Below are 72089 nucleotides of genomic sequence, written 5' to 3'. Positions count from 1 at the left end.
ATTAGCAAACTGAATTCAGCTATATTTTATAAAAGGATCATACACCAAGATCAAGTGGGATTTATCCCAGGGAAGCAAAAAGGATCTGGGTCAGAAAGAAAGAATAATGAATAAAGAAATTGTAATATATTCATAAATGGAAAACTTCATAGCAATAAAAGGAATGAACTACTGGTATATACAGCAGCACGGACTAATCTCATAAATATTCTGCTGAGCGAAAAAAGCTGCACACCTAGAGTACATACTGATTCCATTTATAGCATCTATAAACAGGCAAAAATTTCTATGGTACGAAAAAAATCAGAACAGTTGTTGCCTATAATTAGTGGAGTGGGGGTTTGCTTGAAAGGGGCATGAGGAAGCTTTCTGGACTGCGGCTAGTATTTAGCATCTTGATAATGGGCTAGGTTACCATGTGGCACTCCAAGCAACTGCACTTTCTCTGAGGCCCTTGAGGCCAGCCCTGCCCAGCGGGCAGTATCACTTTACATATTGAAGCAAGCTAAATATTTTCCTTTTCTGTCTGGTACTGGAAATTATTGGTTTACAATGTTGAAGATGCAGATGTGAGTTCTGGCTCTGTCATATATCACCTGTTGGATTTGGGGCAAGTTATCTTCAGTTTCCTCTCCGAAATGTGGCCATGCAAATTAAATTTCCATTGCGAGTTCCAGCATCACATATGAATTACACATGTGAATTTTATTCCAGTGAATTTACAAATAACTGAATGTATTATAAAGGTTATAAAAATTAGTGACTTTAAAATCTTGCTATTAGTGTTAGAACAAGAATTACATTAATTAAAACAATCTTTTGCTTTTCTCCCCTACAATCCTTGGGGTCCCTTTTCCCAGTTGTGAGCTATCAGTCATAAGTAAAGCTCATTTTAAAATCAGAAATGCTTATTATTTAAACAAAGTTATATATTTAGGATTAAGAACATAATATCGTGTGCACTATATAGTCTACATATGGTATTCTTCATTGTAATCTTTTGACTTTTTGGTATTCATAGGTAGAATAATTTACATAGTGCTTAACAATTCTAGAAATCTGTTTACTTACATTTTATCTTTTACTCTTGTACTGAAAAACAGGAGTGCTGGTTCTTGACTGTGGACCTCTCTCTGTGGGTGGCCAGGTCACTTCCTTCACCATCTCCAGGTGCTAGAGAGCTGGCTTTTTCCAGTACACCTTTAAAAAACTAGCACCAAAGCTCAAAGCGTCCATTCCCCAAAGGCATATCACTGTTACACACTCCCCATTAAAAAGAGAAAACAGGGACTTCCCTGGTGGCGCAGTGGTTGAGAGTCCACCTGCCGATGCAGGAGACGGGGGTTCGTGCCCAATCGGGGAAGATCCCACTTGCCGCGGAGCGGCTGGGCCCGTGAGCCATGGCCTCTGAGCCTGCGCGTCCAGAGCCTGTGCTCCACAACGGGAGAGGCCACAACAGTGAGAGGCCCGTGTACTGCAAAAAAAAAAAAAAAAAAAAGAGAGAGAGAGAGAGAGAGAAAACAGCAGGAGGCAAAGTACCTCTGCCAGCACCCAGCCCTATGCCCCAAACACATCTCTCCAGGAAATTGTAAAAGCAGAGGTCTCTTGCTCCTGCTGGCACTCACCTGTGAGTTCCGGCCTGCATTATGTGGTGCTTGCTGCTGTGTGCCCTGAGCCTTTGCAAGATAACCTTTAAGTCATTGTAGGACAAATAGGGGTAGGAATTATTCACCTCATTTTACAGTAAGAAGCACAAAGTCAGATGGATAAAGTGAAATGCTCAAGGTCACATATCTTGATTGATGTGGAATTTGACCTTCCTATGCCAGGATAAGTCATCAGTGATGTAGGCTTCTTGATAATAATAGCTAACATATTACTTACTCTATACCAGATCCTCTCACAAGCACTTTATACTTATTGACACATTTAATCCTACAACAAACCTCTAGGACAGGGACCTATATTACCCCATTTTTACAGAGGGAGAAACTGAGGCAAGAGAAAGTTTGGTGTTTTCCTCAAGGTCTTAACTGATAGTAAGTTGCAAAGCTGTAGTTCAGATCTACACGGTCTGGGTGCAGAGTCCACGCTCTTATTCTGGCTCTGGAACACTTTCCCAGTGCTGGAGCTGTCCAACCATAGCTCTTCCTGGGCCTCATAACCAGCTTATTCTGAGAAAAAGGAAAAGAAATATCTCCCTGTCAGAGGTCAGGTTGGTGTTCAGGGCAGCCCCAGGAGGGCAGGGCAGGGTTTGTGGCCCATGTCACTGGTTAGGGCAGGATGTAAGACCAAAGGCAGCGGACAGGTAGAGAGCTGATGGGATAGGTCAGTAGTCTTCGCCCATTCAGACTCATTCAACACTTGATAACACCTATTTTTTCATGTCTCCCATTAGGCATTCAAAGTCATGAAGGACACTAAAAAATACGCTTTGTGCAGGGCTGCCCTATGTCCTGCAGGAAGTTCAACATCTATGGTCCCTGTCCTTTCAATGCCAGTAATGTCCCTATCAAAGTGAGAGCCATAAATGCTCCCTCACATACTCTCCCAATCCCAATATGAACTCTGAGACGTGGTTCATTCTGTGCTGAGAATCACCCGTGTATATCTGTGCAAAGCCTTCAGGGATGATCTAGACTCAGGAGCCACAGCCAACTCATCTGCACCTCCCTGGGGTATATATACCTCATACCTTTATGTACCTGGCCTAGAAGCAATTCCCAATTCTTGGGGATGCCCTAAATTTCTCCTCAACAAGATCTCTACTTTTTCTTCACCTCTTGTTTCACAAGCGATGTATATCAAGAGATTCTGGGCTCATCCATGTTGTTAGAGCTTCTTTGAAGACAGAGTCCCAAGAAACAAAAATTGGAAGCAAAATGTTTGCATGACCCTCTTACAGGAATTAACTGGCTGGAGTGTTGGGGTGGGCTATAACCATGCACAGATTTTTAAAGAAGAGCTAAGGCAGGAGCACCCCGGGAGGTAACCAAAATGAGAGAGCTGGTGAGCAGCTCTATGCCAAAGTTCTTGAAGACTGTCAGAAATCAGAGACAAAATATAAATGCCAAATCTCCAGGGCAGAAGCAAGCGTTACATGAGAAAAAGGATCAAAAAGTCAGGAAACAGATGGAGATGGAATTTAAGAGTGAGCAGGCCAGGAACATAAGAGTAAGGATGGTCTGGGATGGCAGCCAGACTATTGTGTGTTTTGGGCTCATTATTATTGCTTGGTGGTGATTGTTGCACAACTCTCTGAATATACCAAAAAATACTGAACAGTACATTTTGAAAGGGTAAGTGTTACTGTATGTGAATTATATCTAAATAAATCTGTTTTTTAAAAAGTGTATGATTGAAATAGATTTTTAAAAATCAAGAAGAAAGAATGTGACAGGAAACTGTTTACCTAGTAATCCTAAAATCCTTAGATGTTAACACAAAATCTTTTGTGGATACATGGAACTGAAGGTGAAATGGCACCTCTAGCCAGGGCTTCTAGCAGTCACAAGTCATGACATCAGAGATCTAAGAGAGCAGCAGAGGATTATGTGCACTAGTTTTCTTCATCTGAAAAGCAGGATGTTATCACCCTCTGGTATGTGAAAGTAAGGAGTTAATTTTCTACTCTGCGGTATTCAGAGTTATTAGGAATATCAAATAAGTATTAAAAATCATATTTTTATGCAGTTAATGATATGATTCATATAAAATGCTCTCTTTAAATCATCTAAAATATGTTCTTATTCTACAATTATTTTTAAACACATATGTGGTGTAGTTGATATCTCTCCATTGGTTTTTACTTTTTTCTTACCCGTATGAAAGTCAGTCATGTCTCAGTGTACTAAAGCCAATCATTTAAGACTTGGCTCAGGTCTAGCAGAGCACAAATAAATATTAAAATGTAAAATAAACACATAATGGATATTATTAGATCATGTTTAGCTCATGTCTAATTTTGCGGTACATTGTATCATATTTGTTCTTGTGTCCAAGAACATTTTAAGTTTGTTGAAAACCTCTGCAGAGTAAAGGAATGGGAATGTGTAAACATGGATAAATAAAACAATGATTGTAACATCCTCTTTGGATGTGTACCAGTGAAATGGAGAAAAAATTACAACTGTCATCGAAACGTTTAATTTAACAAGTAGGTATTCAGTATACTATTAATTTGTTTTCAAGATGCATTTTCAAATGTTCTTGAATCTTAATATAATTAAAATTAGGTGAAAATCAGAAAAATAGAACAAACAATATGTCTTTGGCCAAAATGCCTGTGCTATTTTCCATTTAGTTGGCACTCTCTAAGAGACTATTCAAGAATTCTAGTAAAAGATACAATGCATTTGTCCATTAAAAATATGTATTGAATCCAATCACATGCCAACTACTGTGCTAAGACCTGGGGTTATACAGGTGCCAACTTGTACACAGTCTTTGCCCCCATTGGGCTGTTAGTCTGTTGGGAAGGCAATACATGAACCTACAAAGCTAATTGTAACATACTGTGTGAGGTTGATGATAGGGAGGGGCATTGGAAAGTCCATAGAAAGAGTATTTAACACAATGGGGTGAAAAAAGAATAGCAAGAAGACTTAGAAAGACTTTGGGAGTAAGGCCTGAGCCAAGTCTTACATAGGAATTACCCAGGTAAAGAGCAGATATGGGAGCTCACAACAGGAAAGGATTCCAGAACAAAGGGATGAAATTAAACAAGGAGCAGAAATGACAAATAGCATAATGAATGGGGAGTTTGCTAGCAACTGGATTATGGTAAACACAGTGTTGGGAAGTGATGGGAGAGAGGGTGACAGAGGCAGAGGGGCCATGTGTGCACTCTAAGAGGTTGGGCTTTATCCTGAATGTGTTAATAAGGGACTGAAAGATGTCAACAGTTGACTAATGTGGTTTGAATTGTATTTTGGTTACATCTTTATGACTGTGTATAGAAAGCAGATAGTTTAAGTACGTTAGTGGTACTAAGGAAGAAAATAGGAAAATTATTTGAGAAATATTTGGGTTGTAAGATCTATACGTAGAGCAATTGATTAGAAGTGAGTTAGTGAAAGATATTTTTTATCTATGTCATTGGTACATCTTTTTATTTTTTCATTGCAGTATGGTTGATTTACATTATAATAGTTTCAATAATACAGCATAGTGATTCAGTATTTTAACAGATTGTACCCCATTAAAAGTTATTATAAGATAATGGCTATAATTCTCTGTGCTATACAATGTATCCTTGTTGCTTATCTATTTTATATGTAGTAGTTTGTATCTTTTAATCCCGTACCTCTAGCTTTCCCCTTGCTCCTTCCCTCTCCCCACTGGTAACCACAAGTTTGTTTTCTATATTCGTGACTCCTTCTGTTTTGCTATACACATCCCTCGTATTATTTTTAGATTCCACATATAAGTGTTATCATACAGTATTGTGTCTTTCTCTGTCTGACATTTCATTAAGCATAATATTCTCTAGGTCCACCCACATTGCTGCAAATGGCAAAATTTCATATATACACACATATGCACCACATCTTCTTAATCCATTTGTCTGTTTATGGATACTTGGGTTGCTTCCATATCTCAGCTATTGTAAATAGTGCTGAAATGAACGTTGGAGTGCATGTATATTTGCGAATAAGTGTTTTTATTTTTTTCTGTATATATACCAAGGAGTGAAATTGTTGGATCAGTTCTATATTTGTCTTTTTGAGAAACCTCCATACTGTTTTCCACATTGGCTGCACCAATTTACATTTTCACCAACAGTGTACAAGGGTTGCCTTTTTTCCACATCCTTGCCAACACTTGTTCTTTGTAGACTTTTTGATGATAGCCATTATGATAGGTGTGAGGTGATATCTAATTGTTTTGGTTTGCATTTCTCTAATAATTACTGATATTGAGCAACTTTTCATGTGCCTGTTAATCATTAGTATGTCTTTTTTGGAAAAATGTCTATTCAGGTCATTGACCAATTTTATGATTGGATTGTTTCTTTTTTTCACATTGAGTTGTATGAGCTGTTTATATATTTTGGATATTAACCCCTTGTTGGTCATATCATTTGCAAATATTTTCTCCCATTCTGGAAGTTGTCTTTTGATTTTGTCATTTGTTTCCTTTGCTGTGCAAAAGCATTTAAGTTTAATTAGGTCCCATTTGTTTATTTTTGCTTTTATTTCTTTTTCCTTAGGAGACAGATCCAAAAAAAATATTGTTATAATTTATGTCAAAGAATGTCTTTCCTGTGTCCTTGTCTAGGATTTTTATGGTTTCATGTCTTACATTTAAGTCTTTACTCCATTTTGAGTTTATTTTTGTATATGGTGTGAGGAAATGTTCTAATCTCATTGTTTTACCCATAACTGTCCAGTTTTCCCAGTGCCACTTATTAAAGAGACTGTCTTTTCTCCATTGCATATTCCTGCCTCATTTATCATTGATTAATTGACCATAGGGTGCATGGGCTATTTCTGGGCTCTCTGTTCTGTTTCATTGATCTATGTCTGTTTTTGTGCCAATACCATGCTGTTTCAATTACTATAGCATTGTCATATAGTGTGACATCTGGAAATGTGATGCCTCTGGCTTTGTTCATTTTTCTCAGGATTGCTTTGGCAATTTGGGGTCTTTTGTGGTGCCATATGAATTTTACGATTATTTGTTCTAGTTCTGTGAATAATGTCATGGGTATTTTAATAGGGATTGCATTAAATCTGCAGACTGCTTTGGGAAGTATGGCCATTTTAATAATATTAATTCTTCCAATCCAAGAGAATGGAATATCTTTCCATTTCTTTTTATCATCTTCAGTGTGCTTCATCAATGTTTTATTGTTTTCAGAGTATAGGCTTTTCACCTCCTTGATTACGTTTATTCCTAGGTATTTTATTCTTTATTGATGCAGTTTCAAATGGGATTGTTTTTTTCACTTTCTCTTTCTGTATTTCACTATTAGTGTATAGAAAAGTCATAAATTCTGTATATTAATCTTGTACAATTTTACTGAATTCATTTATTGGTTCTAATAGCTTTTTGTTAGAGGCTTTAGAGTTTTCTTTTTCTTTCCAGTTTCATATTTATTTATTATTTTAAAATTTATTTTTATTTATTTTTTGCCTGCGTCGGGTCTTTGTTGCTACACGTGGGCTTTCTCTAGTTGTGGTGAGCGGGGGCTACTCTTCATTGCGATGTGTGGGCTTCCCATTGAAGTAGCTTCTCTTGTTGTGGACCACAGGCTCTAGGCACATGGGCTTCAGTAGTTGTGGCACATGGGCTCAGTAGCTGCGGCTCATGGGCTCTAGAGCACAGGCTCAGCAGTTGTAGCACACAGACCCAGTTGCTCCACGGCACGTGGGACCTTCCCAGACCAGGGCTCGAACCTGTGTCCCTGCACTGGCAGGTGGATTCTTATCCACTGTGCCACCAGAGAAGTCCCCTAGAGTTTTCTATATAAAGTATCATGAATCATGACATCTGCAAATAGTAATGGTTTTTCTTCTTCCCTTCCAGTTTGGATGCCTTTTATTTCTTTTTCTTGTCTTATTGTTGTGGATAGGACTTTCAATACTATGTTAAATAGAAGTGGTGAGAGTGGACCTCCTTGTCATGTTCCTGAATTTAGAGGAAACACTTTCAGCTTTTCACTGTTGAGTATGATGTTAGCTGAGGGCTTGTTATAAATGGCCTTTATTATGTTGAGCTATGTTCCTTCTGTTCCCACTTTGATAAGAGTTTTTATCATGAATGGATGTTGAATTTTGTAAAATGCTTTTTCTGCTACTGAGATGATCACGTGAATTTTATCCTGCTTTTGTTAATGTGGTGTATCACAATGATTGATTTGTGAATATTGAACCATTCTTGCGTTCTCGGAACAAAACCAACTTGATCGTGATGTATGATCCTTTTTATATATTGTTGGATTCTTTTTGTTGAGGAGTTTTGCATCTATATGCATCTAAGATATTGGCCTGTGATTTTGTTTTGTAGTGTCTTTTTCTGGGTTTGTTATTAGGGTAGTACTGGACTCAGAGAATGAATTTGGGATTATTCCATCCTCTTCAATTTTGGGGAGTATTTTGAGAAGAATAGGTATTACTTCTTTATATGTTTGGGAGAATTCCCCAGTGAAGCCATCCAGTCCTGGACTTTTGCTTGCTGAGTCCTTTTTTCTTTTAATTACAAATTTAATTTCACTACTAGTGATCAGTCTGTTCAAATTGTCTGTTTCTTCTTGACTCAGTTTTAGCCAGTTGTATGTTTCTAGAAATTTCTTAATTTCTTCTAGGTTGTCCAATTTGTTGGCATATAACTGTTTGTAGTAATCTCACAATTTTTTTTGTATCTCTGTGGTATCGGTTGTTATTTCTTCTCTTTCCTTTCTTATTTTGTTTATTTGGGTCCTCTCTCTTTTCTTCTTGGTGAGCCTGGCCAAAGGATTATCACTTTTTTTACCTTTACAAAAAAATCAGCTCTTGATTTCATTGATCTTTTCTGTTTTTTAAAAATCTCCATTTCATTTATTTCCTCTCTGATCTTTATTGTTTCCTTCCTTCTGCTGAAGTTGAGCTTTGTTTGTTCTTTTTTTTTCTAATTCTTTCAAGAGGTAGGTTAGAGTACTTATTTGAGATTTTTCTTGTTTGTTTGTTGAGGAAGCCCTGTATCGCTATGAACTTTCCTTTTAAAACTGCTTCTGCTGCATCCTATAGATTTTAGAGTGTTGTGTTTCCATTTTCATTTGTCTTGAGGTATTTTCTGATTTCCTCTTTGATTTTACTGTTGACCCTGTGGTTTTTTAGTATCATGTTGTTTAGTCTCCACATGTTTGTTCTTTTTCCATTTTTCTTCCTGTAATTGATTTCTAGTCTCATACCATTGTGATCAGAAAAATGCTTGAAATAATTTGTCTTCTTAAATTTGTTGAGATTTGTTTTGCGGCATAGCATGTGATCTATCCTGTACAACAATCCAAGTGCACTTGAAAAGAATGTGTATTCTGCTTGTTTTGGATGGAATGTCCTGTAGATATTTATTGTGCATTTAAGACCACTCTTTCATTATTGATTTTCTGTCTGAATTATCTGTCCATTGATGTAACTAGGGTGTTAAAGTCCCACACTATTATTGTATTATTGTCATTTTCTCCTTTCATGTCTGTTGATATCTCCTTTATATATTTAGGTGCTTCTGTACTGGGTGTATATATGTTTACAAATGTTATAACCTCTTCTTATATTGATCCCTTTATCATTATATAATGCATTTCTTCATCTTTTGTTATAGCCTTTGTGTTAAAGTCTGTTTTGTCTGATATGAGTCTTGTACCTCCACTTTCTTCTTATTTCTGTTTGCATGATATATCTTTTTCTATCCCTCCATTTTCAGTCTGTGTGTGTCTTTAGCTCTGAAGTTAATATCTTGCAGGCAGCTTATATGTGGATCTTGTTTTTTATTCAATCCACCACCACATGTCTTTTGATTGGAGCATTTAATCATTGACATGTAAAGTAATTATTGATAGGTATGTACTTAATGCCATTTTATAACTTTCCAGTTGTTTTTGTTGTTCTTCTCTGTTTATTTATTCTTTCTGTTTCTTCCCTTGTGGTTCTACTAGTATGATTGTGTTCCTCTCTTTTTAGTTTTTGTGAACCTATTGTAGGTTTCTGACTTGCGTTTACCTTGGGGTTCATATATGTTGACCTATATTTACTTGTTTTAAACTGTTAGTCACATAAGTTCAAGCACATTCAGGAAGATCACATTTTTTACTCCTCTCCCCCACATTTTGTGTTTTTGATCTCATGTTTTACATCTTCATGTTTTTCCCTTAACTTTTAATCTTCATACTGGCTTGTTTAAGTGGTTGATCCTCAGTCATGACTATATATTTGCCTTTCCTAGTGGGATTTTCCATTTCCTATAGATTCTTGCTTCTTTTCCACTTAGAGAAGATGCTTTCATCTTTCCTTTAGGGTAGGTTTAGTACTGATGAACTCTTTTGTTTTTCTTTTTCTGAGAAGTTCATTATCTCTCCTTCCATTCTAAATAATAATCTTGCTAGGTAGAGCATCCTAGATTGCATGTTTTTCCCTTTTATCACTCTGAATATATCATGTCACTCCCTTCTTTCCTGCCAAGTTTCTGCAGAGAAATCAGCTGATAGCCTTATGGGGATTCCCTTGTATATGACTCTTTGTTTCTGTCTTGCTGCCTTTAAAATTCTCTTTAACCTTTGCTATTTTACTTATGATGTGTTTTGATGTGGGTCTGCCTGGGTTCATCTTGTTTGGGACCCTCTATGATTCCTGTACCTGAGTATCTGTTTCCTTCTTCAGGTTTGGGAAGTGTTCAGCTATACTTTATTCAAATACATTTTCATTCCCCTTCTCTCTCTTCTGGGAGAATGTTGAGTGTGAATTTTGAGTTGCGAATATTGGTATGATTAATGTTATCCCAGAGATCTCTAAATTGCTTTTATTTCTTAAAATTTGTTTTTCTTTTTGCTGTACTGATTGGGTGATTTCCATTATTCTATCCTCCAGATGACTTATGCATTCTTCTGTATCACTTAGTCTGCTGTTCATTCCTTCTAGTGTGTTTTTTATTTCAGCTACTGAATTCTGCATTTCTGATTAGGTTTTTTTATTTTCTAGTTCCTCATTAAAGTGTTCAATGTTTATATCAATTATTTTCCCTAATCCAGTTAATGTTTTTTTATTACCAATGCTTTGAATTCTTTATCTGGTAAATTGTTTATTTCTGTTCCGTTATTTATTTTTTCAGATGTTTTTCTCTTGCTCTTTCAAACGTGAGTAGTTCCTCTGCCTTTTCATTTTGCTTAACTTTCTCTGCCTCTATGAATTTAGGTGAAACAGTTAAGTATTGCAGTCTTGAAGAGGTGATCTTATGTGGGTGCATCCATATACAGGCTGAATGTGCCCAGTGCTTTTGGTGGGAGAGCTAATTTGATGAGGACTCTAGGAACATCTTTTCTCAGGGAGTGCTGGCAGCTATCACCTTTTTGGGAAGTGGGGCTGGAGCTGGAGAGGCTAGAGCTGGCACCAGGTATGACTCAGGTCTTCCCATCTGCTCAGTGGCCAGCACCACCCTATTGGAGGAAGAGTCTGATCCCAAGTTGCTAGAGCAGAAGCCCTGTGGGTTGGGACCAAGCTTGCTGTGCTCCCTTTAAGTGTGTGTTTTTCCTTCTCCCTGTACCAGGACCCTTGTCCTGGAGAGGGAGAGTGTTGAAGCAATTGGGGCCCATGTGCAGACAGAGTACCAGTGCTCTGCCTGTGCAAGAACCTGCAGCTCTGCTCAGATGCAGCCTTGGATGCAAGCCCCCTTTGTCCCCCACAGCCTATGAGTGCCCCAGCCTCTGCCATCCCTGCCCTGTTGTGGAACTGCTCCACAGGGCAGGTGGGGCCTGCATGGATTCTTGGCATGTATACAAGGTAAGCTATGGTGGAGTAGCCACCATCAGAGATCTGGGCTGCTTCTGAGGCACTGCTTGAACAAACACAAGCAATGGCCACCACCACCCCATGCAGCCTCTTACAGGGGCTTGTACTTTAGCCAAGGACAAAACTGCTAACATTTATACTGATAGGAGATATGTTTTTGGAGTAGCTCATCATTTTGGGGTGTTGTGGAAGCAACGTGGCTTCAATACTTCCAACAGAAATAAAATTTAAAATGGCCCCTATGTTCAGAAATGTTTGGTTGCAATTCTTTTAGCCATTACTTTAGCTATTATTAAGATTATGGGCATTGTAAACTTGACTCTCTAGAAGATATGGGAAACCATCTTGCTGATATTTCTGCAAGGAATGCTGCCCTTATTGGGACCAACAGAAGTCAAACCTCTGCCATGGTACAATTACAGAAAATATTGATGATTGATTTTCTGTCATTCTGGAGATTGGTCTCTAGTAGTGACCTATTAGATTCTTTATTTATCCCAACATTTGTGTCAGTGACATGAATGTAGACATAAAAGAACAGGATTATCAAATTTCACATGACAAAATCTACACAAAAACTAACATGATAGGTTAACAAAATACAGATTCAAATTAACCATAATAGGCTACCTCTGATTTTAGTCATAACGCTGAGAAGCTAAATGGGCTTAATAAATGTTGAACTAAAACAAATAGACTGCTAGATATTTCTCCAACAAAGATGGGTTTATTTGGGATCACCAGAGAATTGCAATTTGGGATCTGTTACCATGGTGAGCCATGTGCAATTTCCCACACAAGGGAAGGGAAAACTTTTACAGAGGGAAAAAGGAAGTTTGGAGGGCTATAGTAAACCTTTGGCTTTTCAGGCTGAGTCCTTGCCAGGAAAGAAAAGGTTTTAGATTGAGTGGTAGGAATGTTAACACTGTGACTAAAGACCTAAGACTTGACCATTATTCTTAAATGTGGATAAACAATTAATTAACTTACTGACAGAGTCTCTTTTCATACATTGTCTGTATGCAAAGTCAATTATTTGCTGATTTAAAATTGGGGGACTGAATCAGCTACTGGTATTTAATATATTCAGGAATGTGAATTTGTGGGGTAAGTTGCAGAGCTTTTTTTTTAATAAGGCTTTTTTTTTAGAGCAGTTTTAGGTTTAAGAGGGAGATACAGAGATTTCCCATATGCCCTCTGCCTCCTCAGATGCATAGCCTCCCCCATTATCAACATCACTCATCAGAATGGTAATTTTTTTTTACTAAGAAGGATAAACCTATATTGACCCATCATAATCATCCAAAGTCCATAGTTTACTTTAGGGTTCATTCCTGGTATTATACATTCTGTGGGTTTGGACAAATATATAGTGACATACATTCTTTATAGTATCATACAGACTATTTTCACTGTTCTAAAAATCCTCTGTGCCTCTGCCTATTTACCTCTCCCCACCCTCCTACTCCTTCCCTCAGCAACCACTAATCTTTTTTACTCTTTCTGCAGTTTTGCCTCTTTAGGAATGCCATATATTTGTGTGCAAGAATATGTTTAGTTTTTTAAGTGTAGTGTAAGCCCTGAGAGTTGGCTTTTCTTTCTATAATATAAGTGCCTGTATTAAGCTCTGATTAAGAGGCATCCACTTAAAAGAGGCTATCTGGAATAAACATATTGCCAGCCACAAGACTAGTATTATTTTTAATAGCAAAACATTATAAAGATCTGAGTATTCATCAATAGAGAGATGTAGAAATAAAGTGTGGTATAATATATCCACAAAATAGAATGGATGTTATGAAAATGTACTGACTTAGAAACTGCCTACTATAAATAGAGAAAAAAATAGCAAGTTACAGAATGGTCTTATAAAAAAGAGGAAGCAAATAAACAAACACCCCTTCTCCCTAAGAAAACAAAAACAAGAACAAAAAACTCCTAAATTACACATATGTATACTTGTTTGTATAAACATAGAGAAAATTTTGGAAGAATATGATTAACTACTGGGGGATAGAATTGGAGGGAGGAAGAAACTTAATCCTTATATACTTTCGTATCGTTTAAATTTATTTTAACAAGCATTTGTTGCTTTGTATTACATGTAATAATATTTTTTTAAATGCTGGTACAAAGGTTAAGGAAAGCAAGCATTACAATTACTTTTTAGTAAACAGTTGTTATTTGCAAAAAGAGCTCCCTGAGCTGAGGAATGTCAGAGCTCCACTTAGCAAGAACACTCTAGGCACAGATGAACAAAACATTCCTTTTTCTATATGAGTTCAGCCAGGGAGTGAGGTAGCGTGAATCCTCCATGAGGAAAAGTGGAGTCATCAAGCCCTCCTGGCCTTTGAAGTCGAGAGGGGAACTGGCATATTTCTCTGCATCTTATGGCTGAAATACAACTTTCTGGCCCCCATTTCAGTGAACTTTGAACTTCCTCATAATTCACAATCATTTATAATCTATAACTTCCATGTGAGGGGTAAAATTTTCTGTTTTACTGCCTAGTCTGAACTAGTTATAGAATGACTCCACTTTAAACCCAAGGTCTCATTTACATCTTGAAGCCCTAGCCTTTAAAAGGGACAGACACTAGCAGAAAGAGAGAGAAGCCTAGGAAAGCATCCAGGATGGTGTGGAGTCTGGGGCGCCAGTCACTGCTCTCCCCATCCGGCTCATATTGTAAGGGTTGTATCAGGAGTGTGGAAGTCCTCTGTCTGCCTAGTACCTAACAGTTGACAAGGCATCCCAGGTTTGCAAAGTTCTTCTGCCACGATATCTCAGCTGTCTCCCACAACAAGCCTGGGGGCCTAGGAGAGCTATATCAACCTCAGTTTACTGAAGAGGAAACCAAGACTTAGAGACACTAAAGCGATGACCCTCAAGTCACTCAGCAATTTGGTCACAAAGCTCAGGACAGAATCATGTCTCTTTATTCTGCTGTCTCCTTCAGCCAGAGCTTCATTTTTATCTCTTTCACTGCTTCTGTTTCCAACGTAGATTTTGTTTGATAAAAAGAGGTCTGCTGCTTTAAAAAGTTTGAAAGCTAGGGCTTCCCTGGTGGCGCAGTGGTTGGGAGTTCGCCTGCCGATGCAGGGGACACAGGTTCGTGCCCCAGTCTGGGAGGATCCCACATGCCGCGGAGTGGCTGGGCCCGTGAGCCATGGCCACTGAGCCTGCGCGTCCTGAGCCTGCGCTCCTCAAAGGGAGAGGCCACAACAGTGAGAGGCCCGCGTACCGCAAAAAAAAAAAAAAAAAAAAAAAAAAAAAAAAGTTTAAAAGCTAATGATCCAGGATGATGCTTCTAAATCCCCAACTGATATTAACATTCATCATTCAGGAATGACAAATTGGAATTTCCAGAAATTCTCAGAAATTCCTGAAATAAAAAATTATTCCACATTTTTCGTAATATTTTATTAACATGCTTTCAAATAGTAAGTGGCCCTAATAATAGTGAATAATTTTCTGTGGTGGTATGATGCTAAAAGTTTCAGCTGTTTTCAGTAAAAAAAAATATGTTTTTATAATCTATTATTATTATGAACCAATATATCATGACAAGATTATTTCAATAGCATGTAAAAATGATCTCTATTTGATATGACACCAGATATAGAAAACATTTAAAAGAAGGGAATATTAACACAAAACAAATGCCAAATGAAATCACTTAAAACTTGAAAAAGAATACCACAAGTTTTTTATATTTAAAAGTTACTATTTTTAAATGAACTTTAAAAACACAAAGCATTAAATCGCTCCATCTGATAGCCTTGATCTTTGCTTTGTAACAAATATTCAAGACAGAAAACTTTCACTTTGCATTGATGGTTGAATTAAGAGTATGTCCCTCACATCTTCAAGTTGGGTGTTAGGGTACTTGCTTCATAGACGCTCAGGTCCTTTGAAACAAGTCTTGAACTGCTCTGCTTTGCTGTCTTAACAGGTCAACTGGAACTGAGGGTTTTGTAATATAGCTTTGGAAATGTTCTGTATAATTTAGATTTGGGTACTTCCACCCTTTTGGGTGTTTTTGTAAACAGCAAGTAGATGTTAGGTCCCCTGGATTTGGAGTCAGACGACCAGCCCTGCCACGTGACATATGTATATGTCTTCCTCAGTAATAATAAAATATTAGTAAAGCTTACCATCCTAAGTTGTTTGAAGGATTGAGGTAACCATACACATAAAGGATGTAACATAATACACAGTAAATAATAAGTGCCAAAAAGATATTAGTTGTTTTGATTATATTCATACTCATTGTTTCAAGCAAGTTATGTTTCCATAGTCATGGATAGCTCTGTGAAGAGTCCAACGACAGCTTTGTGGTATATAGCTAAGACTTTTTGGATTGTTGGTTTGTCAACTGTCTACAATAAAATATTGTTCTTTGAAAAATATCATCTGTTACACAAAATCAATTGTAAAATATATTAATGCTTGTAATAAATGCTATCTATTGGGATATAGAAATAGCTTCATTTTAATTTGTGAATTTTTATTTTATTATTTTCTTTGAGATATGGCAAAGTGAGGATGAAGAGATACTGTGGAATTTGACCAAGAAAAGTACAGTTTTGGCTTGTGGAGCAAGAATTCTGGGAAGCTGATGACAGGGAGATAGCTCTCTATCCTCCACCAATGACTCCTATGTGTCTGTTTCTCCTGAGTCAAATAGATGTCGATTCCCACAGGAGTCTGTGTGCAGGTGAGGCCACTGTGTTCCATGGTGGCCATGGTGTGGACAACTGATGCAGAACCATGAACTCTTGGGCTGGATTAGTCCCTGGAAGCCAGAATTCACATAGTGAAGCCAAGAAGAAACTGAACAGATCCTTCCTGCTCTATGTAGAAGTGATTAGGAGTATACTGGGTCATCAAGAGGTTTTCTCTAGCTGCCTCATTAAAGAACTATTGACTTGCTTGCTTTTATTCTATCAGTCTTCTCAGAGTCGAAGCCAACGACCTACGTGATCTGGCAACTCTGACTTCATCTCCCATTGCTCTCTCACTCTCTTGCTTTTACTCCAGTCACTGGCATCATTCTGATTCCTGAATATCAGTCACACTCCTACCTCAGGATCTTTGTAACTGTTGTACCCTCTATCTTTTTCAAGTACTATGGAATTACTTATTTTAACTTCTTATATCTATGAATGCATTTATTACATTTATTTTCTGCCTCTCTCAAGCAATATCATCTCCATCAGTCCTTAAAAAGGAAAGAGTTAAAAAAAATACTATGCACAGTGGAGACAACTTTGAAATTTAAGAATAAATTTAACAAAAAAATCGATAGGGCCCTCATGAAAAAGACTGAAATTTTAATGAATGCTGTAAAACATAGGATATATAAGCAATGCTTTTGGATGAGAAGAATCAATATTTTTAAAAATCAATACATTAAAAATGAATATATTAACAATACCCGACAATTTCTAACTTTCAAACAATTGGCTAAAATGATCTTTCAATATACAGGGGAAAAATAAATGTCCATGAATATACAAGGAAAATATTGGAAATGCATTATAATTTAGTATATAATTCACAGTAACAGGGCCATTGAATATTTTTTCCAATGATTCAATATGAAAAATGATTTTGCCAACCATGTCCATCAGCTTTCAAATCTGATTTATTTGTCAGCAACTCAATTATATATACTCACAAACATAATTATTAAAAGTCTTGCTAATCTATTTCTAGTCTTGTTTAAACCTCGTAGTATATTTCTTCCTATCATAATTATACTGTGATGACTTTTAAATCTTAGGGACATAAGACTACCAGAAACAGGTTCTAAAAACAAATAATAAAGCATTTAAGAAATAAGTCTGGTAATTTCTAGTCAATATGTAGAATTAGTTTGCTTTCAATGTTTGTATATATTTTTTTCTAAGTATGATACCTGTGGGTCTAGTACCTTCTTTTTTTTTTTTTTTTTTTGGTACACTGGCCTCTCACTGTTGTGGCCTCTTGCATTGCGGAGCACAGGCTCCGGACGCGCAGGCTCAACAGCCATGGCTCACGGGCCCAGCCGCTCCGCGGCATGTGGGATCTTCCCCGATGGGGCACGAACCCCCGTCTCCTGCATCGGCAGGCGGACTCTCAACCACTGCGCCACCAGGGAAGCCCTCTAGTACCTTCTGAGTTAATGTAACAAGAAAGGAACTCTGTCCATTCCCCTCCCATTGAATTTAGTCAGATGTTTTCCTTCAATTTCTCTAGCCCATTGATTCTTGTTATGTTCATGATAGCAACATTCTTAACATTTTTCTGATTGTGAAAATGATCCATATATATATTATGAAGACTCAAACAATACAGAAGAGAAGAAACACATACTCAAACACACACAAGTGCAGGATAGAAGAGAAAGTTAAATCCATTCTTAATTTCAATATTGTACTTACTGAATACAAAACAATTCCAGTCTGGGAATATGTGAAATTTAGGTGTGGTAGCCTGGTCTAGCCAAATCCATCTTAACTAACAAACCTGTGTTGATGCACTGCCAACCTCTGGACCCTGAGCATATAGATATTTCCTTTCTGGATTGATAACATGAAACAGAAACCATCTGTCTTCCTCTTATCTCCTTTTCTTCTTCCTGGAAATTCCTCTGAATTTTCCACTCCTATCCCTTTGAAATGTCTACCTCCTATATCTTCAACTACTTTCTTTTTTGTTTTCTTTCCCTTAGCCAAAATTTAGGCTTATCCCTCCCATCCGAAAAAGTCATCTGTTGTCTCTACTTTTCCCTATATCCACTATAGAGTCTAAAAGCATTTCTACTATCTTATTTTCCATTTATTTCTCAATTATTTGCAATCTGGCTTGCTTTATCAACTCTCTATGGAAGTGATTCAGGCATAGTTCACCAATGACCTCTTTCAAAATTCAGTGGAATTTCCAAATTCAGTGGAAACAACTTAGCTTTTATTTATTGATCCGCCATGGCTCTCTGCTCCCTGATATCACATCCTTCTGGTTCTCATACTTTTGCAGATATTTGTCTCTTTCATAACTTATATTTCCCACATAAACCTAAATGTCCTTGTTGCATAGGATACATTATGTAGCAAATCCTTATTTGCTAAAATGAGATGGATAATCTCATCTTTTAAAATGTTTTCAATGATTACCCACATATACAAAATTCCCCAAACTCTAGTTCCCACAGAGATCTCTGTCCTCAGCTACAGATTCACAACGTCCTACTGGACGTTTCCATCTGGGTATGACAGTGGCATCCCAAATTCAACAGATTTAAAACAAAACTGATTTTACCTTAGGCATCTTCTTGTATGCTCCCTGTCTTAACTGGTAGTACCACAATCCACTTAGCCAGAAACCAGTTTTTCTCAAAATTTCTCTATCTTTCAGGGTTCAAATCAAGATGGCAGAGTAAGAGAACATGGAGCTCACCTAACAGTAAATTTTTCATCCCCTGAAGGATTTGAGTTGGAACATCACCAGATCAGGAATTTCACAGACATAGGTTTGATCATTATTCTTCCCCTCAAAACTTGGGATTTGGGGCATATGAAATACTTTCAATCGTTTCTTTATCCCTCCCCAAAGCAATATGTTTCACAAGCCATGTTTTGCTCCTGAATTATTGGGGATCATTCATGTGATCATTTTGGATGTTTGCATTCATAAACTCAATCTCTGAATCACTCTCATGAATTTAAAACAAAGCTAATAAATAGTATCATATTTAGCTGTAGTTTCGGCACTACTTCGTTTTATGCTTTCAATATAACATTATTTCAGTATTTGGGTAATGTCCCATGCAATTACGACTAAGACATGCAATATGAATTTTTAAAATCTATTTCACATACACAGTAGCAGATAGCATTCATAAGGGGAAAATGGAATATTCCAGAACTCCACTCCCATACGCCTTCCCCTAGCCAAACTTCTCCCATAGTGGGGCACTGCCAAGTACTCTTCAGAACTTAATCTAATTTACTTCTGTCCAGTTCTGATTCTTTATAAGGTCAGAGATATCTAGATTCCCTCAGTTCCTGTCAGTGGGTTGTGTTCCTTCCCATGGACCACAGATCTAAACATCATTAGTTTGAAATCAATACTTGTGCCTAACAACAGTAATTAACAAATGCCATTTTTCTCTCAGAAAATATAGGCGACCCAGCTCCCCGACTCCTCTTCTCTGGCACCCCTTCCTCCCTCCCTCCCTCCAACATCAAACTGGCCTCCTCCAATCCAGTGGAAAGGAAAACAAATGCCTGGGCCCCGCGCCTGAGTGTTTCCAGCCAACATTGCATCGCCAAGGCCAGTTCTCCAAGCCAAGGGTCTGGGGGGTGGAACAGAGGCAAATTAACAGGGCTCTTACGAAAGGCTGGTTTCTTCTTTTCCTTTCTGGGCTCTTTAATCTCTGCCACGAAGCCCTGCCTCACAGGCTCTAGAAAGTGACTTTAGGATTGGAGGCAACCGTCGACTTGCTTTTATCTTTTTCTTCACCTCACATGTGAGCGGTGACAACTAGTTTTCCCTCTTTTCCTGTCTCCTGTGCATTTTTACTGGAAAGCCGGCTTCAGCGGCGGCCCGCGCCTCCAGGGGCAGCGGACCCCCGGCGGCGGAGCTCCCAGCGCAGGGGCGGGGCGGGGAGACGGCGCCCCGGGGAGGGTCCCCGCCCGCGGGACCACGCCCCCGACCCTCGTCCCCCCTCGCCCGCGGGGTTCTGTGTGGTTTTTCGTTGCAAAATCCTCATCTTCCTTCTCCATTTCCCCGCCCCGCCCCTTTCTCTTTCCTCCCTGGATAAACTCAGACCCCAGGCCTGGCGTCGCGGGTGCCGAGTGGACGGCTGGCCGGGCGGTGAGTGGGGCCGGGCGGGCGGAGAGCCGGGTCGCGGGCGCCTCGAGGAGAGGCCCGAGGCCGGCGGACGCGGGGGCACGCGGTGTCCTGAGCTGGCTGCTCCCCGGCCCGCCGCGCCCCGCGCCGCATCCCCAGGTGGTTTCCGAAGTTTCGGGGCGCTCGGCGCACGTCTGCCAGGTGGACGCGTGGGCCTGGCTGGCAGCGAGCCGTCTCCGGCGCTGGGTGAGGGGTAGGGGCCCCCTGGATCTGAAATCGGCGGTCATGGCCCCGGGACGGAGGCTGTGTTGGGGAGAGCGTTCCGGCCGCGGAGGAGCGCGCCCCGGGGAGCGGGCTGCGCTGCCCGGCCGCGCTGCGCACCTTTCCCGCGTCTCCTGCCCCGGAGGCGGCTCCGCTGGCGTTTCTGGCGGGCGCTCGCTCAGCGCAGCTTTGCGGACCCGGGCCTGGCCGACTCGCAGGTAAAAGGGTTTGCAGCCACTTCTTGACATGCTTTGCTGGCAGAGAGACGGGGGTTACAGGAGAGAACCCAAGTCTCGCTTTAGCATTCAGGCAGACTTGGGGGGCGGGTGGTAATTTATTTCGGCGTACAGTTGGTTGGTTTCTATAAAATAAAACGTTTATGTTTTAAGACTTAGAATTTTCTTTCATTTGTTTTCTGCTCTTAGGACCTTCAGTTTAGCTGAGTTTTTACTTTGTTGCGTATTTAGTGTGTTATCTACCCAAACTAGTACGGAGATGAAGATATTATGCACTAAGGTCAGTTTCCCACCTAAAAGGGTAAAGCTTTAATATTTTATATTGGGTGTTACTACATTATGAGTAGGATACCCTCCATCTATCTTGCTCTCACGGTAAATCTTGGAACACTAGCATCACTTCCAGGAAATTTGGAAAAGCCAAGAATGCTCATCATCATACTCTATGACGTTGTTGAGTTGTATAGGCCAGTGAGGTAGGCAGGAGGACACGTTAACATTCTGATTAGAAAAGAAGACACAACATTATCACCTTTTACACATAATACAATCGTGTACCTTGAGTATCAACAGAAAACAACTGAAAATCTCATAGAAAAAATAAGAGAATTTAGTGAAGTGTCTAATTGCATCTAACTGCAATTTACAGTTATCAATAGATGTTATATATATATAAACTGGAAAATAGAACAAAATAAACCATTCCGTTTGGCATGAAATAACTTGCAAAACGTATTTTAAAAAAGACGTAAAGCTCTAGGGACATAGATGAAAATATATATGAGAATGTATAGATTAAAATACAATGAAATACATAACATTCTTCTAGACAAAGGTATCATTTCTCTAAAAGAACATATAAATTAAACAGAATCCTAACCGAATTTTTTTTTGTTTGTTTTGAAAGCAACTGTTTAGCTCAAGTAGAAAAATAACTACTTGCCAGGAAGATTTCAATTCAAAGAAAAATGTACATATGTATACATATATATGAGGATTTTGCAATATAATAAAAGGTCTTATAAAGCTGTAGTGATTAAAAGGCCACTAGGGAAGAGATCTACTACCAGACAAATCAAAGAAACTGAAGAGACATTTAAGAATAAAAGGAAAGCTGACATTTGATAAGCATGCATTTAAAATAGGGAATGGAGAATAAATAACATTTAATCCATCATGTATGGACAATCAGGTGTTTATTTGGGAAACCTAATAATAAAACTTGAACTTTCCCTCACTCTTAACATACAAATGAAATCTAGATGATTTACTAATTTAAGTTGAAATATATGAAACCTAAAAAAGAAGAAAAGCTGAATGAATGTTTGTGAGTGTACCATGTGGGAAAGCATTTTTGAGGTTGATAGAAAAACCTAAAGCCCATGTAAGGACATGATTCTTAACATTTGCATGCAAGAAAAACAAAACAAAACAGATACAAATGGAAATTGTTAACAGAAAAAGAGCTAATTTTCTAATATGCCTAGAACTCTCATTAAGGACTTTTAAGATCAACCGTCCAATTTGAGAATAAAAAGTGTCAATTCAAAGTAAGAGAAACACAAATGATAAGGGGAATGAAGACTCAGTCACATTATCAGAAAAATGCAATTAAAGTAAGACCATTTTTGCCTGTTTTACTGATTTTGAAAATGTGATAATGCTCAGTATTGTTGATAGTGTGGTGAGAGAAATATACTCTTACAAACTCTTAGTGGAAATGTATTGGTAAAACTTTTTTATGGTGATACCTTAAAAATTTTAATATTCATTCACTTATTGGAATTCATCATGCTCCTAAGCGTGCAAATAAAAATCTGTGTCAAAGATGGTCACAGTAGGATTGTTTGTAATAGAAAACTTGGGAATAGTTTTGTAACCATTGATTGGAATTTGGTTACGTAATTAATTTGTACATCTACAGTGGAATAATAATAGTTTAAAACATTTGATAGTTCTAAATGTTCTAAAGTGGAAGTATGTCTGAAGTATATTATAAATTGAAATGAAAACAAACAGAAACAAAAAACAAGTTGAACCACAGTATGTATAAATGTTTATGTATATAGGTGTGTATATATACATATATTTATATGTATATATGTGTATTTGCTTGATTGTGGTCTGGAACTGAACATGCAATAGCTCTGAGGTATGCATATATTATTATGTATATTCATGTTTTGTTCTGTAAATATATGCATATTTGTAAATAAAAAGTGATGTCTTTATAATAGGAAAAATAAAATAATAAATAATAAAGATCTTGAGATTGTAATTAGTAATTTCGGTATGTAATTCTTTTCTGAATATATTAGTTATCATTCAGTGTAGAAGAAATATATTTTCTTTCACAGAGCTTTTCATATTGTTCACTTCATTTACTTTCTCTTTGAATGTTCTCTTTCAGCTTCTTTCTTTGAAAATCCTTCCTTTATCTACTTCCTTAGTATTGATTGCTATGATGTTTCCTATAGGCACACAACTGAAGTTTTGCTTGAGGGATTTCACAGCCTGTTAACTTTTTTATAAACAGAAAATACAGTAGTTTTTATACTCTTTATATATTTCAGTAACATTGTCCTAAAATCACTTTTATAGTACTCGTTCTTCAGGATGAGAGAGATGCTGTACTTCAAAAAGTTTGTAAGAGTATATTTCTCTAATCACATTATCAACACTACTGAGTATTATCACATTTTCAAAATCAGTAAAACAGGCAAAAATTAGACTACAAAAAAATCAAAAAGAATGTGTGGCAAAAATGTAAACATTCATGACAAATTTGAGCAAAAATTCTTAACATAAAATGAAATTTTTTTTTATACAGCAGGTTCTTATTAGTTATCCATTTTATACATATTAGTGTAAATATGTCAATCCCAATTGCCCAATTCATCACACCACCATCCCCACCCCCCTGCCGCTTTCCCCCCTTGGTGTCCATACATTTGTTCCCTACATCTGTGTCTCAATTTCTGCCCTGCAAACTGGTTCATCTGTACCTTTTTTCTAGGTTCCACATATATGCGTTAATATATGATTTTGTTTTTCTCTTTCTGACTTATTTCACTCTGTATGACAGTCTGAGAATCCAGCCACATCTCTACAAATGACCCAGTTTTGTTCCTTTTTATGGCTGAGTAATATTCCATTGTATATATGTACCACATCTTCTTTATCCATTCGTCTGTCAATGGGCATTTAGGTTGTTTCCATGACCTGGCTATTGTAAATAGTGCTACAATGAACATTGGGGTGCATGTGTCTTTTTGAATTATGGTTTTCTCTGGGTATATGCCCAGTAGTGAGATTGCTGGGTCATATGGTAATTCTATTTTTAGGTTTTTAAGGAACCTCCTTACTGTTCTCTATAGTGGCTGTATCAATTTACATTCCCACCAACAGTGCAAGAGTGTTCCCTTTTCTCCACACCCTCTCCAGCATTTGTTGTTTGTAGATTTTCTGATGATGCCTATTCTAACTGGTGTGAGGTGATACCTCATTGTAGTTTTGATTTGCATTTCTAATAATTAGTGATGTTGAGCAGCTTGAAAAGAAACTTTTTAAAAAACCTAGCAAACAGAAAAATGGGCACATGACAAACAGGCAGTTCACTGAAATGGAGCTGAAAATGACTTTTAAGCAAAGAGTAAAAACTGCTCAAGGTATGGAAAATAAAACTGAAATGTTTTCACCTTTCAGATTGACAATGACAAAATTTTGATAAAACATAGTGTTAGGAATGTAACACATTTTTGTCTGGTATGTGAGTTGATTCAGATTCTTGGCGAAGAGTTTGACAATATATGTCAAAATAAAAATGTTCAAAACTTTTATCCAGCAATTCTGCTTCCAGGGATGCAATACACTGGTGCATAAAATATGTAAATTTATTTCAGCATTGTTTGTAATGGCATACATTTGGGAACAATTTAAATTTTCATCAAGCAGCCAGTTGAACTGTGGTGCAGCCTTTAAAAATAATAAGGTTATATGAACTGAAATGTAATCAACATCAAAGAATTTTAATAAATGAAAAAACAAGATACAAAACAGTATATAGGAAACTGCCGTTTTTATTAAAAGGCATATATATTAGTTTGTGTTTGCTTAGAAAACCTTGAAAGACAAAAAGTCTGGTATCTGTGGCTGCCTTTTGAGAAGGGAAGTGGGGATCTAGGTTGGAAGGATCCTTTCTGTGATATAAATATATGTACTTTTGCAGATAACACATTTTAAAATGTAAGGTTTCTTATCAAAATGATTTAATTGTAGGTCACCTGACATCCTGTTTTGTTACTTTTTTTTTTTTTTTTTTTGCGGTACGCGGGCTTCTCACTGTTGTGGCCTCTCCCGTTGCGGAGCACAGGCTCCAGACGCACAGGCTCAGCGGCCATGGCTCACGGGCCCAGCCGCTCCGCGGCATGTGGGATCCTCCCGGACCGGGGCATGAACCCATGTCCCCTGCATTGGCAGGCGGACTCTCAACCACTGCGCCACCAGGGAAGCCCCTGTTACAGTTTTTAATACTAGAAGACTAGCCAGAAAATGACACAATAAGGCATTATCTGGCAATCTTTTAGATATCATGATTGTCATGGTAATGTTTCCTAAAATGTATTATATAAGCATCATGATTGTATTATTCTTCTGGAATTTTTTGTACTCCAGGTAACAAAAACATGCCTCCGCTGAAAGCTAAAATGGAGAGACCTGATATTCTCTTTTTAAAAATTAAGCTAATACGTTTAATAAAAGTTATCTATCAACTGTGACTATCAGTTTGTTCCCATTTAATCTAATTCTTTTGTTTTTAAGTAAAACTGAGTAACCAACCTCCTGCTAAAAGGAAGGAAATGTCCTACCATAGACCTTTTGTTTGGAAGGAACCATAGTGTGACTAAAATAAGAAAAATGTTTATATAAATTATAAAAACAATATAAATTGATTAGATTTTGCCAACATTTTCATTTGTTCATAGTGAAAAATTAGTCACCATTTCTCTCAAGTTTCTTATAGGAATAATTTCATGCAAATATATAATTAAATATATATTCCATGTATTGTTCTAATGAAAGATTCCATGTGTCTCTGGGTTACTTCTACTGCATGTTTTATTTCAAAGTAACAGAGCTAAATTTATCTTGTTAGTGCAGGCCTCTGTAATTGCTTTTTGAGTAGGATAGTTTCTTAATTCCAGCCCATGTAACAGCAACCTATTAAGTTGCCAAGGTGTGGAACAGGAATGACAGAATCCTTCACAATCATCAGACTTTAATCCATTCATACTGAGCCCACTCAACTATCTAGTTCCCTGGTGACTAGGAAACCCATAAAACTAACACAATACACCACAGGAGCCAAGATTTTGGCTTCAAGTCTGTAAAGAGAATTGTGCCTGGAAGGGTGTGTAAAGTTTTCATCTTTTATAGACCTCAGGTCTTTTTAGTTAAATTCACTATAAAAGTCTAGATTGTCAGTTCTATTTCTATTATTTTTTTCATTTCAGATTATAAAATCTATTATACTTTTTTTTTTTTTTTTTTTTTTTGCGGTACGCAGGCCTCTCACTGTTGTGGCCTCTCCCGTTGGGGAGCACAGGCTCCGGACACGCAGGCTCAGCAGCCATGGCTCACGGGCCCAGCCGCTCCACGCAATGTGGGATCTTCCCAGACCCGGGCACGAACCCGTGTCCCCTGCATCGGCAGGCGGACTCTCAACCACTGCGCCACCAGGGAAGCCCTATTATACATTTCTTATAGAAAATTTGAAAAGGAAATATTTATACTTTAGCATATTCTCTAGGTTTTAAATAGTTTTAAAAACAAAACGTTCCATATTATAATTATGCAGATTATTGTAAGCATTTTAATTATTTTTACAAAATTATTGTGACCATATTTTTAAAGGAATATGATTTTATAACGTTTCACTATAATGTGTTTTCTTATATGTGTTAGATATTTATGTAGTTTATAGTTACTACTGTTTCATTCTGTACTCCTTCTATGAGAATGAGAATGTATCACTTAAAACAAAAATCTTACAACATATTTTGGATTTCTCTTGAACTTTAGAGGAAGTTTACCTTGGTTAACAAATGAGGTTTGAGGAAAAAATTTAGGTAGGTACTATATTAGTAAATTGAAAGTTTAATTGAATTTATTAAGATAAAGTTCTTTTATAAGTCAGAAGGAGAAAAATACCGTATGCTAATGCATATATATGGAATCTATAAAAATGGTACTGATGGACCTAGTGGCAGGGCAGGAATAAAGACGCAGATGTAGAGAACAGACTTGAGGACACAGCAGGGGAGGGGAAGCTGGGACGAAGTGAGAGAGCAGCACTGACATATATACACTACCAAATGTAAAATAGCTAGCTAGTGGGAAGCTGCTGCATAGCACAGGGAGATCAAATCCATGCTTTGTGAAGACCTAGAGGGGTGGGATAGGGAGGGTGGGAGGGAGACGCAAGAGGGAGGGGATATGGGATATATGCATACGTATAGCTGATTCACTTGGTTATACAGCAGAAATTAACACAACACTAAAGCAATTATTCTCCAATAAAGATGCAAAAAAGAAAAAGATGTTTCTTTTAGAAGATGGCTTTTTTTTGAGTGAGGAATGGATGTTATCCGAAGTTGGGCGTGTGTTGGGGGGGTGAGGGGTATGTCAGAATTGCTTGGAAAATGTTTTTAAACCTCATAAACTTTGTGAAAGAAGTTCTCTAGACTAGTGGTTCTCAGAGTGAACTAGCAGCATCAGCCTCACCTGGCCTGATATGCTCTAAGTCCTATTTGGAATAGTTCTAGATTTCTTTTATACAACTACCCGCCTCCTCCTTGAGAATCATCATATTTGATTGCTGAGCTGTAGGATTTTTGTGCAGGAAGGAGCTTTGGAAATCAATTTGTTCAAACTTTTATACCGATATACTTAACGTATACTTGTCTGGGTGTGTTCTGTGTGTGACTGAAACTCTCTATGAAACATATGCGTTGTTTTTCTTCAGTGTCAACGTGATGAAAATTTCATAATTTTTACACTCATGAGAACAAACTGAACCATATTATTTAGTAATATATGTAGCAAATTGACTTTCTTAAATATTCTTGGTAAGAGTGGAGTGTTAAAGACATATCTACACTCATTTTGGAAGTGGTAACATCAAATGATGAGCTAATATTTGGAAAATCCTTGTAGGAACATTGCATATCCTATTAATCATCCTTTTGCAAATTTCTGCTATGCTAAGTACCCTTGAATAGTACTATAACAGAAAAATTTTTAAAGACACCTGATTTAATGTCATAATCTAAAAAGTATTTATGTATTAAAAAAAATCCTTTAGCAACTTGATCCAATTTAAAAATCTATACGAAATAACCCCTTCAGATTTGGCTACAGAAGGTGTTAATTTTTATTTTAAATTTATTGTCTCAGTTGTTTTTGAATTGTTTTAATGTTGGACATTTATGTACTTATAAAAGTTTTCAAAGAAGTTTTCTCAATAGAAAAGAAGTAAAACATCTGCAAATTTGATCATGTTCCTGATTTTTGGAATCATTTTCTTAGTTTTTTATAATAGGTACATAAATATATGTTTCAGTACTTGAATAATTAAATATGCACAGTAGAAAAAATATTTAATTCCTTTACTTAAAAACTGTATTTTCTTCCCCAACATGAGGGAGTGGAGAAAATGAGAAAATATTGGGGAATTCTGCAACTCTTTCTGAGCTGCAGGGATTCCCCTTTCCCTCTGCTTAAGCCAGGACCAGAGGGCTTCTCCTGATCTCTCTGCGTCTGGCACTTGCTACTTTGTGTCAGGCTGCCTTGAAATAGTATCATGCTAGAGATACCAGAGAAAAATTAGGAAACTGATTCTGGTTTGATAGTGTTTCCCATTGTGGACTTCTTCTCCCATGCTCTTGCTACGGTTTAATTTTCAGGGCCTTCAGATGCCCAATCATTTTTTCTACATTAATTGCATTCAGTTGTGTAGATTTACTGAATCTGACTCAGAACTGGAACATGTGACCTCTTATGAATTTTTTTCCTCCTGGTTCATGGATAATTTCTCTCCCAATTATACATATATTTCAAAAATCTTACAAAAGGGAAGTTGAAAGGGAGTTCAGTAGAAAAGTCTATTTTCATTTTAGAGGATAGAGTACAGTAATAGTAGTGGGGAGAGCTGGAGAGGGCAGCAAGGTGCAGAAGGTAATTTTCAGTGGCATTTAGAATACTAACCTGGCCTCTGATGATGGTGTTTTGAACTACTCTTTCCCCAGTTTATAGAACTGTGACCTTGAACACATTCTTTAAACTCTGTGGACTTCTGTTTCCTTACCTGTGTAATGAAAATTGTAATATTCACCTCAATCAACATATACAAAGTTCCGGGAACCTCATAGATAATTAATAATTGATATCTAAAACTGAAATCCAATGACATTGAGTGTTTTATGCATATTATATCAGTTCATTTGAAAAATTAATTCATTAATTAATCAGTAGGTAACTCCTCAGCTCTTTATAGCTAACTGCTCCTTTAAAAAATACTTTAGGGCTTCCCTGGTGGCGCAGTGGTTGAGAGTCCGCCTGCCGATGCAGGGGACACGGGTTCGTGCCCCGGTCCAGGAGGATCCCACATGCCGCGGAGTGGCTGGGCCCGTGAGCCATGACCGCTGAGCCTGCGCGTCTGGAGCCTGTGCTCCGCAACGGGAGAGGCCACAACAGTGAGAGGCCCGCGTAAAAAAAAAAAAAAAAAAAAAAGTTATCTGTAAACTGGGCATTGTGATTTAAATGGGGTGAGGGTAGGGACGGATCAGTGGGTTGGGCAGGAGGTGTAGCTTAGGTGGTCTTCCCACCCCCTTGGTGGTGCTGTGTGCGGGGACCATGCACAGGACCCTGCTTTTACTCTCAGCACCTCAGAAATGGCAGTTGGTTTGTGACCTTCTGGTATCTTATTGCTCATAATTGCCCCACTGTGCATGCGTGTAGTTATTTTCAGTCCCTTATAGTTTCTTTGTATTATGTTGCTCGAGGAGATGAGGGTCCCAGGTCCCAGCCCATCTCTTGGTGTCAGCTTGGAACCCAGCATAAAGTCTTACACATAGATGCTCAGTAATACATGTTAAATGACTGGCAGCATTTTTTCTAATACTACATTTGAATACCCAAATAGCGAACTGTGGTAGATGGACTGGGACTTTGCAAGAACTAGCTGTATTTCCTGCCCCTGCTAAGGAGCTGAAGGAATTATATGGACAGGGACCTCTTGCTTTCTTTTCTCTCCTCTCACAGCTGAAGGCACTGGAAACAGGCAGAGCCCAAGGTTTGAGATTTCACATGCAGGTTTCCAAGCCTTGTGCCTAAAGAACGGCAAGATTCTCATGTGCCCAGAGTCTCTCTTGCCAAGAGACCAGGACAGATGCTAGTAAAATACTCAACTGCAAAGAGCTGATCATCATTTTCAGTTTTGTGATTGAATATCCATGGTATGGTTCAAGGACTTGCGGTTTTATTGAACTTTGCGAGTGTGTCACTATTTACAAAGGTGAAATTGCAGCTTGAGCATGTAACACAGCTGCAATGTTGCAGCAAGTGGTATCCGGGTAAATGCTCTCTTGCTGTGGGATGCCGTTTAAGATACCAGGGCTGCCTTGCACAGCCGCAAACCACAGCTTCCCCAACCTCATGCTATCTCGCCCATGTCTCCCTTCCCTCTTAATTACACTTCAGTTGGCTTAGATTCCCCTGTATGTAGCCTAAGCCTTGAAAATGCGAAGGCCTCTGCAATTGAGTTCTCTAGACCATGTGATGCTAACCTATTACGGAGACACAGCTCTATCCCTTTGATAGAGAGCCAAAAGTCAGTCTTTCTTCAATGTATGGCACTTTCTGGCCTTGCTGAGTGAAAGAGAAATCTGAAACAATCCATGAATGTTAAGGGAAGATTAAGTTAGAACATTCACGACTGTACCAATTGGACATTATCCTGCCTTATATAACATTTGTTGATAAAGCTATATTGTAAAATTTTTAAGAACGGGGAGAGAATTTAGAGTGGTGAAAAAAAAAAAAAAACCAGTGGCTCAAAGGAGGGAGGACTAAACAAATTCCATGAGCACCTGCAGCTTGTTAGGCAATGTGTAGGTGCATTTTACTTTAAATTCATTGATATTAGTTACTTTAAAAAACATTCTTATAGATTTAAAATTTTTTCAAAATTGTTTTATTTTTTCAAGGTGTTTTTCAATTGCTGGAATCACATTTGAATGCTAATTTCTGCCTGGCATGGTTGAGAACTGTTATTTTTCTTTACACTATATCAGTCCAAACATGCCTGATCAAAATGATCACCTGGGACTGTGTTAAAAGTATAGATTTCCAGGCCAGGACCCCAGAGGTATTATTTCACTTTTGGGGTCCAGAATTATGTACTTGTTTTCCTTCAAGTTTTTTTTTTTGTAATAAAAATATTCAAATCTGTCTTCACTTAGCTTCAGCAGTTGTTAGCATTTGCCACTTTTGCACTATGCTGTACCATTTGCCACTCTAGATAGATGGATGGATATATGGATGGATGGATGAATAGATGGATGGATAGATTGATAATTCGGCCCGTTTTTACTAAGGCACTCAATAATCTGTTCTAGTTACTTTCCATCACAGTTATTTGACAGTTTGCAATTCCCAGGCTTGATGTAGAAAGGAACAATAGATGTTTAGTTAGAAAGTTACACTAAACATAACTGTCAGATGGTTCTTTTTTATTGTGAAACAATGTCATACATATAAATATGCAGATATAAACATATATGTGCTCTTTAAAAACTAGTAACAACCCATCACCCCTGTTTCACCACCCTATTAGAACTAGAACATTAGCAGGAACTTCAGGCCCCTTGAGGGCCAGAGCTAAACACTTTACCCACATCACTTCTTTTCCACAGGTAACCATTTTCCTAAATTTTGTGTTATTAATTACCTAATTTTATTCTTTAAAGTTTCCCCCATACATGTATCAGAAAAAAAGCGTTTTGTCTCATTTCCTGCCTTTGAACATTCTTAAATGGACTCATATGTGTTCTCCTATGACTGCTTTTTTTTGGTACAGTGTTGTAATTTCGAGGTTCATCTCTGTTGATGGGTATGGCTGTACTTTGTTTTCACTACAGTATGCTATTATAGCATATAAATATACCAGAATAGATTTATCCAGTGTACCACTGATGGGCACTGGAAATGTGTTTAGTTTCTTTTAGTATGAACAGTGTGTCAAGAACATTCTCGTATATAACCTGTGTGTACACACGCAGTCACTTGAGGGTACATTCCTAGGAATGTCCAGAATTTAAGATTCTAGAAAGGTAGGGGCATTTTCCTAAACACCAGATATTACCATCATTAAAGGAATAGGACCAGTTCCTGGAACTCTTAGTTGGCCTGCAGTTGGGTCTGGATTTGTGGTGTGCTCCAGGGAGCTGTTTTTACTTTTAAGACACATAGGACGTTGTACAACTAACTCCAGCTCCAGAGAGGGAGAGGAAATGGTCCAAGACTGACGCAGGCTTGGCAGGAGGCTAGAATCTACATACTGGCTTATGCCATGGTGACATTCGCTGGGTCAACTCAGTCTGTATTGACTACTCACTCATATAGTGTTCTAGTGCTTCTTTGGCATACCTACCCTGTATCGGTGATTTCTACCCTACTGGAGCAACACAAATGACCACATTCTGTACTCTGATAAGCAGGACAACTCATTGGAAAGAACATGGACTGGGAATTTAGAAGTACCTGAGTTTAGCAGCATTGGCCATTTACGTATTAGATGTTTTCGTTTGTTTTTTTCACTATTACATTGTTTTATTTACTTTTTTCCAGTTTATTTACTTATTTATTTATTTATTTTCGGCTGCGTTGGGTCTTTGTTGCTGTGCATGGGTTTTCTCTAGTTGTAGCGAGTGGGGGCTACTCTTCATTGCGGTGCACGGGCTTCTCATTGCGGTGGCTTCTCTTGTTGTGGAGCACAGGCTCTAGGCACGCAGGCTCAGCAGTTGTGGCTCATGGGCTCTAGAGCGCAGGCTCAGTAGTTGTGGCACACAGGCCCAGTTGCCCCATGGCATGTGGGATCTTCCCGGACCAGGGCTCGAACCCGTGTCCTATGTATTGGCAGGTGGATTCTTAAGCACTGCACTACCAGGGAAGTCCCTGTTTATTTTTTATTTTTTTGGTTTGTTTTTAATTTTTATTTTATATTGGAATATAGTTGATTAACAATGTTGTGTTAGTTTCAGGTATATAGCAGATTGATTCAATTATACATATACATGTGTCTATTCTTTTTCAAATTCATTTCTCATTTAGGTTATTACAGAGTATTAAGCAGAGGTCCCTGTGCTATACAGTAGGTCCTTGTTGGTTATCTATTTTAAATATAACAGTGTGTACATGTCAGTCCCAAACTTGCAATCTGTCTCTTCCCCCACCCTTCCCCGCCCGGTAGCCATACATTCGTTCTCTATGTCTGTGAGTCTGTTTCTGTTTTGTAAATAAGTTCATTTGTATCATTTTTTTTCAGATTCCACATATAAGCGATATCATATTTGTCTTTCTCTGTCTGACCTACTTCACTTAGTATGATAATCTCCAGGTCCATCCATGTTGCTGCAAATGACGTTACTTCATTTTTTTTAATAGTTGAATAATATTCCATTGTATATATGTACCACATCCTCTTTATCCATTCATCTGTCAATGAACATTTAGATTGCTTCCATGTCTTGACTATTGTAAACAGTGCTGCAGTGAACATTGGGGTGCATGTATCCTTTCGAACCATGTTTTTCTCCAGATATATGCCCAGTAGTAGGATTGCTGGATCATATGGTAGCTCTGTTTTTAGTTTTTTAAGGAACCTCCATACTCTTCTCTATAGTGGCTACACCAATTTACATTCCCACCAACAGTGTAGGAGGGTTCCCTTTTCTCCACACCCTCTTCAGCATTTATTGTTTGTAGGCATCTTGATGATGGCCATTCTGACTGGTGTGAGGTGATATCTCATTGAAGTTTTGATTTGCATTTCTCTAATAATTAGTGATGTTAAGCATCTTTTCATGTGCCTCTTGGCCGTCTGCATGTCTTCTTTGGATAAATGTCGATTTAGCTCTTTTGCCCATTTTTTGACTGGGTTGTTTGTTTTTTTGATATTGAGCTGCATGAGCTGTTTGTAAATTTTGGAGGTTCATCCCTTCTTGGTCGTATCATTTGCAAATATTTTCTCCCATTCTGCCAGTCATCTTTTCATTTTGTTGATGGTTTCTTTGCTGTGCAAATTGGAGATAATATATGAAAAGTGCTCTGTCTTTTCCTGGCATTTGGTGAGCATTCAGTATATTATAGCTTTTGCTGATGTTTTCTCCTTGTTATTTGTCATCGCCCAGAACTCAGAAACCTGAAATACTGAAATTCCTTCCTCTAATAATCTTTTCCCCTTGTTTGAATTAATGAAATCAATGAACTCTCTCCCCAGCCTCCACCCCTTGTTTCAAATATCATCCCAACTTCTAGATTACTTCTCTGAGTTATTCTCATAATGTTCACATATACATGTTTTTTATTTAAATGTTTAACATGTCTTCTCTTGGACTCTTCTTAAACATAACATGTCCCGATTTAAACTTTTGATTCCTGCCCTCCCCAGTCCCAACATTTTCCCACCATCTTCCTCTCTAGTTCAGCTAATGGCATCACCATCAGCTCGGGTACCCCGGCTTAAAAAGTGAGACTCATCCTCGACTCCTCTCTTTACTTAGTCCATCAGCAACTCCTGTGGGTTCTGCTTCCAAATCTTGTTAGGCATCTGACAGCATCTGACCCTCTCTCGTGTCACCTCCCCAGTCTAAGTCAGCGTCAGCTCCCACTGGGATTACTGCTGCCAGACCTCCCCCACTGCTTCTACTCCCGCCCCTCAAGATAAAGTTTCAATCAGATCTGGTCACTCCACTGATTAAAATCTTCCAAAGACCCCCAACTGCAATTACAACAGATTCCAAACATTTTGCCTTGAGTTTCAGGTATGATCAGACCTCTGTCTCCATCTCTGACCTCAGTTCTCTTCTTTCCCTGTGTTCCAGTCACACCTGACCTCTTTCTCTCCCTTGCTCATTGCCCAAGCTCATTGCCATCTCAAGGCCTTTGCACTTACTTTCTTGTCTTTTGGGAACTCTCTTCCTACATTTTTAGTATAATGCTTTCTGTCATAGTTCAGATAGCTGAAAGCTCACCTCCTGAGAGAGCCTTTCCCTGACCCTCCTCGAGCCCCTCATCCATGTTTTTCTTAATCTTTAACTTTGTTTTCTTCATAACTGTACTATCTAAATTTAATCTTAAATATTTCTTGATATGTTTCACTCCACTAGAATGTAATCTCCAGCAGAGTGTCCATCTGGTTTACTGCTGTATTTTCAACACCTATAATAGTCCCTGATACATAATAGATGCTCAGGAAATATTTGTTGAATTAATGAAGGAATGGAAGAAAGGTAACTGGGGACTAAAAGAATCACAGGACTTGCTACATGTATCACTAAGTAATAATACTAACTATATAAATATATTTTTAAAGGTATAAAATGTGTTTTTTTTCAGGATTAATTAGAATTCTTCAAATGTCAGGTAAGTTTTTGTGAATAAATTTTAATATGCTTTATTTTCAAATGTGAACTGTGTGATTCCTTTCCTTAAAAAATTGGAGTTTATTTCACTTTGAAGTCACTTGTTTAATATTTGAAGAATATATATATATATATATATATATACACTCATTTGTTCATTTATATATATGAACATTCCTCTTTATCTTTGACAGAAAAGGATTAAAAGGGTTTTATACTGGCATATAGGTACTGCAAAAATCTCTAAAGTGTGTGGGGGAAAATTAGGTAAAGGAAAAATACAGGTAGGAGAGTAAATCTGCAAAGAGAGGTAATAGTAATAAAAAGCCTGTGATGGCAGCTTGCCTTTACAGAAGAAGGCTCAAAAGTAGCCCTGCTTTTTCAAGCAATGTAGGAGATGATACAAGGAGAGAAACACCACATCTGTGGGATTTGTGTTTCTTATGAGATAAAAGTCAACCAGTTAAGAGATTCAGGACTACCTTCTAGTGAGTAATTTCTCTAATTTCAACAAGAGGATAAGCTATAACATAACAAAAGTGACTTCAGTACCTCCCTTGCAGCAATTACAATGATCTAGGTTGCTTTTAGGCAGAATATGGTAAAAATGTGACTCACTGGAGATGAAGACTGAACCACCTCCAGCCGAGTTGTGTGTAGCATTACTGCTGTTTAAAGTATTAAGTATTCATTGTGTTATGTCTTAAATTTATTAAGTATTTATCGTGTTGTGCTTTGAATTTATTTAAACACAGCCATTTTCCAAAAAGGATTCGGGAATAAATCAGATGCACTCTATAAATGACTGTACTCTCCCTATTATATAATAGGAGAAAGAAGTTTTGCTACTGTGCAAGGAGTTTATGTAGGTAGGAATGAGCATCAAGTCAGCTGAACACTAGCATGAAAGTTTGTTGCTTTGATCATAACAATATAATTGCTTAGTTTTATTTTTAAGTCCATATTCAGGCTAAAAATTCATCAAATATATTAATAGACTGATGTCTAATATACATAATGAATTGTTTTTTTATAAAAAATGAGTGTATGTCATGTTGGTTATATTCATTGATGCATACCAAAATTTAAAAAATGAATATCTTCTGTAATCATATTATCATTCCTATTGTAAATCAGGTCCCCTTTCTCTCCCCCAAAATATAGTCCCCACGGGCCCTGAACAACCTGCAGATGAAATGGAGAATCAAATAAAATCACCTGATCCAAGGCCTGTTGCCCCTCCTGAGTACAATTCCCATTTTGTACCAGGTAGGTTAAATATTCAGAAAGAATCTTTCCCCTCTCCAGAAAACCATACTCATAGTTAAGATTGCTTTTAAAATTAACTAATTAATTAATGGAATGATTCAGTAAATAAATACTGGATGCCTGCAGCGTGCCGAGTAGTTTACTAGATGTTAATTAGAATTATATTCCTGTCTTAGGAAGGAAGTTGTGCAAACACTGATGGCATTCTCTTTGCTTGAATGTGAAGAGAACGTTGTCCTGTGAAGAGCACAGAGGGCAGTAACTGTCTCTACTGGGGATTTGAGGGAAGCACTAACTGAGGAAATCAAGTTTTACTGGCACGTGAGGAATTTATCACTCGAAGGAAAGGGGGAAAGGGCCATACCTTGCAGAAAGAATAATATGTCCAAAAGCTCGGGGTCATGAAAGTCTGGTTGGGACAAATGGCAGGAGAAGTGCAGAAAAATGGAAGTGAATGGCTTTGAGTTCTGATTCAGGAGCTTGTAGTTAGGCAAATATTTTTATAAGTCTGAATACACAACTCATACTGTACTCAGGGACTCAGGAAAAGAGATACTCCTACGTATTGGGGCAATATGTAAATTCTTTAAAATTAAAAATACTCTTACTTTTTCACTTGGTCATGGCTAAAAAAACTAAACAAACACAGTATTTTTCTCGAATGAACATGCTTATGATAGATTTCTTTTTTTCCCAGAGAACAGCAAAACATCCACAGCTAAGCCAAGCTGTTGAAACTTAACCTTTATCCTGACTTGAAGTGGAAGCTTTTAAAAAATCTTCTCTTGCTTTTCTACTAAGTTCTAGCTACTGTTGTCTTTGCTGCTACTTTTTCTGCCTAGATCTCATATTCAAAGATGCCTATGGGTTTAATTATATGCAAATTGCAGGTTATTACTTTTAGAGACACACAGACACACAGCATGGAGGGTGGGTGGAGCCCTCTAGGTGCTGAATTTGGATCCTTTGCAAGATGACAGCAGTGGGGTCTTCTGGATTCTGCAGCTGTTAATTCAGGTCACCACCGACCGTGTTGTGATGTTCCAGACTAAAAGGCAAACTGGAGATATTTCTTTATACTGTTATTCTCATAAAGAGATAAAAGTGACATACTATATGTTTATATAGCAAGGTCTGTTTTTAATACCAAATAGTTTATATCTCTATGCATTTATATCTCTGTGCCTTTATATTTCTAATAATATGGTTCTTGTTGGTATATATATGTTGAGACTTTGAGAATGTTAGGATCCTTGACCTTGTGCATTAGAGTGTTACGTTCTCAACAGTTGTGGCCTCGCCTTCCCCCTCCCCTCTCCCTTTTTAAGCTGCTTCACAAGATTTGGAAGCTCCCTGATTCACTTATACTTTCCTTTCAGTGGGTAGAAGAACAGTTGGTTGGTTGCTTGCTTGCTTGCTTACTTGGTTGGTTCTTTGTTTTTCAGTTATGCTGTTAAACTAAAAATCTCTGTTAAACTCCCTTACTGTTCATGTGACTGTTCTCTTTATGGTGTCTTTGTTTTTGGTTTTGTTTTTGTTTTCTCTCAAGAGGTAGATTGGAGTCACCTTTTTTTTTTTTACAACTTTATTGGAGTATAATTGCTTCACAGTGGGTGTTAGTTTCTGCTTTATAACAAAGTGAATCAGTTATACATATACATCTGTTCCCATATCCCTTCCCTCTTGCGTCTCCCTCCCTCCAACCCTCTCTATCCCACCCCTCCAGGCGGTCACAAAACACCGATTTGATCTCCCTGTACTATGCGGCTGCTTCCCACTAGCTATCTACCTTACGTTTGGTAGTGTATATATGTCCGTGCCTCTCTTTCTTTATGGTGTTTGGCCAGTGATGCCGTGAGTTCAGGAAGAACTTCGCTGAACAGTCTTTTCCCCTATTGTTCATCCATTGTCAGTGTTTTATGTTGACCGTGTGAAGGACATTAAAGTCCTAAATCATCTTAAAAAAAAAAACAACTTACTTTTGACTAAGGAAATAGTTTTAATCAGGATTATATTCAAATACATTTTAGTGATTTAGAAAATGATAAAGTATAGTGATATTTCTTTAAATATATATTTAAGTGTTTGTTTAGAGGCAGAAACCAGTGAGTTAGGCTGTGAAAGAGCAGAAGAAACCCCAGTATCCACAGGATGATGGCAAGGATGTTGTCGTGGCTCCAGACATATGATTCATGGAGCTCAGGTAGCCTTTGGCCCTGCAGTGTTTTCTGAAAACAGGGCTTCCTTTTCCTCTTTCCCTCATGTGTATGCATGTTGTGTGAATCTGATCCAGTATAACCCCTCATTATGGCTTAACCCCTGCTAAATCCAAGTTTTTGACAACCCTACATTGTAATATCACTATATATACATTTCTCTGTTTTACTTCAGTGGCTATCAACATTATCTACATAATCTGTCTTAGATCCACCAATCACTCTATATCTGAGAACCTAGGTTCCAGTAGAACAGAAACTCCACCGTTTCTAAGAAGTAAACATTGGTTATAAATCATGTTCTGCTCATCTGGGAAAGTGTCTGTCTCTTCCTTTCTGTATCAAAAAAATAGCACAACTAATGAATTTTCAGTTATGAAAATCAGCAACAAAAATTCACTGTGATCACCATCTAGTGGCTGAACTATATACTTATTTATACTGATGCAAATTGTGTGCCCTTGATTCACATTAAGGAACTTGAAATACTATACTTGAAATTTTAGCTTTAATGAATTTCCTTAAATTCAATTATATAATTCCATTTGCATTACATTACTGGATATTTGTTACCATTGAAAATAATTTTGGGCCAAATATGTTTAAAAACATAGTTAATAAAGAAACCTTTGTTATATGTAGTTTATTTAAAGAGGAAAATGACAGGGGCCTCCCTGGTGGCGCAGTGGTTGAGAGTCCGCCTGCCGATGCAGGGGATACGGGTTCGTGCCCCGGTCTGGGAGGATCCCATATGCCGCGGAGCGGCTGGGCCCGTGAGCCACGGCCGCTGGGCCGGCGCGTCCGGAGCCTGTGCTCCGCAACGGGAGAGGCCACAACAGTGAGAGGCCCGCATACCGCAAAAAGAAAAAAAAAAAAAAAAAAAAAAGAGGAAAATGACATACTTTTTTGAAATAAAAAAGGATGATAATATTCAAAATAACTAAGAAAACACAAATCCCATAAAGCAGTATTTCTCACACTAGCATTGGTAGGAAAATGCTCCGTAACAGAGTTCTTTATTTAAATAAGTGTGGGATACTATAGTTACACAAAGTTAAACATGTTTCGTTGTGTTTTCCTGCAGAACAATCAGAACCCTTAACGGCAATTTTAAAGCTTAAAAGAGAGTATAAAACATACACCATTTCCCACACGTAATTAGATTATGTTTTTTTCTTCACTTCTCTTAACATCTCTGAATAATACATACTTATAATAAAAATCATTTGATTACATACATTTGTATGCAATTTTTTTAGAAGTATAGTCTCTAAACTGAATAGCACCATCATCTAAATTGTAATTTCCTTTCTAATTTATTGATCCTCAAATTTTGTTCCATGACGTACTTTTATCTTAAAATCACATGGTTAATACCAGAAGAATTAATCATCAACTCATTGAAATGATATAACAATTAGTATTTTTGAGATAGTTTATGTGACTTTTTAGGTGCATTGTATGCTTTTTAATAATAGTTCTAAAAAAAAGATGAACGGGATATCCGATTTCCAATCCAATTTGGGTACTCTTAAACATATCTTAAAGGAATTAAAGTCTATTCTTCACAACAAACTGAAACATGTAATTTCCTCCATTTTTTCTAAAGACATTAGCAATTTTTTTTCTCACTTAGCTCTAATTTAACATTGTTTCTAGTTACCATTATTTTTCCATTTGTCTCTCCTGACTCCTGGTCTCTGTCAAGAGGTCTGTGTTCTCTACCCTTAAAAACCGGTATTCCCCAGAGGTCCTTGGGCCACTCCCCTGTCCAGCCCTGCCCTGCCCTGTCCTCTCTCTCACCTCTTCCATTCACCTGTCCTTTTACACTCTCCTGAGTTATACTGGGAATACCCCATATGGTTTCATTTGCCTTTAACCACTTACGAATCCCTTAGCCCCTACCCACATCAGTTTCCTCTGCTCTAAACTTGCATTTCCACCTGCCTGTAGACCACTTGCCCTGGGTGACCCAGGATCTCAAACTCAGTGATTCCTCAGTGCATCTTGGGCATCTTGCTCCGCAACACGTGCCCTCTGTTCTTTCTCTACACTGGAGGCCTGCAGGGACCCACGTCAGAAACTTGAGAATCTTTCCTCATATCCAGTCTATTACCAACACAATAGGTCTCTTAAATGTCGATTATTATTTCTCCACTTTCTACTCTTTTCATTACAATTAAACTTCCTTACCTCACATCTAGACTCCTGCAGGCACCTCCTTCCTAATCTAACCTTCTCATTCCTAAAGGTTCTAAATGTAAAACTGGTCACTCCACTTTACATTTTACCAGCATAAAGTTCAGGTTCTTTGCACAGAGCATAGGTCTTTCATAATCGTCACTTCCTCCCCACCTTCCTTCCTGTTTTGTTTGCTAAATCTCTATATATGCATGGCCTTTACTCCTGTGGTACTGAGCTTCCCCTGTGCAGCTGCTCATTTTGTACCTGCTGTATCTAAAACCTTTGCTCATCGTCAAGGTGCTGGCTGGGTCTAATGTGTCAGCACTTACATCACAGGGTATCTCTTCTGCCTAGGTTAGTTGCCCCTCCTCTCTAATCCCTTCACATACTATGCGTCTACCAGTGAATATGTTACAGACCCAGGTCCTTGGACAATTTAATCAACAGAAATTGTTAAGAGGCCAGATGAGAAGTTCAAACAGGGCTTTATTGGGATTCCTGCTACAGCAGAGGGAGCGAGAACAAGAAGCAGGTGGCCTTGCTTACTCCCCGAGGCAGGGGCTGAGCTGGTTCCTTAAATGGGGTGAGGGTAGGGATGGATCAGTGGGTTGGGCAGGAGGCGTAGCTTAGGTCGTCTTCCCACCCCCTTGGTGGTGCCGTGTGCAGGGACCGTGCACAGGACCTTGCTTTTGCATACAACTGTTCATAATATTTCCTTATTATGCATTTTAATTTCTGGAAGAGTTTAGTAATGTCCCCATTTTCACCCCTGTGTTTAATAATTGACGTCTATTTTTGTTTTTCTTGGTTAGTCTGGCTTAAGGTTTTTCAATTTTGTTGATCTTTTAAAAGAACCTACTTCTGGTTTTGCTGATTTTTAAAAAATTAATCAATTTATTTATTTTTGGTTGTGTTGGGTCTTCGTTTCTGTGCGAGGGCTTTCTCTAGTTGTGGCAAGCGGGGGCCACTCTTCATTGCGGTGCGCGGGCCTCTCACTATCGTGGCCTCTCTTGTTGCGGAGCACAGGCTCCAGACACGCAGGCTCAGTAATTGTGGCTCACGGGCCCAGTTGCTCCGCGGCATGTGGGATCTTCCCAGACCAGGGCTCGAGCCTGTGTCCCCTGCATTGGCAGGCAGATTCTCAACCACTGCGCCACCAGGGAAGCCCGGTTTTGCTGATTTTTGTCTATTGTTTTTCCTGTTTCATTTCACTCACTTCTACTTCAGTGTTTATTTTTTCCTCCTGCTTGCTTTGGGTTTGGTTTATTTCTTTTTTTTTTTTTTTTTTTTTTTTTTTTTTTTTTTTTTGCTGTACGCGGGCCTCTCACTGCTGTGGCCTCTCCCGTTGCGGAGCACAGGCTCCGGACACACAGGCTCCGCGGCCATGGCTCGCGGGCCCAGCCGCTCCGCGGCATGTGGGATCTTCCGGGATCGGGGCACGAACCCGTGTCCCCTGCATCGGCAGGCGGACTCTCAACCACTGCGCCACCAGGGAAGCCCCTGGGTTTGGTTTATTTCTAAGGTGGAAAGTTGGGTTACTGATTTGAGATATTTCTTTTTTAGTGTAGGTGTTTACAGCTGTCAGTTTCCGTCTAAGCATTGTTTTAGCTGCATCCCTTAAGCTTTGGTATGTTGTGCTTTTGTTTCATTCATCTCAAAATATTTTCTCATTTCTCTCATGATTTCTTTTTACCTCTTTGTTTATTTAAGAGTGTATTGTTTTATTTCCTCATATTTGTGATTTCCAAAATTTCTTCTATTATTATTGATTTCTGGTTTTATTCCATTGTAATAGAATATACTCTGTATGATTTCAGGTATCTTAAATTTGTTGAGACTTGTTTTACGGCCAACCAGTAGGTCTATCCTGGAGAAGGTTCTATGTGCATTTGAGAAGAATGTTTAGCTTGTTGTTATGGATAGAGTGTTCTTTACATGCCTGTTACGTATTGTTTCATTTATAGTGTTGTTCATGCTTCTATTTCCTTTTTGATCTTCTGCTTAGGTGTTCTATCCCTTATTGTGAGTGGGGTATTGCAGCCTCCAACTATTGTTCGTTAGATTGCCTATTTCACTTTTTTTAGTGTGTCAGTTTTTGCTTCATGTATTTTGAAGCTCTGTTTTTAGGTGTATGTAATTGTTATGTCTTCTTGACGGATTGACACTTCTGTTATTATAATAAAATGTCCTTTACCTCTAGTAACAGTTTTTGTCTTAAAGTATATTTTGTCTGACATGAGTATTGTTATTTCACTAGTTTTTATTAATGAAGTACTAATGCAAAGTTCAAGGATGAACCTTGAAAACCTGCCAAGTAAAAGAAACCAGATACAAAGGCTATGTCACATGATTTTATTTATATGAAATGTCCGGATTAGGCAAATCTATAGAGATAGCGGTTTCCAGGGACTGGGGGAAAAGATGGGGAATGACCGCTAATGGGTATGGGATTTTTTGGGACAGGTGATGAAACTGTTCTGGAGTTAGATAGCAGTCATTAAAAGAACCCCTTTGGGGGGCTTCCCTGGTGGCACAGTGGTTGAGAGTCCGCCTGCCGATGCAGGGGACACGGGTTCGTGCCCCGGTCTGGGAAGATCCCACATGCCGCGGAGCGGCTGGGCCCGTGAGCCATGGCCGCTGAGCCTGTGCGTCCAGAGCCTGTGCTCCGCAACGGGAGAGGCCACAACAGTGAGAGGCCCGTGTACCACAAAAAAAAAAAAAAAAAAAAAGAACCCCTTTGAAGTTAAATAGACCTTACTATCTTTATGCCCTTAAACAATAATAACAGTAAACATAGTAACAAAAAATTAACCATGCTAATTATATGCTAGGCCTTGCGCTAATCCTACTATAACCTAATGAAGTAGGTATATTATTATCTCCAAAGAAGGAAGCTAATGCCTAGAGGCTAACATGTTAACTTGATATTTCAGCCTTACTTCTGTACCTCTGAAATGGAAATAATTGTCTCATAAGGCTTAAGAGGATTAAATGAGTTCATGTGTAAATCCCCTTAGTACATTTTGGTACATCTTACTCGTAAAATGGAACACCTTTTTTTTTTTTTTTTTTTTTTGCGTTACGCAGGCCTCTCACTGTTGTGGCCTCTCGCATTGCGGAGCACAGGCTCCGGACATGCAGGCTTAGCGGCCATGGCTCACGGGCCCAGCTGCTCCGTGGCATGTGGGATCTTCGCAGACCGGGGCACGAACCCATGTCCCCTGCATCGGCAGGCGGATTCTCAACCACTGTGCCACCAGGGAAGCCCACACCTTGTTATTTTTAAGTGGAGGTTGTGTGATCCATATCATCTCCATGTAAAAAGTTATGCTAATTTCCAGTATATTGTAGTGTTTATAATGTATAACACTTTCATTTGTTTTTGAACGCAGGGCCCCCTGGACCAGCTGTCCCTCCTCCTGCAGTCCCCCCAGGAGGCTTGCCTGTGGGGTACTACAGTCCACATCAGCCCAGTACCTCCCCCTTGTACATGCAAACTGGTGGTAGCCATCCTATCCAGTACCAGCCTGGAAAATATCCTGCACCACAACATTCTGCTCCAGTAGTATGGATGCCAATGCCAACTGTTATGCCAAACTGTCCTCCAGGTCTGGAATATTTAGCCCAGGTACTCCACACAAATCCAAATTATTTTCTTACAAAGTATGACTGGAGAGAGTGGATAAAGGTGATGGGTCAGTGATGACAGATGTTTGTGAGACTATAGGAGTGGTAGTGCTAATTTCAGAAATGTGAATGGGGAACAAAGAAGATAGGGATATTTTTGGTGGGATGATACGGTTTTTGTGAAGGTTGTATATTGAATTTTAAGACATTCAAGATGTCCTATCGAAGGCAGTTTAAAAACTAGGAATTGGAATAGAAGAAAAATTATCAAAGATGTTAATTGGAGTGTCATTTGCTTAGAAGTAAAGCCTGAATGTCAAGAAAAGCAACATTACAAAGAACAGAACAGAACGGTAGACAGTGAGTAAATCACTCAGTGCCTCAGGCCATTGCTATTTCTCACCACCCATAGTTTTCATCAACCAGTCCTGTCACCTCCCAAAGCATACAAGGTAAATAAAAATAGAGGACCTCCAAGGATACTGTTTCAGGTCAAGTTCCAGAGAACCCCTTTCCACAACACAGAGACTCCCTAATTTTTATCTGTATGGACATTCTAGGACCGGGCCACCCATTTCAGAAACTGGGGCAACATGCCCACAGGTTTGTGTACCACCAAATGGTATTGTTTAAAAACCCATGTCAGAAATAAAAATGTTGCTTAATGGAAATAAGATAAACCTAGTATTGCAAATCCCCTAGAAACTACTAAATCATGTTTCACTTTTAGAAAAAGCAAGTGTTGGAATATTGATACATTATAAGCAAGGCACTTGCCAATTCTCAATACATGTCTCCCCACTGTAGTCAACCAAATGTTCCTTGGAGTTGACATGTTTCTCTTTTCAGTTTTATATACTGAATGTTAATCCTGTGCATTGAAAACCATGTTACAAAGTTATAGTGTTGATCTTGGAAAGTAATACAGTTGGATCAGGAAAATTTGGATTTTACATAAACCAAAAACTTTATTAACCTCTTGTTTGGCAAAATATTGACAAAGCCAGTCATTCAGGTGCAGTGCTAGAGTAACCCCTAGCACTTATAAAGCTTATAAAATGCTTATAAGTTAACCAAGTTTAGAAAGTTTATTTTTTTACTTGATGATAAATATAGAAAATTTCCTTAGAAATCCAATATCTGGAGTCATTTCTTTTTAAAAATGTATAGCTTTAATATTGTTCATTTAAATATTAAAAAAACTTTTCTTAATTTCTTCTATTACTTTCAGTGAAGTTGAATGGGCATATTTTATGAATTCTATTTTCCCTTTCAGTAATGTTTTTAGTTAAAAAAAAATTGAAAAAGAAACAAAACAGGTTTAGAGCCAGACAAACCTGGGTTTTAATTCTAGCTCTACTCTCTCCTCACTCTACTACTTGAGTAAATTTTCTAACCTCTTGGTGCTTTAATTTCATCATCTATAAAATAGTGCTAGTGATGCCTACCCTATTGGGTTGTTAGGAGAATTTTTAATGAGATAAGGTTTGTAACGTGCCTAATATTTTTGGCACATGGGACCCACCCAGTGAATAATAGCTGTGTGGATGTTTTTAGTTGAAACACCTTGTATGTAGGTGGAAGACACAGAGCCAGGCATCCAAGCATTTTCTTCATTCTAGCCTTTTATTCTTTATTTTTTATTTTTGGCTGTACCTTAGTTCCCCGACCAGGGATTGAACCCATGCCTCCTGCAGTAGAAGTGTGGAGTCTTAATCACTGGACCGCCAGGGAAGTCCCTATCATAGTCTTCTTGCCATCTCATGTGCAAATTACATGAATCATTATCAGGACTATCCTGACACTTTAACATCCAGAGTAGCAAGTTTACATTATTTCTAGAATATTGGCTTGGCCAGTGACTCCACACTGTGTTAGAACTGCTTCTTAACAACCGTAGTATCTTATTGGGTAAACTTCTTTCACAGTAACAGGCATTTCTTTAGAATATTTTGCTCAGCAGTAGAAGCTCTTACCAAGCGGTGAATATTTTTAGTTTTTAGTTATAGATATTTAAGAGTCCCTAGAGTTTTTCAAAGGGACTGTAAACCACCCTAGTGGCCACTTTTGATAATTTTGTAAGACATGTTTAGGCCCTCTCACCTGATTGTGTTTTCATAAAAGAAAAATTTTTTAATGAGAGAAAGATTGTATCCTCTCTATACCTCCTGTAATGGATCACGCCACAAAACGTTTATGTCAGGTTACATTATTTTAAATTTTATTTATTACCACAGTAATGTAGTGTTCATTAATTAATGTATTCAACAAACATTTGGTAAAATATGGCATTTCAGGCAATGTTCTGGGCTCAGGCATTAGGAATGATCTAATGATCTAAATTATCTAAAATTAGATAGATATGAGTAGTCTGTCCTTAACGGGGTTTCTTTTCTGCTAGGATGTTCTCCAGTATAACAGATGATGGGCCAAAGTGTTTATATTTACAGTGATTCCTCAGTAAAGTTAAGGTAGAAGTTGGTCTAATGGTATTACCAACCTCCCTTTTCAAGGGATTCTATCCTTGGAGAATGTTTCCTCTCCTTTGCCCTAATCCTATTCACATGCTTCCAGCTCTCTTGGATCTTCCCCTATTAAAGTCTGCACTTAGAGAAGACCCTGGCATCAGCAGCCCAAGTGAATGGAAGTCAGTGTGTTAACCTCTTTCAGAGGTGCTGTGAAGTAATATGAGATCGGACATTCCTGTGCAAGGTCCACCCTGCCTCATTCACTCTCCCTAAGCCACTGAGAAAATTGGCTTCTCTGTGGCTGGTCCATGTTAAACTGTCCCGAACCTCCTGACAACTCCAGTCTGTGGGTGACATATCAGAGAGACCAATGAGTAGGAACTGAACTAGGCAACATAGCTTCTTCTAGGTGCTGTTACTGAAGCAGGAAGATGATTTTCTGATATTTTAGAGAATTGTTTCAATATTTTACAGCGGACCTGGAGGAAAGTGTTCTATCTGGACAGCTCTGCTAATAATCATCTGATCAGGTGCAGATGGGCTGATTTTGCTTGATAAAAATGTTTTTGATTCCATTCAGTTTCAGAAAGATATTTTTGTATCAATTGATACATTTAATTTCCGTCTCATCAGGTTTTTTTCTAATACTGGTTTGATTTGATTCTGTTATTTCTCTCTCTCCTAATTGCTTTGTTCTATCCCAACAGTTGGACAACATACATGTTCTTCAGCATTTTGAACCCCTGGAAAGTATGTATAATTTTGTAGTGTCCAGCAATATTTGAATCAGGTGAAAATTTGCATTATCCAATATCTAGTTCCTTATTTATATTGATCATTTTTTAGTGGTTCAAAGAGAAAAGACTATCCTCTATTACCCTATCTTCAAGAAAGTAATAAAGGGACTTAACTTTGTATAATTTTATCTGTTTACACATCATACATGAGCTCTCAGATTTCAAAAGGACTTCACATTTTTACTTGGTTGAACCCCCTATCCTTTACCCATCTCAACTCCTCCAATATTCACTTTTCATGAACAAGGGAAAAAAGGAGCAAAAAGACTAGACGAGCTAGTCAAGGGCACCCTAGTCAGCTAATCAATGGCAGAGCTGGAAATAGTCTCAGTCTGCTGAGTTCTAAGTCCAATGCTGCGGAAGTAAGAAAAAATCACGGTAAACACAATGCCCGTTCTCAGTTCCCCTCACTGTATCAGATCTACACCGTCATTTCATTCATTTTACCTCCACATAGAGCCTTTGACCTTTCTTGGTTGGTTTTCATATTTGCAATTAGTAATGACCCTAATCCTCTCGGCATATTTCATAAGCTGATTCATTCATGGTCTGGTGTATAATTTCCTTTAAATTTTTTTTTTTTTTTTTTTTTTTTTTTTTTTGCGGTACGTGGGCCTCTCACTGTTGTGGCCTCTCCCGTTAAGGAGCACAGGCTCCAGACACGCAGGCTCAGCAGCCATGGCTCACGGGCCCAGCCGCTCCGCGGCATGTGGGATCTTCCCAGACCGGGGCACGAACCCGTGTCCCCTGCATCGGCAGGCAGACTCTCAACCACTGCGCCACCAGGGAAGCCCTTTAAATGTTTTTATAATTAAAGTTTTCTTAATTCAAGTACTCCAGGAATATTGTTTCCAATCTTTGCTTCTATGTGGAAAAGTTTTAAAAATCATTTTACACTGAACTTCTTAAAAGAAATGTTTTAAAATTTCAAAATTACTTATATACTTATAGGGCATATGAATTACAATGGCATTCTAATAATTGCATATTTTTCACCTGAATTTTTTTAAAAAGCTCTTTTGCTTTAGGCCCCTGTGAAATACTACAAAAGGACTTCTTGAGGCCCACTTTAACTGCTTCTAAAATAAGATGGCTCTCTTGTTTTTAGTGGTAACAGATTTTGAAACTAATAATACATATGATATTAAAAACAACCTGGGCCAGATGGTTTACTTTGTGACCGAAGACACAGATGACTACACCAGGAATGCTTATCGGACACTGAGGCCCTTTGTGCTCCGGGTCACTGACTGTATGGGCCGAGAGATCATGACAATGCAGAGACCTTTCAGATGCACCTGCTGCTGCTTCTGTTGCCACTCCACCAGGCAAGAGGTAAGAGGACAGAAATCTCATCCGTTGTTTCTTCCTGATCCAACTCTTCCCTGCACGGTTGTGCTCCTTCCAAAGCTACACAGGAGGGAACTTTCATGGCACAGGCAGAATAGAAGGAGATAGTAGGGGGGCGCGAAGGAAGCCAAATGCCAAATTGTCTTACCTATGGAAAAACCACAAAGACATTTTTCATGTGGGTTCATGTCTTCAGGTGCTAGGTGGGAGTTGGGGGGGTCAAGCACAAATGAGGGTTATTTAGTCAGTGATTGCAATTCTATCAGTTGTGTCTACTGAATTAGAAATTAGTCTGTTACCTAGAACACACATTTGTCTAAATATTCCTACATATCCCCAAATAAGGTCACAGTAAATGTAGACATGCTTTTAAATAGAATCGGAAGAAACTTCAGATACTTTTACTCTACCCATCGTAATCTACACCTTGTTACAGATAAAGAAAGGGTGGCTAAAAAATAATAAGTGCCTGAGGATGGTGTTACACTTGGTAGATGCTGGAACTAGAAAGCATATGTACCAAGTTACAGTTTGGTTGCTCTTCTATAATCTGTGCTGCCCTAGGAAAATTGTTTGCTACAGGGGAAAGAAGAGTTTTGGAGAGAGATCCAAGAGAATTTGAATTTCAAATATGCCACCTACTTAAAAGTGGGCAATTTACTTAACCTGTTTTACCCTCAGTGTTCTTAATACATTAACTGGGCAGAAAAAAATACCTCCTAGGATTACTGGCATTTTAATTATATGTTAAGTACCAGCATTTTCAATAGAATTTACTTATAGCCTCTGTGCCTTGATTTATTCACCTATAAAATGGAGATATTAATAGTACCTATCTCATAGGATGGTTATTTTGAGGATTATATAGTAAATAAATGTCAACTGTGTTAGCATAGTGCCTGGCAAATAGTTTAGTGCTCAGTGAATATTAGCAATTGTCAGATAGCTTACTCCTTTGTCATTATTGTCTTTGTGTAATAAGAGTCTTATATTTGAGATGAATCTCCACTTCATCCTATACTTATACACACATTCTGTTGTCTTCACAACATACAGTTTTCAGAATGCCTCTTTTCTCTTTTGTTTCCTATTACAATTGTCATGTCTGAGATGTCAGTCTAAGAAGCTAGCATGTTACTTTTTCATGGATTGTGCCAGAAGACATGAGACCCCTAGGTCAGGGGCAAAGAATTTTATTACAGCACAGTAATCAGCATGAGCTCCAGCACGTGTGCGTAGATCCCCTCATCCCCAAGTTCTACGGGGTGACTCAGAGGATCCCAGGTAGATGCTACATATGCAGCTGAGGGACATGGAGCTTGGAGAACTGACCTTTTTTTTTTGTTTTTTTTTTTTGTTTTTGCGGTACGCGGGCCTCTCACTGTTGTGGCCTCTCCCATTGTGGAGCACAGGCTCCGGACGCGCAGGCTCAGCGGCCATGGCTCACGGGCCCAGCCGCTCCGCGGCATGTGGGATCCTCCCGGACCGGGGCACAAACCCGTGTCCCCTGCATCGGCAGGTGGACTCTCAACCACTGCGCCACCAGGGAAGCCCCTGACCATTTTATAACAAGCAGTAATTTTGTCCCAAAGGGAACATGACTTCATCTCTCAAGGCTGTTCACTGAAATATAACCCTAAGAAATAGCCTGGGGATAATGGAAGACTCTTTCCCAGTGACAGTTTCCCTAGTTCTTGAATGAATTAGGAACATACCTAGGTTGTGTGTATCTGTGTATGTGTATACCTATACGTGTAGCATCTTCGCCTCTGTCACTGCTTCATTTGCAGCTGGAGGTGCAGTGTCCTCCTGGTGTCACCATTGGCTTTGTTGCCGATCACTGGAACCTGTGCAGGGCAGTGTACAGCATCCAAAACGAGAAGAAAGAAGATATGATGGGAGTGCTTGGGCCATGCTCAACCTATGGCTGTGGTTCAGATTCTGTTTTTGAGGTAAACAAATATAAAAATAAATGTTTCTACTATTTTTTCTACATCTACTAACGGACCTCAGAATGATGTGCTTTTAGATGATTTTTTTGTGTGTGAATGAATAAAGTAATGTGAAGAAAGAGTTAACTAACCAGTTGACATTGAAAAATTTTCAAATTATCATTAGGGGATTGCTTAATGTTTTCCACAATGTTAGCTTCTTTTGCATGATTTCAGTGTTTGATAAAGATAAGAAGAAACCATTTAAAACATTTAACCTGAGAGTAAATAGCCTAACCTAATCCATCTATTTTATTCTTGGCTGTATTTCACTAACCATTTTTACCAAAGATTTCCAGGAACAGAATATAGGTCCTGAGTAATGAAAAGGCCCCACATATCACAGAACCAATAGAGCACCCCTGAGGTTGTGCAAATTGCTTATTTGCAAGATAGAAGTCTGTCTGCATCCTCAAGAAACAAGACAACACTCATAAACAAGGATAAATCTTATAGTGGATTATAACATTTTCTGTAAGAAGGAAAATCCTTCTGTTTTGCCTTCATCCCAATGGCCACAAAATGATAGCTTATTACTCTTAACAGTTGTGACAAAGGAGATTCCTGGGCTTCTTAAAAAGTTCTTTCTAAATGCCTCGCAATTCAACAAAATTGATAATCCAAAATTGCTCATTCAAATATTTTCTATGACACCCGATAAACTTTCCTTAGTTCTCATTTTACATAACCATATCATCAACCATTACTTATTTATTAAAAGGCCGTTATAGATAGATAGAAAATGTAGATAAGCCAGATTTCGAGGGCAGGGTGTGTGGATCATTTTAATCACCAAAATGTAGTGTTTGGGTATTATCCTTGTGGCAAGTGCCTTCTAGAAGCTGAAGCCCTTTGGGATTCTGACATACTTTAAGAAGACAGGGCCCACAAAAGCCTGAGTGATCATACAGATTTTGTGAAGTGAAAAGAACCATACCACCTTGCTTTTGCTAACATGTTTCCCTCGACTGGGAAAGACTCCCTCCCAATCCCCAATTCCCACCCTTTGCTGTATGAAAAAGAATTTCAAAATCAGTTTAAATCATACCTCCTCTGACAGGCTTCCCTAATAACTCATTTGAGGGTGAAGAAAGAACACTGGCCTGAGAATTGTAAGATGCTCCCCAGCTTGGTTGTCAACCAGTTGCAAGGCACTTAACCCTTCTTGGCCATAATTCCCTATTTGAAATTATATTATTACTATAGTCATTTCCTGCACCATATTTATACTACTTCAGTGTAAACTGCTTATAAACAGGAGAATAAAGCATGTAGTTTAACACCATTCAATCATAAAGTCACATTCTTGTCTTTCTAGGTCATATCCCTTGATGGTGTATCCAGTATCGGCAGTATTACTCGGAAGTGGAATGGTGTGTTATCTGCAATGAGCGATGCTGACCACTTTGAAATTCACTTCCCATTAGACCTGGATGTGACAATGAAAGCCATGATTTTTGGAGCTTGCTTCCTCATTGTAAGCCTTTTGCTTCTGAGTTATCCTGAGAGAATTATTCTTTCTGATGAGAAGCAGTGTAGTGCAGTAGAAAGGCAGTAAGATTTGAAACTGTCTCTGCCACTTACTAGTTATATGTCTTGCAAAGTGTTTAACACTTGCAAGCCTCAGTTTCCTTATATGTAAAATGGAAATGAAAATACTTATATATATATATTTCAGGGTTATGAGTATTACCTATCATATGAATAAAGGGGCCAGGAGAGTGCTTGAAAGATACTAGGCATCCAGTGGGTGTAATTGTCATCATTTCATGTTACTTATCGTTCTCACTACTTAAAGATGCCTGTTCTTTGATTTCTTAGTGAAATAAAGTAACTCTAAAGCCGATGTTCTTTCCCTTCATCTATTACCTCTTTGTCAATATACACCTTGGTGTTGTACCATCCTAGATTTATTAGGTACAATTTCCTTGCTGTATTCCTGTCTGATTAGTGGCTAATATTCATAAGTAAAGCATAGAAATAAAATTGATAGCATTTACCTTAAAAACCTAATTAGCATATTGCAATTGGTATATTTAACATTTTTAATATTGATTATCAAGTTTTTCCTCCTTTCAGCAATGAAAATTTAGTTAATTGGTAGCCCAAATGGAAAACTTATTGACTACCCACAGTTTCAGATTTGCAATTGCTGTTCTTCATATTAGGTTCTCTTCATGAAGATTTCATTAGCTTGATTTATTCTTAACTGGAATGAGATCACTTGATAAATTATGAAGATAACATTTTGTGCATTGCACCTAATTATCTATTTACATTCTTTATGTATATAATTATTTATCTATCTAATTTGATATTTATACATATAATTCTTTTTCCAATTTCAGGACTTCATGTATTTTGAAAGCTCTCCACCACAACGTTCATCCACTCATAATTGATGGATACCGCAAATCAGCAATTCTGATTAATGAAAAAAATTTAGAAAAGTTGGTTGGGCTTACAGTCGGCCCTCAGTTATTCACAAATATATGTATCTGCTCTTGCAGATTATTGTTATTGGGTATTAGCTTTGACAGGTAGGCTGAGAGTGTAAATGCAAGAACACCTCTAAACGTGTTTCAATTGAGTATCTGTCTACCCGTCTACTTGGTAGACTAGGAGTTTACCTGAAAAAGTTATGACCCATTAACCAAGTAAACATATATATAGTGAACTTGAAAACACTTTAAACATGAGATGAGGGAAAATGAATCCCAAAGCTTTCACATTAATTGATAGTAAAATGGTGGGCATTTTAGAGCGATCTTTGTTGAGATAGAGTAATATAGCTTCTAACTCTGACCTTCTCCTCTCCATCAACATGTCCAGTTACTGAAGACAAATTTGATTCCAGGTGAAAATAGTGATACTTTTCATTGTTAAAAATAAAACGGAAGGCAGAGAGAAATACTATGTTTTATTGCACAAGGAAAATTTTACTTGTGCAAATGTATCAGAACTTTATTTTGCAAACTTCATAAAAGTTTCAATGGAAATTTTTATTTTATTACAAAGTAAAACATGTTTTTCATATCATAAGGTTATATTTTCCATGCCTCATTTACTAGCATACACAATCAGGGGATGCCTCTGTATGAAGATAGAGTCAGACTACCAGGGCCATTAACCAATCTAGATCTCTGAGCAATTTAGAGACATCAGTGCCCTTATGAGAAGCTTGTATTTAATACATTTAACCTCTCTTGGTTATAGATGTCTTACATGTAAAATAGGTTTGGTCGAATCTCTAGGATTGCCTAATTTTTTGAACCTGTGTCTCATTTGATATGACACAGAGGAGATGATTTTTTTTTTTCTTACAAGAAGAACCCTGATTTGAACTGTGCTATTTAAATTGCAAGAGTTGGAGTTTTGTTTTTAAATTTTGAAATATGACATTCTGCGTAGCACTTTGTAAAAGCAAAAATTACAAATGCAGACACTGCTTAATATTGTTTTGCTGTTTTTTATTTAAATGATAGATAAATCTGTATCTATGCAAAGAAAATGATAAAACATAGCAAACATGCTGCTTCTCTGGGATCTATAGCTTATCAGTAAAGATTACTTGGATCAACATAGTAAAAGTATAAATTACACTTGTTTGTATTAACTAGTTAAAATCACAGTGTATTAGTGAATACACTCTGATAAATCAACTTGCCTCTACTGCACTTTAGCTTCCTATCTGGACCTGAACTGTGTTCTTTCAACACAGCCAGTACATAGAATGGAATGTATTCTTCCACTGCTCTTTATTAAAAGAAGCAAGACTGAGTGTTCTTCGGTATGAGATGAAGGCCTTCACCCACAGTTCCTATTGAAGTGAAAGAAAAGTGCCTCATTTTAAAATTATATTCATCTTTTCATGGTAAATGTTGTTTCACCCAGTTTCTTGTAATGTTCATTTTTATATGCTACTACTAGCTTTCTAAAAAAATGTAAAAACTGCTTGTTTCTAAAATAATAATTACCTTATATTTAAGGCAATTGTAGTCTTAAGCGGGCAGATATATTATTTCTTATAATGATGTCTGACATTTGATATAGCAAATCAGACAATAGTATTCAGAAAGTTTACTATATAAACTTTAAATTTTTACTTGCCTACATCCCTACATTCTAAGACCTGATGCATAATACTAAGAAATAATTATTTCTAGCATGACATTTTAAATTTCTGTTTAAAGTTGTGATATTAACATGTCTCTTACAATTTCTTTCTTTAAAAATAATACTGTTTCTTATATTTTTATACTACAGTTTATATTATAATTTTTATGTTTCTTAACGATATTTCATTGTGTAAAACTGATCAGATTGATTAACAAAACAAGCCATTCTCTGAAATGTGTGTGTTTTCATGTTTCATCATATTGTTTTTGGCTTCTAAATAAATATAATATAGTTTATAGTAAAATACTGTTTTATCTTTGACTTGTGATTCAGGCTTTGCAATAGACTGGATGTTTGTATTCCGCCCCCCACCCCAAATTTATGAATTACCCGTGTGACGGTATTTGGAGTGGAGCCTTTGGGAGGTGATAGGTCATGTAGGTGGAGCCCTCATGAATGGGATTAGTGCCCTTATTATCTGCCAGCCTTGATCTTGGAATGCCCATCCTCCAGAGTTAAATGTTTGTTGTTTAAGCCACTCAGTCTGCAGTATTTTTTTTATAGCAGCCCAAACAGACTGACAGAAATTGGTACCAAGAAATGGGGATGCTGCATAACAAGTATGTAAAAATGTGGCACTGGCTTTGGCACTGGGTGAGGAATAGAGGCTGGAAGTTTTAAGGTGCATACTGGTAAAAGCCTATATTGACATGAACAGAATTTTAAAGATAATTCTGATGAGAGCTTAGGAAGAAAAGAGGCAAACTGTAGAGAAAACCTCAGTCTTCTTAGAGAATACCTAATTAAACATGAACAGGATATTGGTAGAAATATGGACAATAAAGACCAGGATAGAAATGAGGAACATGTTATTGAAAACTGTAGGAGAAGTGAACCTTATCGTAAAGTGGCCAAGAACTCTGGCAGAATTGTGTCCATGTTCTAGTGTTTTGTGGAAGGTAGAACTTGCAAGTGGTGAAATGGGATACCTAGCTGAAACAATTTCTAAGCAAAGTGTTGAAGTGCAGCTTGGCTCCTCCTGACTGCTTGCAGTAAAATTCAACCTGAGAGAATGGACATAAAGATGGGATTGTTAAGCAACAAGGAAGCAGAATTTATTTATTTATTTAGAATTTTATTTTATTTTTTTATACAGTAGGTTCTTACTAGTCATCCATTTTATACATATTAGTGTATACATGTCAACCCCAATCTCCCAGTTCATCTCACCACCACCACCCCCGCCAGTTTCCCCCCTTGGTGTCCATACGTTTGTTCTCTACATCTGTGTCTCTATTTCTGCCCTGCAAACTGGTTCATCTGTACCATTTTTCTAGGTTCCACATATATGTGTTAATATACGATATTTTTTTTCCTCTTTCTGACTTATTTCACTCTGTATCACAGTCTCTAGATCCATCCACGTCTCTACAAATGACCCAATTTCATTCCTTTTTATGGCTGAGTAATATTCCGTTGTATATATATGTACCACATCTTCTTTATCCATTCGTCTGTCGATGGGCATTTAGGTTGCTCCCATGACCTGGCTATTGTAAATAGTGCTGCAGTGAACATTGGGGTGCATATGTCTTTTTGAATTATGGTTTTCTCTGGGTATATGCCCAGTAGTGGGATTGCTGGGTCATGTGGTAATTCTATTTTTAGCTTTTTAAGGAACCTCCGTACTGTTCTCCATAGTGGCTGTATCAATTTACATTCCCACCAACAGTGCAAGAGTGTTCCCTTTTCTTCACACCCTCTCCAGCATTTGTTGTTTGTGGATTTTCTGATGATGCCCTTTCTAACTGGTGTGAGGTGATACCTCATTGTAGTTTTGATTTGCATTTCTCTAATAATTAGTGATGTTGAGCAGCTTTTCATGTGCTTCTTGGACACCTGTATGTCTTCTCTGGCGAAATGTCTATTTAGTACTTCTGCCCATTTTTTGATTGGGTTGTTTGTTTTTTTAATATTGAACTGCATGAGCTGTTTATATATTTTGGAGATTAATCCTTTGTCCATTGATTTGTTGGCAAATATTTTCTCCCATTCTGAGGGTTGTGTTTTTGTCTTGTTTGTAGTTTCCTTTGCTTTGCAAAAGGTTTTTAGTTTCATTAGGTCCCATTTATTTATTTTTGTTTTTATTTCCATTACTCTAGGAGGTGGACCAGAAAAGATCTTGCTGTGATTTATGTCAAAGAGTGTTCTTCCTATGTTTTCCTCTAAGTGTTTTATAGTCTCCAGTCTTACATTAAGGTCTCTAGTCCATTTTGAGTTTATTTTTGTATATGGTGTTAGGGAGCGTTCTAATTTCATTCTTTTACATGTAGCTGTCCAGTTCTCCCAGCACCACTTATTGAAGAGACTGTCTTTTCTCCATTGTATATCCTTGCCTCCTTTGTCATAGATTAGTTGACCATAGGTGCGTGGGTTTATCTCTGGGCTTCCTATCCTGTTCCATTGATCTATATTTCTGTTTTTGTGCCAGTACCATATTGTCTTGATTACTGTAGCTTTGTAGTATAGTCTGAAGTCAGGGAATTTGATTCCTCCAGCTCCAGTTTTTTCCCTAAAGACTGGGAAGCGGAACTTAAGATTAGGAAAATTCTCAGCCTATCCATATTGCAAAAAACGAGAACACTAAGGGCGTGGTCAAGTGACTGATAAGGAAATTAGTATGGATCAGCCATCTGATCAGAAGCCAGGCACTATTCTCCAAGGCAATGAAGAACGACCCCCAAAGGGGATTCAGAGATCAACAGAGCTGCCACTCCCAACACAGGCCCTTAGTGCAAGGGCCTGGGGAGCAGAGTGGTTCAAAGAAGGGACCACCAGCACCTGTGAGACCTTTGTGCCAGCTGTATGGTGCCATCTCACATGTAGGGCTCTGATCTCTGTAGTCTGTGCCACACTCCTCCAACACCCCAGATGAAGCTCTGGTGGACCCCCAGTGTAGCATGGGCCTCAGTGGTTGCCCTTCCAAAGGGCACAGGCAGCAAACTTTGGTGATGACCATACGACCCTGTCTCCATTGGCACAGGTCTGGCGGGGCATGGCTGCCTTTACCTAAATTTCAGAGGATGGGGCCACCTGGGAGACTCATGGGCCAAGGACCCCAGACCCAGAGAGCCATGGAGCCCAGGCAGAGAGTCGCTACAGGCCTTCCTACTGAGTCCTTGGGTGATATTGCGATCCCATTGGGTCTATAAGGCATATCATTGAGTCAAAGAAGATTATTCTTGAGCCTTAGGGTTTAACATTGTTTGTCCTGTTCGGTCTTAGACATACCTGGGAACTGTCCTCCTTTATTCCTTCCTGTTGTACCCTTTTGGAATGGAGATGTCTATCCTATGCCTCCCCCACCATTGTATTTTGGAAGCACACAACTTGTTTGGTTTCACAGGTTCACAGCTGGAGAACAATTTGCCTCAGCATAGATCACACCTTGAGTCTCACCCATATCTGACATGGACAATATTTAAATAAGACTTTGGACTTTGTAGGAATAACTAGATTTCTGATATAACCAAGTTATTTATAAGTGCTTATTTGTAATTCACTTATTTAAGACACATTTAAATTTTAAGTATGGTTTCAATGCCAGTATATCATGCAGAAAAGCTGCTAGAATTTCTAACTGTTGGTGAAGGGTACATTTCAAACATTTTTTTTCTTAATGACAGATTTCCGAGAAATTTTATAAAAATCTGGTTACTAGACTAATTTACTAGCTGAATTTTCCAAACTAGATGTTAAATTAAGCTCAAGTCTAGAATTAGCAGTGATTCTGGGGAATGTCATCCTGCCTCTGATGGGACTGCTGGCTACTTTTCAGTCCTTTTTTCCCCCAGTAGTCAAAGTTTAATGTAATTTATACTGAAAGATGCAAGCTTGGGAAACCCATAGGTCTGGGTTTAATCAATGAATACCAAATACAGCTTTTTGGCTGGTGATAGCTAATATTTAAAATGGATCTATTCCCATAAGTTGGTCCACCATTGAAGAATGCATTTCCCATTTGCCTCTAGCTTCCTAAATTGTAAAACCCAGAAAAGAGAAAAACAGAATGATACATTCTAAGTGTAGTCAGAGTGAGGCAGCATAGTACGCTACATGATTATACGTAGTATGGTTAGTAATAGCACACGGTAGGCATTCACTCAGTAGACATTCACCTCTGCCTAACGAATAACAATAAAGTCAGTGGATATATTTTTGCAATATTTGTTATAGTAGCCTGTAAAAAGTTTTAACATCCTCTCCACTATTTCACTCTATCAATCATTACTTTATTGCGCATCTTCTAAATTCAGACACTGAGCTATTTCTGAAGCAGAGGGAAGCACAAATGTGAAAAGTACATAATTACTACTCTCGGGCTCACAGGCTAGTGGATGAGACAGATTTTTAAACAAAATACACGTCTTTGAGGACCAGGGTGGACATGTGCTCAATGGGATGTTGGCATATTCAATAGAGGCCATGTCACTAGCACAATCTAAAGTGTTGGGTGATATATTTCTGTCCCATTTAATCAGACAGTCAGGCTGGCTGGTTGTGTCATAAGCTCAGGTAAACTTCCTGACACGGCTGGAGATGAGTAGGATGCATTTTTACAGTGTGTTGGCAAACTCAATACATGGTGGATGTAACTGAAATGGTCAATTTAGTGAATTTTCATCAAACAAAGCGGGGATTGATGGTTTATTACAGTAAACATAGAGCTCAAGACAGTTGTACATTTAAGATGCTCAATGAACATTTGTTATCTTTAAAAAATTTATTGATGTAAAATTGGCATATAATGTTATATTGGTTTCAGTTGTACAACACAATAATTTGATAATTGTATACTATGAAATGATCACCACAATAAATCTACAGGCATACCTTGGGATATTGCAGGCTCGGTTCCAGACCACCACAGTAAAGCAAATATTGTGATAAAAGTGATTCACACAATTTTTTTTCTGTTTCCCAGTGCATTTAAAAGTTATGTGAATACTATACTGTAGTCTGTTAAGTGTAAAATAGCATTATGTCTAAAAAAAAAAAAGTACACACCTTAATTTAAAAATACTTTGCTGCGGGCTTCCCTGGTGGCGCAGTGGTTGAGAGTCTGCCTGCCGATGCAGGGGACACAGGTTCGTGCCCCGGTCCGGGAAGATCCCACATGCCGCGGAGCGGCTAGGCCCGTGAGCCATGGCCGTTGAGCCTGCACGTCCAGAGCCTGTGCTCCGCAATGGGAGAGGCCACAACAGTGAGAGACCCACATACCGGAAAAAAAAAAAAAATAGTTTGCTGCTAAAAAATGCTGTCATTTGAGCCTTTAGCAAATTGTAGTAACATCAAAGATCACTGATCACAGATCGCCATACAAAGTATAATAATGTTGAAAAAGTGTGAAATATTGCAAGAATCACCAAAATGTGATACAGAGGCATGAAGCAAGCAAATGCTTTTGGAAAAAATGGCACTGATGGACTTGCTCTACACAAGGTTGCCATAAACCTTCAATGTGTAAAAAACGTAGTACCTGCAAGCACAATAAAGTGAAGTGAAATAAAATGAGGTATGCCTCTAGTTCCCATCTGTCACCATACAAAATTAACTTTTTGGCACCTTTCAAGTATGCTCTGCAATGTTACTGACTATAGTCACGATGCTGCACATTCCATCACCATGACTTATTTATTCTATAAGTGGAAGTGTGTACATCTTGACTCCCTTTCACCCATTTGGCTCACTCCTCAACCCCCTTCCCCTCTGGCATACACCATTCTGTTCTCTGTACCTATGAGTTTTGTCTTGTTTTTTTTTTTTTTTTTTTTTTTTTTTCTTTTTGCGGTATGCGGGCCTCTCACTGTTGTGGCCTCTCCCGTTGCGGAGCACAGGCTCCGGATGCGCAGGCCCAGCGGCCATGGCTCACGGGCCCAGCCGCTCCGCGGCATATGGGATCCTCCCAGACCGGGGCACGAACCCATATCCCCTGCATCGGCAGGCGGACTCTCAACCACTGCGCCACCAGGGAGGCCCTTGTCTTGTTTTTTAGATTCCACATATAAAGGAAATCATTCAGTATTTATCTTTATCTGTTTCCTGTAGCATAACTTCCTAAGGTCCATCCATATTTTCACAAATGGTAAGATTTCTTTCTATTTATGGCTGAGTAGTATTCCATTGTGTGTGTGTGGATAGATAGATAGATAGGTAGAGATAGATACATGTATATACAGATATACCACAATTTCTTTATCCATTCATCTTTTAGTAGACACTTAGGTTGTTTCCATATCTTGGCTATTGTAAATAATGCTGTAGTGAATATGAGGGTACATGTATCTGTTTGAATTAGTGTTTTTGTTTTCACTGGGTAAATACCCAGAAGTAGAATTGCTGGATTGTATGGCAGTTCTATTTTTACTTTCATGAGGAACTTCCATAACATTTCCCGTAGTGGCTGCACCAATTTACATTCCCACCAATAGTGTGCAAAGGACCCCTTTCCTCCACATCCTTGCCAACAGTTGTTATTTCTTGTCGTTTTTTTTTATTTTTGCGGTACACGGGCCTCTCACTGTTGTGGCCTCTCCTGTTGCGGAGCACAGGCTCTGGACGCGCAGGCTCAGGGGCCATGGCTCACGGGCCCAGCCACTCCACGGCATGTGGGATCTTCCCTGACAGGGGCACGAACCTGTGTCCCCTGCATCGGCAGGTGGACTCTCAACCACTGCGCCACCAGGGAATCCCTATTTCTTGTCTTTTTGATGATGGCCATTCTGACAGGTGTGAGGTGATATCTCACTGTGGTTTTGATTCACATTTTCCTGGTGATTAGTGATGTTGAACATCTTTTCTTGTGCCTGTTGCCCATCTGCATGTCTTCTTTGGAAAATTATCTATTCATATTCTCTGCACATTTTTAAATTATATTGTTGGTCTTTTGCTATTGAGTTTTATGAGTTCTTTGTATATTTTGGGTATTAACTCCTTATTGGATATATGATTTGCAAATATTTTCTCTCATGCAGTAGGTTGTCTTTTCATTTTGTTGATGGTTTCCTTTGCTGTGCAGAAGCTTTTTAGTTAGATGTAGTACCACTTATTTATTTTTGTTTTGTTGCCTTTACTTTTGGAGTCAGATCACACGGCCAGAGAGGCAGTGGGAAAATGCCTTGACTGTGCCTGCCAGACAGCTTCAGTGATGCAGCAGGAGCGTGCCTTTGTGTGCATGACTGCAGGCTTTAGCAAGGGAGTGGGAGAATGATGCCACAACTCATGCTCACTGGTCCGAGCCAGGGAGCTTGGGGGTGCTGCAACCTTTGACCCCTGCCAGCCTCAGCAAGGCAGTGTGAGGGTGTCCTCACACTGCCTCTTGTGCTGTCAGGGTAGAGAGAGAGTGCAAAAATGACGTCAACCATTGCCTTTTTCTCTGGAGAGAGTCCCAACTGCCACCCTGCCCCTCCAGCAGCACTAAATATGTTTAATGTTTCTAATGCTGTTGTTAAGTAAAAAGTGATTCATTTAAAATGGTGCCAGCTGTAATGGAAAAAATCTAAAACACACACCCATTTATATAAATATAGGTAACTGAATCACTTTACTGTACACCTGAAACTAACACATTGTAAATAAACTATATTTCAATGAAAAAAAATTTTTAACTAAGCATAATAAAAATATTATACTTAAAAATAAAAATAAATATAAATAAAATGGTGCCAGCTCTTCTGTAAATCAGACTCAGATAAATTTATTTGGCGAAATTACAGGAACATTCTTTTCCTTGAACAGTTTTTTAAAAAATGTTTGCTCAAATTGTCGTAGCTAGCAGTCATTAAATATAATTTATTTAAAAATTTTTCTCATTATAACACATAAAAACAGTTAGAAATTAGACAGTTTTAAAAACTCTTCATTTTGCAGCAATAGGCACATAGAGGGTGCCAGAGAGACATAATTAGAATGACAAAATATTTGTCTAGTTTTACAGAACGCCCTACACCTTGTCAATCTACTATAGGGGGCAGCACCAGCTCATGGATTTTTTTAGTACGCTCTGCTCATTTTTTTCAGTCAGGAATATATTGGTACTAATCTATAACTTTTAATGAATAGAATCAAAGGACTTTAGAGTTAGTAGGGCATTAAGGTCTATCTGCTCCACATTCTAATATATAAACAAAGAAATTGAGAGAGGCCCTGGTCATGTGTCCAAAGTTATAGCAGGAATTAGTAGTAGAACCTGAAGTAAAAATGGATGTCCATTCTTTTTTTTTGCTGCACCACGAGGCTTGCCGGATTTAGTTACCCAACCAGGGATGGAACCCATGCCACCACCGTGAAAGCGCCGAGTCCTAACCACTGGACCGCCAGGGAATTCCCAGATTTCCATTCTTTATTCCAATTTCCTTCCACCAGACCAAGAATTTAGCAGTGATTTAAAACATTTTAATGCAACATCTTTGATAACACCAGAATTTTAACCAATAAAAAAATTAAAACCCAGTTTAAAATTTTTCTAATCTTCTAACTCATTTTTAAGCACATGCTTATAGAGTCTACAGTACTTCAATACACCATACTAATTTCACAGAGGTCTTCTAACTACAAAGGAGAAACTAAATTACAATGTTACAAAAACAACAAAAACATTTAAAATGTTTATGTCATGTAACATAGAGGGTTACTTTATTTATTTATCCATTTATCCACTGATACAATTGATACCTTTTATAGTCACCACTCACATCTGAGTTCAATTTCCTTATTAAAATATGTATTTAGATTTTTTGGTAAAAGTCTATTCATTGTTAGATTTTCCTGCTTTGAAGAAATATGATTGCTGGTTCAAAATGGAGTATCCGTTGTGCAAAGACAATCATAGCACTACCCTGAGTAGGGAAATGGAAATACAGACAAATGGACAGTTGAACACAACTCTTGCCTGGACGTGTCCTGGTCTGCCTGCTGGCCCATCAGATGACATGGAACAGATGACGTGGCTGAGGATGTGGGAATATTTTTTTCAGGGAGCTGGTAGATGGGGTGAGAGTCAGCAACGAGGATTATTCCTGATAATGCTCAGTGTCTATTTTATCCCCTTAAGTTGCTTTGCTATCATATATTCTACTAGATAGGCCATTTCTATTTTTCTCTCTGTTTTCTGTGTTTGTATATCTCTCCCCATTCGATAGGGCTTTGTGTGTGTCTGTTTACAACATGTTCATGGCACATGTTTGAGATAAGGCCACAGGACTTGCCTGGACGTAGAAATCAGGAAGAGTTTATGCCATTTCCTTCACTGATAGCTCTGTAACTTTTTTTTTTTTTTTTTTTTTTTTTTGGCTGTGTTGGGTCTTCGTTTCTGTGTGAGGGCTTTCTCCAGTTGCGGCGAGCGGAGGCCACTCTTCATCGCGGTGCGCGGGCCTCTCACTGTCGCAGCCTCTCTTGTTGTGGAGCACAGGCTCCAGACGTGCAGGCTCAGTAGTTGTGGCTCATGGGCCTAGTTACTCCGCGGCATGTGAGATCTTCCCAGACCAGGGCTCGAACCCGTGTCCCCTGCATTGGCAGGCAGATTCTCAACCACTGCGCCACCAGGGAAGCCCAGCTCTGTAACTTTTAAAGGGAAACTGTATCTATATTGCTGGTGTTTTGCAAGATTTATCTTGTGAATGAAATTAATTGCGAGGTAGACAAGGGAGGGAAGCACAAATTATTTTTATCCTCGTAAGGCTGTTTTAAGGATATTGGGGGTTCTCTGGCAACAGTAGGTTTACAGAGTGGTATAGAATCAGTTACCTTCCCTGTCTCAGGCAGAGCTGGAAGACAGGAGGGGTCCCTGGTGGAAACTTGCACCTATAAAACTTACCCCGTAGAAGAGCTGGGAATGTCAGGCTGCCTCCTCAAAGAGAGGCAGAACAAGGAACTGCTTATGTCCCGTTCCTTCTTTTAAACCCACTAGCTGGATAAGTCATCTTTGCTCCCTGAGGCAAGTAAATGAGAGGAAGGAGAGTGGCCAGCAGTGTTCTCCGGTGCCGCTGCCATCGCACGCAGCGTCAAGAGTGGAGAAATATTGCGGTGGAGGTGGTTCTGTCCCCTCAAGTCTCCTCTCACCTTCTTCCCTTATATTTTAGCTTCTGATTCCACTGATTCACAGTGAAGCCTTGAATACACATAATATTTCCTTGACATGGTGACACGGCAAAATTCTGGTCCATTAAATGTGAAGTCTGGCAACTTCTTTAAAAGATAAATAACACATATCACTTGCCGCTCATTGATTCCTCCTTCCTGAAGGCTGGCAAAACAGATCAAGCTTTTAATAGTGGATACGTCTGGGAAGTAGAATTGGGGAAGTTCATTTTTATTTTAGATGCTATTTTACTTCTTGGATTTATTATAATAAATGTTTATTATATTTTTTTCGTAATTTAGAAAATTAAAAATAAACTTTAAAAAGTTTTCTATAGCTGGCTGTCTCTAGGATGTCATATTTTAGGCTATAATTTAGGGCCTCCTAATGCTGAAGGAACACTGAAATTTACTTTTCCTTAATTGCAGTGTAGGGGGCCTGCCCCTCCCCAGACACTGATTTAATTGCTCTGGGGTAGGATCCAGGCACGAGTGCTTTCAAAAATTCCCTTAGACTTCTGTTTTGTGTAGTACAGGATAAGAATCACTGGACATCAGTCACCAGCTTCTTGCTGTTCCAGTGTTGCCTGGGATGCTTTGAAAAATTCCGTACCCTGGCTGAATCTGAGAGCAACAGCACCAGAACCTGAAGTTCCTTGGGTGATTCTGATGTGTTCAGCCAAGCTTGGAAACAGCTGTTACAGCCTGAAAGCCTCCAGGAAACTTCCTTCCAATTTGTATATAAGCCCATAAAATAAACCTTCTTATGTGTATCCATGTTTTAACCAACTAATAGGGTTGCTAGATAAAATACAGGATGCTCAGTTAAATTGGAATTGCAAATATCAATTTTTAGTAAAAGATTATCCCATGCGATATTTGAGACTTGCACACACACGAATTATTCAGTGCTTACATGAAACTCACATTTAACTGGGCTTTCTGTATTTTTACTTGTGAAATCTGGCACTCCTACCAACAAAACAAATGCTACTCCAAAAATCACAAAAGAGCAATGTAGACTTTCTCTGTATGTGAAGGATCTTTAAAGAGGTTGAATCCTTGAGGAGAAAGCAAAGAGAGATCACATTGCTAATGCCCAGTAAAACAGCCAAAAAGTCTTCGTTATTCATCCCTCTTACCCAGTAGTCCTAAGTTGTATAACAACTGGCTCAGTTTCTTTGCTGGATTTCCCCACCCAACATAATACATAAGCGAGTTACCCCAAAACTCTGCTCCTGTCACTCCACACCACCCTCAATCTTTCCTCCTTCCAACCAACCAACTAAATCAACCTACTTTCAGATGTTGCTAATTTTTTATCTGAGCCATGCAGAAAAGGTACTAAACCAAGAAAATGTTCCGATGGGTTGACCAGTGTGTGTGCCTGTGCATGTGCAGAGCTATTAGAAACCTTTCTTTAGGTGTCATCCTGCTTTGAAAATTCATGTGGAAATGTAAGCTTCAGGGTATATAGCCTGTCAGTGTTGAACTAGGAATTTGGGTAAATTTATTGGCTAACTGCTGCTTTCAGTGTCAGTTTCAACATAAACCACAGTGTCACCTTCCGTCAATGGTCTGTTGAAGAGAAAGAAAGGCTATTGTCTCTGCCAACTTGAAAATTTCATTGTCTAGAATTCTCCGTTAACCACACAAATCGCAGCTATAGATCACAAATATATGATAAGAAAACAAGAAAGTTTAAGTTGTATACAATGTCTAATATTCAGGTAGGGGTGGGGAAGCTTGTATCAGGTAAGTATTGGGTGTTTTCTGCAGAGACATGTGATGTATCAGAAAGAATGTACAAGACTTTGCGGGGCCCAGACTTTGCTCCCTGTTCAGCAGCCGCCCTTGCTAACGAAGCGACACTAGGCTTGAAATGAAGCTCTTGTGCTCCACCACTTCTGTATCTGTAAAATTAAAACCATAATGGCTGACTTGTTTTGATAACAGTGTTATTGTGATAATTTCAGGGAGACAATTTATGTGTGTAAAATTGGACTTTCTCCCACATCAGCATTTTTACTAAGTACAAGAAAAGAAGGAAATGTAGGAACAGGGCTTGTTTTGCTGTATATATACGAGGAAACTTAGCCAGGCTCTTGTGTAGTCTGTTATGAGATGTCAAAGCAAACTGGTCCAGAAATACCCACAAGGGATGAAAGAAATGCCAGTTAGTAGGCCAACTGTAAGCACTGATTTTTTTAAAAGAAAAAGAAAAGATGAAAAGTGCCAAAGCCACAAGGTTAGTTTCTTCAGAGGCTCCTGGCATCCTAACTGGGGATCGTGGATTTGTTAAATGATCATGTTCCCTTCCCTTGGTTAGATGGAAGCATTAAGTCATCTGAACCAAGGATGAGTCACAGACAAACTTACGGGAAGATCCTCAAAGTCTGACTGGTAAAGTCAATGAGATGGAAAAAATGTGTATGGATGCCATGTCTCTATATACTTAAATAGATTAGCTAGGTTAAGTTTCCTTTTGAACCAGAATCATTTCTGTTTTTAGAGTTCAAGGAAACTGCATTACATCTGGCTCCTCTAAGTTTGAATATGTGCTCATTTGGACAAGCTCTGGAGTCAAGTATACTATTACAGTTTTCATGAAGAATCTAAAAAAAAAAAAGATCAAACTATATTTAAATCCTTCCAAAAAGAAAAAAATTTAAAAAGTAATATAAGTAACCATATTATCTAGCTACATATGATTTACATGTTCAGTCCTTTACACTAAATTCTTTATAAACTTATCTGCCCTCATTATATATTATATATTTGTATATCTCATTAACAATGGTATATACTTCCACTGTATATACACAATGTATATAACAACGGATATATACATCCATTGTTAATGATATATTTACTCTTTGTAAGGACTCAGTGAGGGCAAGGCTGGTGTGGAGAGCCTTCTATGGTCTCTGTTGCTAACACAGTTTTGAAAATCATCCTTTAGAAATGACTTCCCAAACCACAAAACTCAGTTTGTACCATAAACTCTATGACTCCAAAGACTCACTGACGACATTCACCTACTTATCTCAAATCTACTCTCAAAGGTTTTCCAAATTAAGTTACTGCCTTCTGAAAATGCTGCAGTAGCTTTCCATTTATCCACGTGTCAAAAAGCAAACTGTGTTTCCTCTCGGGGCCCTGGATCATTTTTCCCAGATCTTAAATTTGCTTTTTCCTTGTCTTCACAGTTCACCTCCTCAGAAAGGCATGCCCTAGTTCCCCTATCTAAAATATTTCTAAGTCCCCCAAATTCACTCTCTCCTTGTCGGCACCCAACACCATCAGAAATATTAGTTTTTGTTTATAATAATTACTGAGAAGGCAGGAATTTTGTATGTCATGTTTATCACTATATCCTCACTGCCTACAAGAGTGACAAAGAAGAAGCAGAGACTGGGCTTCCCTGGTGGCGCAGTGGTTGAGAGTCCACCTGCCGATGCAGGGGACAGGGGTTCGTGCCCCAGTCCGGGAAGATCCCACATGCCGCGGAGCGGCTGGGCCCGTGAGCCATGGCCGCTGAGCCTGTGCGTCCGGAGCCTGTGCTCCACAATGGGAGAGGCCACAACAGTGACAGGCCTGCGTACCACAAAAAAAAAAAAAAAAAAAAAGAAGCAGAGACTAATGAATGTTGAATAAACGCCATTGAATATAGGTAAAATAATATGATAGTTTCTGTGAAGATAGTTTTAAAAGAGGAATTTAAAAGAGTATGAATGAGAACAGCATCATTAGAATAATTGCATCTCTAGCCATGATGGCTACTTTGAATGAGACACTACATTTTTGGACATATTCATTGGCCATAAGAAAAAAGTTTTTTGTTTAAAAATACAACACATTATACGTACACACATGTGTATGCACACACAAACTCACACAACTCATAAACATTCTCACTCACATACATGCAGGCATAACACTGAAAGAAACACATCAGAATGTAAACTCTGGTCACTTCTAGGTGATGAGTGGATTATGAGTGATGTTATTTTATTTCTACGTTATTTTCCCATTTACCTCACCAAGCTTCCTCATTCAAACTCCTCACACCCAGCTCTGCATCCAAAGGACCCTTGATTCTTCTCAAGCCCAATCCAGCCAAGTTCCAAGCTGTCCAAGTCTACCTCTCACTCACTGGGCTCTGAAGCCGCTCCTGTTCATTCTTCATCCCTGGGTCCAATCTCACAGGGTTAGACATTCTTTACCTTAAGCTCCAAAGAATAGCTTCCTTGCCTGGAACTCAAGCAGTTTTAAAACATTGTCACAAAATTCTTTGACACTAGCCCTGTTGTGGTGGGGTCTATGTCCTCTCCCCTTGAATATAGGCAGTCTTGTGATAGACTGTTTCAACCAATCCAGGATGGTGAGAGTGATACTATGTGACTTAGGAAGTTGTGTCATAAAAGGCATTGCAGTTTCTAACTTGTTTTCTGGAATACTCATATTGAGTCCCTGTGTCAAGTCTGACTACCTTGAGGCTGCCATGTTGTGAGTTAACCTCTCCGTGGAAACACCATGTGTAGGTGCTGAGGCCAACAATGAGAGGGAATGAGCCCTCAGCTGATCCCAGCTCTGTAGGGTTTCTCCCCACCTTCAAATATTTCCAGCTGAGGTCCAGACATGGAGAAGCAGAGTCAAGCTGTTTATACTGTGCCCTGTCTGAATTCTCTACAGGAGAATCTTGGAGCTTAATAAAATGGCTGTTTTAAAATGCACTGCCAAATTTGGGGGTAATTTGTTACACAACAATAGCAGCCATAACAGGAAACTTGAACCCAATTTGAGTCAGACTTCTGACAAAGAGCCGGTCAGCCTTTTTTTTTCTTTTTTAACGGCCCAGGAGCCAAATGCAACCATTCTTCTCAGGTTGATATAATGCTTTTCCCAAGTGTTTCATCAGTCCAAGGAACCTGAAAGAGAAACTCTGCTTCCTATTACAGAGATGCCCAAGGAGGCCCTAGGAATTGTTAGAGACTCCTCTTAATATGTTATATGCTTTCCTTAATAAGGAACTATCCTTAATAAGTTGTTTCCTTCCTCTGTGAAACTTTTGGATCCTTGGAATTTTTTTTTTTTTTTTTTTTTTTTTGTGGTATGTGGGTCTCTCACTGTTGTGGCCTCTCCCGTTGCGGAGCACAGGCTCCGGACGCACAGGCTCAGTGGCCATGGCTCACGGGCCCAGCTGCTCCGCGGCATGTGGGATCTTCCCGGACCGGGGCACGAACCCGTCCCCTGCATCGGCAGGCGGACTCTCAACCACTGTGCCACCAGGGAAGCCCGATCCTTGGAATTTAAGGACTCATTTTCTTTGCCTCCCAAGTTCTAGAAATCTTATCACTTCCTAAAAAGCATGCATTATCCTTCCTCCTAGCCCTCCAATTTGGATTTAGCTGAAGATTTTAATTTCTGAGAATTTTCTTCAGGCTTGACCTAAGGTCACATATACCACGAATGTCTGAGATCTGAAGAGGAGATGAGGTAAAAGTAAAGAACAAGAATAGAAATTGAAAGTACAGGAGAAAATTAGGAACTAAAAGAAATGTGAAAAGAATTATCATTCTTGGTTATTTACAGTGTGCCAGTATGTTACATGTATTATATTATTTCAATATAACATCAGTCCTAGTGATGAAGGTATTTTTATTATCCCCATAATATATGGATGTACAGATTTTTCCCAGGGTGGAAGAGCTGATAGTCATATCCTGGAGTCTGACGTGAGATCCTGCCCTCTTAACCACTAGACCATACAGTCTAGAAATAGTCAAAACTATTTTCATAATAATATTAAAGTTTGACTTTTTTCACCCTTATTTTTAATAAGTGTGCAGTGAATTTTCCATTGTGTATTGGGAACAGCTGCATAACCCAAAGACCCAATGTATTTCAAATTTCCAATGCACAATGTTATAACATCATATGTGAGTCAAAGATCCTTTCAAAGTGCAAAATAGACCAACGGATTTTAATGTAACAGCGTGCCAAATGTTCACTGACATGGTTTGAGATTTCACTTTGCAACTAATCTTTCAGAAACTGCTACTTTTCAAATGTTCATGTGACATCAAGGAAGAATATGAAAAGTCAGTTACAATAATCCTGTCTTTTTAGACTACGTATTTGTGTGAGACTAGATATTCTCCGTGTACTTCAACCAAAAAGCAAAAACATTACAACAGATTGAATGTAGAAGAAGCTATGAGACTCTAGCTGTTTTCTATTAAGCCACATATTAAAGAAATTTACCGCTCTTCCTACTAAACGTTTTTTTATGGAAAATATAGTTTTTTTTCATAAAAATATGTTATTTATATTAAGTATAGCAGCTTTTTCACTTGTACCTTAAAATGAATAAATAAAGATTATTAAAAAGTTTGTTTTAATTTTGAATTG

The 72089-nt window shown here is 38.5% G+C and overlaps 1 protein-coding gene across 1 annotated transcript; it reads left to right on the top strand.

The window, feature by feature from the left end:
• Positions 1-36683: 36683 nt before the first annotated feature.
• On the top strand, positions 36684-55755 carry PLSCR4 (phospholipid scramblase 4). Its single transcript, XM_082625782.1, has 7 exons — positions 36684-36786; positions 44579-44814; positions 47989-48031; positions 49187-49413; positions 51219-51380; positions 52738-52896; positions 53768-55755. Exons 1-7 carry the CDS (start codon positions 36714-36716, stop codon positions 53819-53821), a joined length of 954 nt encoding a protein of 317 aa, XP_082481908.1. The 5' UTR covers positions 36684-36713; the 3' UTR covers positions 53822-55755.
• The last annotated feature ends 16334 nt before the right edge of the window (positions 55756-72089 follow it).

Source organism: Mesoplodon mirus (genome assembly GCF_964341445.2).
Source record: "Mesoplodon mirus genome assembly, chromosome: 6".
NCBI classification, from domain to species: domain Eukaryota; kingdom Metazoa; phylum Chordata; class Mammalia; order Artiodactyla; family Ziphiidae; genus Mesoplodon; species Mesoplodon mirus.
Note: the sequence above shows the minus strand (reverse complement) of the source record. Positions and strands in the feature narration are given on the sequence as shown.

Excerpts from the sequence above, each read along its gene's own strand:
- PLSCR4 (XM_082625782.1), top strand. The coding sequence starts at position 36,714 with ATGGAGAATCAAATAAAATCACCTGATCCAAGGCCTGTTGCCCCTCCT. Across the intron at positions 48,032-49,186 it reads GCATTTTGAACCCCTGGAAA|TGGTAACAGATTTTGAAACT; the intron begins GTATGTATAATT and ends TCTTGTTTTTAG. Across the intron at positions 51,381-52,737 it reads GTTCAGATTCTGTTTTTGAG|GTCATATCCCTTGATGGTGT; the intron begins GTAAACAAATAT and ends TTGTCTTTCTAG.